General features: G+C 42.6%; 2 protein-coding genes across 3 annotated transcripts; both read right to left on the bottom strand.

Moving 5' to 3' along the window:
- Positions 1–14,359: 14,359 nt before the first annotated feature.
- On the bottom strand, positions 14,360–36,606 carry LOC119021006 (monocarboxylate transporter 2-like). Of its 2 annotated transcripts, none has more exons than XM_037100870.1 (5): positions 36,292–36,606; positions 35,206–35,426; positions 28,911–29,054; positions 23,130–23,945; positions 14,360–17,252 (listed from the first exon to the last, which is right to left on the bottom strand). In XM_037100870.1, the coding sequence occupies exons 2-5, from the start codon at positions 35,420–35,422 to the stop codon at positions 16,972–16,974; spliced, it is 1,458 nt and encodes a 485-aa protein (XP_036956765.1). In that variant the 5' UTR covers positions 35,423–35,426; positions 36,292–36,606; the 3' UTR covers positions 14,360–16,971. The 2 variants fall into 2 exon arrangements, with proteins under 2 accessions (XP_036956765.1, XP_036956766.1); XM_037100871.1 differs by lacking the exon at positions 36,292–36,606 and adding an exon at positions 36,055–36,283.
- A 1,570-nt stretch (positions 36,607–38,176) lies between these two features.
- kbtbd8 (kelch repeat and BTB (POZ) domain containing 8) lies at positions 38,177–44,667 on the bottom strand. Its single transcript, XM_037100869.1, has 5 exons — positions 44,652–44,667; positions 42,902–43,109; positions 42,470–42,776; positions 41,490–42,309; positions 38,177–41,364 (listed from the first exon to the last, which is right to left on the bottom strand). The coding sequence occupies exons 1-5, from the start codon at positions 44,665–44,667 to the stop codon at positions 40,901–40,903; spliced, it is 1,815 nt and encodes a 604-aa protein (XP_036956764.1). The 3' UTR covers positions 38,177–40,900.
- Between the last annotated feature and the right edge of the window lie 27,422 nt (positions 44,668–72,089).

The raw sequence follows: 72,089 nt of genomic DNA, 5'->3' as shown, positions 1-72,089 counted from the left end.
CCTGATCACCGAGTGTCTTCCAGAGTAAATAAAGTCTGTCTTTCTGTCAGAGGTGAGCTGAGAGCAACTCATCCAGCCGTCTCCTGTTCACTTTTTCCCCTGCTTCCCCTCCTCTCACGTCTGCCTCCCCCCCCTCCGCCCGACGTGGATGTCAGACGAGGTGAGGGAGGAAAATGATGGGCTTGACTTCCTGCAAACACTCTCATCAGTGTGTTGCATCGATTGCGTTAGTATCTCCTCCTCGCCAATCAATGGCTCTCTGTGCCGTCCTGAGCTGTGCTCAACATGCAGGATTTTGCCTTACATCATCACATCAATGCATCCCTCTGCTGTTTTTTTTTTTTTTTTATTACCGCGCTGCTGTTCTGTCTGCACCACATACAACACAGATTACACTGATATACGGCCCACAGCCGACGTGTAAATGTCTTAATGATGAAACACAAATACAAAGGCGTCATATTTAGTCGTTTTTCCCTACATATTGTCATTACTCAGGGGAGAGACGAGGAGGAAGGAGATCGGGAATTGATGGCATCATCTGACCCCTCAGCCAAGAGCTGTTTTCTCCGCCTCTGTTGTTGTCTCCACGCCTGTGACAGGGAGGCAGGTGTCCGATGAAATAGAGAAGATGAGCTCAGTGGAAAGACCCATTAGAGGCCAGCGGTGGGGGGGGGATTGAACAAATAGAAACACGGTGTTGTCTTAGTTTCTCATGCGATCCCATCAGAGGATGAAGAGGAACATGCAAACACATGCAGGCACAGAGGGTTTGATCGATGGATTAACCTGGCTCGAATGACTGAATTTCTTTTGGGTTTGCCCCCCACCCCCTAAAAAAACGCTATTACTTTAAGATTCTACAGCCAGTTTATTGTGTCTTTCCTTTTCATACATCACTTGGCTTCAGTCTCATTATTAAGACCGTAAAGTCAACAGCCACAACAATCCCCACCTGCAGGTTACTGTAAATCATTTTTGCCCTGACCTCCTTTTTGCTCTGCATCACCAGCACACAACACTAACTGGACTGCACTGTACACAGTCTCCCCCCTCCTCCTCCTCCTCTTCCTCCTTCATCTGTCGACTTACTGTCACTGTCCCGCTCACCTTCTGGCACTGGCATGTGTGCTGAAAGCTTTCCGAGCGGCTTCACCACCGCCCCCCTCCCCTGACTCCCGCAAAATTTATTAATATGATTTACATAAAGTTAAAGTTCTCCCAGCAGCCAAGGAGGCCGCTCTAAAATAAGCTGTGGTGGTGACAGAGCCAATGTGTTATGTGTGTCACAGGCCCGGGGGGCCCCGGGGGCTGCTGGGTTGGGAACGTCGTGGAGGGTCCCTGGGGGGACGCTGGCCTGGAAATGACACAGAGTGAGAGAAGAGCCCCCGTACCCCGGAATCACTCATCTCATCTGCAGGGGGAGAGGAGGAAGGACAAAGACGCATCGCCCCACCGCGGGGCTAACGCACACAAACTCACCATGGGAAATGCATGCATGCCCTCTCTCTCTATCACACACACACACACACGCACACACACACACACACACACACACACACGGACACACACGGACACACACCAGAATATAATATCTTATGTGTGGTTTTTAAATATGGCTTTAAAAAGGATTATGCTGGGGACAATTATGGTTGCAGGACATTTGGGTGCACATGATCCCTTCAAAGGTCCCCAACGTGTGTGTGTGTGTGTGTGTGTGTGTGTGTGTGTGTGTGTGTGTGTGTGTGTGTGTGTGTGTGTGTGTTAATACATATAGTGCACAGATATGCAGGAAAAAGATGTCAGTGCATTAGCTTTTAAAGGATTAGTTCACCCAAATTACAAAAAAACCATATACAGACAATGTGATGGAATGTAACAAAGTTCATTTACTGTACTAATGTACTTAAATACAATTTTAAGGTACATGTGCTATGTTAAATATTTCATTTTTTTTTTACTTCATTAAACTACTTTTCACTCACCTACAATTATTTGGTAACTTAAGTTGCTTGTTACTTTACAGATTGCATGCTGCATCCGAGCCAAAGTGTTTAAATGAATTAATTTTATTGGCAATTATTAAAACATGATAATTGGCCAGGCTAATATGCAGTATATACATAAAGGAAAATATATCTATAAATCACTTATGCTTACTTACAGTAAGTAGCCTACATTTAAAGGTGCACTATGTTCGAATTGGTCACTTGTGCTGCAAACAAATAGGGGGCAGCATATCACCATAGTAGCTGCTAACTGCTGCTAACTGTGGCTGCTGTTAGCTCAGCAGTGGGGAGTGCTGGGAGGCAGCCGTGGTGGAACGGGCACCAGAACTGAAGCTGGCTCGCTGGGCTTTGAGTTCAGCAGCCCCTCACACACCGACACAGTCCAGGGTTATCATGTTGATTTACAGCGACTCAGACCAGAACTTTGACTCCTGGGACAGCTACGACACAGCAGGCTCAGGCGGGGACAAGAGAGGCATGAAGCAGACTTTCACCCTCTTCAGGTAAAAAAAAAAAAACTTGTGTTTTGAGACAGCGTGGGCCAAGGCTAGCAGGTCAGCCTAGTTCAGTAGATATCGCTGCACCCTAATATGTGAATGTTTTTGACATAATGCCAAAACTGATACTGCTTTACTTCTGTTGATCATTTTAGTTATTTTTGAATGTTTTTCTACATATTGCCCCTTTAATTTCAGAGCCTTTTACTTAAGTACTATTCATATTGCCGATTTTCACTTTTCCCAAAGTAATATTTTAATGCAATTTCTATGTACGTTTACTCAAGTACAGTATGACTTGCAGTACTGCTCAGCTCTATTGGTATATAGCCATGCAGACAATTTGGGCCTTTGGTCAAGCCTCCAAAAAAGAAATGTGTCTTGTATTAAAGTAATGTCTGCATAGATAGAGAAATGTTACAAAGATGAACTATGACACTCACACTCTTCAAAAAAAAAAGTAACAAAGTTAAAAATGCAACATTTAAAAAAGGATATGCTTATTCTTTAGCCCTGGTGTTAGTATATTTGAGTTCAAGGCATAGAAGTTAAAGGGCTGATAATCATGTCACCACCACACTTCTGACACACGATAGCAACAAAATCAATCGTTAACATGGGCCAATCATCACCACGTCGGCCCACGATGGGTCGATAACAGCAGCGTGTGGTGTAGCTTACCTACCACAAGGTCAATATCTGGCCCCCACCTGATGACAGCGGACTGATCTCCAACTACACTGACAGCTTTTTGATGGGCTGATTTTTGAGAAACCGCCATCAAAGCCCCGGAGGTTTGGGGCCAATAGCACACTGGAAATACAATCTAGTGTAAAATAGGACAGAGGAGGTTTAAAAAGGAAAAAAAAAAGAAGAAGAAGAAGACCAAATCTCCCTGGAGGGACACACAGCACTCCAAGCCGTCTGAAGGGAGCCGAAACATGAGAAAATCAAGAGCTGTGGAAAGCATTTCATGACAACCAACCGTAAGCAGAGGGCCTTTTTTTTCTTTTTTTTTCTGAGCGAGGAAGGAACAACTCACCATTACCCAACACAGCTGTTAAATCACCCCAATGTGTCTCCTCCGAGCTGCTGCATGATGATGAAAAGGCAAAATGTCAACACCTAGTTTGCCCTGCAAATATTTAAGAAAGCTGTAACCAAAGGAGAAAGTCCTCCGAGAGGGAAAGAAACACAAAGGGGGGGGGGGAATTAGCTGAAACGTTTCGTGTAACATTTTCCCTGACGTTTCATCTTAATTACCGCCGTGCAAGCCATGCAAATCCGATTGGCCGTTTATGCCAGGAAATTCATAACCACAGTGCGATATTAATTACTCCGGTAGGATTCGGGCTATATTTGATATGCACGAGGCGGCGCGGCCATTACCAGCCTTGTGTTTCAGCCCCAGCCCTGCGTGTCAGCGGTAATCAAATCTAAACGTTGACAACAACACATTCACCCGATCGATATCGGATGGGAGGGATCCTTTGATGGGGGAATTTTAATCTCTCTCGTGTGTGTGTGTGTGTCTTAATCTGTGCCAATATCCTCACACACAACTCTATTAATTTCTCCCCAACGTTGGCCTTTCCTCATTTACAGCACGTCTTTTATGGTCCGTTGTTTCCATGAGGCCATTAGATTAAGTGGAGTCAAATGCAATTACTGCTCGTGGCGGTTTTCGGCGGGAATCCGCCGCATTCGAGGGGAGAGGAGATACGTACGCCACGCTGCGATTATCACATAAAGTTCTCCCGAATCCAGAGAGTGAGATGAATGGAAAGAGTGAGACTGAAGGAGGGATGACAGAGAGACAGAGAGAGAGACAGAGGGAGAGACAGAGGGAGAGAGAGGTGTCCGGCCTCTAGTTTCATCAGTGGAGCAACACTGACCTCTGCTGGCGAAACACGCCCCTCCTGTCAGTGTTTGTTACACACTTTAAGTCCCCACCAGTGGCTTTAAAATTGCTTTCTTAAATCATCCGCCGTGTGAGTGAGAGGGAACATAGATCAAGCACACTGAGGAGTAGAAATAATAAGAAAAAAAACATAAAGCACCGTGCCAATTACTGGCCCAGGTTCTACATTGCTCTTATAAAAATGTAATCAATCACCTGCTCCGGCGTGGGCCACACACAGATCGCCGTGTGCAGTTTAACACCCCACCGCAGCAGCCATGGAGAAAGGTCACCGCTGGGAGAGGTAAAAAGGTGCACTCCTGCTAATAATGTAGCGGCTGCGCGCGCCTTTAAGCGAACTTGGAAACGAGGGATGCAGAAAAGAGGAGCACACGCACTTTCATGCATATCCGTCAAAAACCATTCATCTTTCCCTTCAGGACCCCCTGGCATGACTCCGCTCTCCTCTAAAGGCTTCGCTTGATTTTTCAGACATGCACCGGCTATGTGGGGGGGCCACGGACAAAAAAATCAGCGAGCGGCGTGGTGACACACACATTTACATAGTATGAGGCCACGTTATGTATATCATGCCTCCACGCACTTATATGAATACTAAAATTTGCACAAGAACGAACATATTCGCACAAAAGTCCTGTTTCCCACTCTTTAAAGGGGCACTGTGTGGTTTTGTAGAAGAAATTGATTGAATTGAGGTGATAATACAAATACATAACTGAGTAAACAAGCTGTTGGTTCGTGTCAGAGGAAAACAAAGTAAAAATGTGAAATTGTGTTGTCCTTTGAGATCAATTAGTTTTATTCAGTCATGAAAACAAAAATAGTTTATTTAGTGTCTTTAGGCATGAAAATCAATTGCCTTCTGATTTAAATTTATTCTCCCAAAATGTACATAGTGTGTTTAAGCTTCATCAGAGCTTGTATGACAACATTAATCTCAAAGGCTGAAGCAGTTTCTAGCATAAAAGAATCAAATAAAAATATTAATTTCATTTTGTCTGATTAAAATACCCTTGCCAAAACTACATAATGCACCTTTAATTTGAACATCTACTGACAAAAAAAAAAGAATCCAGCTCATGAGCAAACAGCTATCAAAGACCGTTACAAAACCATATATACCCCTCTGGCGCTGACCCCCCTGTGTGTGTGTGTGTGTGTGTGTGTGTGTGTGTGTGTGTGTGTGTGTGTGTGTGTGTGTGTGTGTGTGTGTGTGTGTGTGTGTGTGTGTGTGTGCATGTGTCTCACAGCCATCCGCTGTCTCTGCTAATGATGTATTGGCACGCACGGTGTAGCTGCGTGGCCATTCACAGGGCTGGCATGTGTTAATGGCTCTGGCACCCCACGCTCACGGTAAAGTGATACATCCAACTGGCCTGGTGGCGTGTGCGCGGCCAGCACTGGACAGATGCCACTCACTTCCGCTGGCCAAAGTGACCCAGCAATCAGCTGGCTAAGCACCTAAAAAAATCTCAGCGAGCCAGTAATGAGAGGAATGAACGCTCTGCTGGGCGACGACGCAGCGTGGAGCCTCGTTGCCTCTCTCCTGCTCGTCCTCTTCCTGCTCTTGGGCCGGTCCTTACTGAGCTGATATTTCGCTGACCTGCACTCAAGTCTCTCCCTCGGACCTCGTCCTCCTCCTCTCTCATTCTCTCTCTCTAATTTCTGCCATTCTCTTTGTCACATTGGCCATTTTCTATCACACTCGTTGGGATTATTTAATTTTTCTCTCTGCCCTGCCATCCTCTGGCTGGTGTGTTTGTGTGGGTGTGTGTGTTTGCTTGTGTACATGCCTGCCTCTGCGCTGCTAGCTGATGCACTCTATGACATATTGAGGTAATAAAAAGCTCCTCTGCAGGGACGGCTGTGGCCCACTAATTAAACACCTCCTATGCGACCTTATTGCAGGCGCCAGTTGCCATAGAATCCAGCTACATCTTTTGTAGCCCTGCGTCAAACCGCATCTCCCGTCTGTGAATCACAGGAAAGAGGGGAAAAGGAGAGAGGAGGGGGGAAGGAAGAGAAGTTGCAAGGTCATTACCTCACAAAACCCAATTATATCGCGCGCAGAATAATCTCCTCGCGCGGGATGGAGGTATCGACTCGCCGACTTGTTTTCACAGCTCTGTAAAGACATTTAGTCTGGCAATTTTAGAACAACGTGCTCATGATTTGGCCACATAAACAGCATTATGTTCAGATGGCGGGGTGTTTTTTCGGCTCGCGTCTCGATCTCATAACAAAGAAAAACAACTTTTGCGCGGCCGTGTAATACAGTATGTTCTCTGACCGCGTGCCTTGTTAGTGAGATTACTTCTGTAATGTGAACACGGGTTTTTCAAGGGTTTTTCAACTGTTTTCTCAGGCCTGGAATCAACCCTGTAATAACTGTGATGCAGGTGAAAGCAGCAGCTCTCTGAGAGCGGTGACACTCTACCGTATGCTACGAGGTGACAGCAAAAAAAGGGGGGGAAACAAAGATCAAGAATGGTGTGCTCACTGTTACACAACCCAGCAAAGCTTTACCGGAGAGCATCATTTTCTCCTGAGGCCAACAGAGAATGAAAGAAATTGGTGAAGGAACACTCCGTCCTGACTTATTTAAACTGATTTTTCTCATTTGGCCTTTAATAGTTACTGACAAAGCTATTTCACGGCAACCTCTAACCTTAGATTTAAAGCAACATTATGTAGAAACTGGCATTTTTGGCATTACTTTCAGATTCTTCAGTGCAAAACCACAAGAATCCTGCAGTTCAGAGACATTATTTTTTTCAATAACTTACACAGTGCACAACAGGGTATATAGGGTATTTAAGTCACTTTTGTACAACTTACAGTAGTTCGAACACTGATGGCGGTGGCTGCCATGCAAGGTGCCGATCAGCACATCAGGAGCAGTTTGGGGAATTGAATCAGCAACCTTCCGATAGCAAGACACTGGCTCTGCTCCTGAGCCACAGCCACCCTAATTACTTCTGCTCACAATCTCCCAATCAAAACAAAAGTAAATGGAATCATGGGAGCTGTTGTCTTCATTGTCAAAGGTGCAAATGTGTAAGAACTGTCCAACTGTCAGAACAAACAGTTGGCAGCATATCACCAGAGTAACTGCTAGCTGTATCAGCTGTTAGCTAGTCAGCTCGATTAGCCATGTTTACGCCAATACTAGAGGAATGTTGGACCAGGACGGGCTGTTGCTAGCTGCGATAACTCCACAAGGTGATACACGGATGTGACAACATCAAAGCTTTTATTTCTTCACACATTATTGTTTTGTTAATTTCTCAATGTTTTCAACTAGAAATTGTACATATTACACCTGTAAACATCCAAAATCTAACGGGACAAAATTGTAGAAATTTAGACATTGTTGTTTTGGGTTTGGTCACATGAATAAACGTGGTGCCGCCAAGTTGTTTTCGTAAAGATGCAGTATAAAAATAAGGTATAACTGATACTGACTACTGCAATATGTCCTGTCCTAACAGCTTGAACACAACTGAGGCTATGGTTTGTCTTTTCAAACTCTGTGTTTCAGCTTACATTAACTGCATCGGGCTCGAGTCGGGTTCAAACATTAAAAGCAGATTTGCCTGCCGAGTTCACTTACAACTCGTAGATAAACCAGTGGCAGCCACACTTGGTGATGTTTCAAAGATTTATTTGCATCACGTTTAGTGACTTTCGCTGATTTCTTTCTTCACTCTGACTCTATACAGGAAGTTATGGCGACAGGCGACCAAATCAAATGCACCATGATAAAAAAAAAAAAAAAAAGATTATTCAGGGTTTTAAAGGTGCATTATGTGAAAAAATGAAATAAAAAAAATAGGAGCTCTAGTTGCACAGTCACAAGCTAATGGCAGCTAACGTTAGCAGCTAACTTTGATCCGGAAATGTTACATATCATACCTTTAATTGTAGCTGGTATGCAGAGGGTTAATACTGACAGCTATACAGAAACCCGAGAAAGGAGTGCAGATAGTGTAGACGGCAGTAACTGGACGAGCTCCATATGTTTCTATAATTGCTAGCGTGGGATTGAGTCTGTTTTTCTACCACCTCTGAGAAATAAATATAAAGCAAACACTGAGTCACAGAGGTGTGTGTGTGTGTGTGTGTGTGTGTGCTGGGGTCAGACCTGCAGAATGAAGGTGTCCTCTGATTCGGTCCACTGTGGGGCGGGGGGTCAGCGCGACAGACGACTCAGCACCTGTCACAGGCCGAGTCCCACTCATCAGTCACCACCTCCATATGCTGCCCATTAAAATCAGACATGCGGGCACTCGACTGGCAAAGTCCACACACCTAGTGACCCTCTCCACATCTGTTGACAAAGCCTTAAACACATGCAGCACGGAGAGGAGGGGGGGAGGACAGTCGACAGGGGAAGGAGGGCAAAAGGAAACAGCCGCCACATTTACATGCAATGAGGAGAACTGGCTCTCGGTCGACGGTTCTAATGGTCATCACACATTTGCTCCTAGTGAAGATGGAAAATGATGGAAAATATGTAAAAAACAAACAAACAAAAAAAAAAACATGTCAAATATATACTTCATAAAATGAAAATAAATAATGCTCAGCTATTTCCTGAAACAGCCGTGCATGTCAGACTCTGGCTGTACAGAAAACAACAGCATAACAGGGATATTGTTGCTAACAGCATGGTATTATAGCATTGTCATTCATTTTTAATCATCTATGCATCTTTTTTCGCTCTTTTGCTGCTGTGACTGCCCTATCTTATCCTATCTAATCTCATTGCACTTTCTACAAAGGGAATGAAACCTGATGATGGCATTTAATCTTCAAGAAACAAATGGTGGATCCATACTCTTCACCTGTGTTTTACAACCTGTATGTGTGTATTTTTGCCATCAAAACGTACATATTTGCTTGTTAATAGTTGTCGCAGCCATGACATCTGTCACGTGTCTATACTTTCTATGAGAGGGATCCCTCCTCTGTTGCTCTCGGATTGCTCATTGGATTCGAGTTTTTCTCTCAGGACACAGAGTGTCTAAGGACAAAGTGTGGCGTACAGATTGCGAAGCCCCTTAAGGCATATTGGTTTCTGTGTTAAATTTAAATGACTAGAAAAATACGCAGCTAATACTTGAGTGAACCTACCCGTTAACTGTTTTATTCAATGCAATAACAAGAACCCTCAGTCACTGCTTTGTAAAAGATGCATGTAAGCAGTTTAACCTGAATTAGACCTTTACTGGACAATGGCCAGTAGCTGGAGTGAGGCCATGCATACAAGTGTAGCATGAGACAGAGTAAGAGACGCATGCAATGAGGGAATATTAGTTCAAAGTGGGACAGAAATTCTCTTTGTCTAACAATGACGCTGCTGATATTTGACGGAGGTGTGTGTGTGTGTGTGTGCATCGTGATCCAAGGCATGTGTGCCCATTGTGCTTGTATTTCCACATGAGCCTAATATGCCTGTGTGTGTGTGTGTGTGTGTGTGTGTGTGTGTGTGTGTGTGTGTGTGTGTGTGTGTGTGTGTGTGTGTGTGTGTGTGTGTCTCAATGCAAGAGAGTGTGCGAGCGCACTTGAGTGACTGTGTAAAAGAAATGCAGAGGGCATTCTCTTCAAACGGATGGTATTCAAAGAGCAGGGAGTTTCAAAAGGAGACAGCACTGAGGGCAGTCGGGTTTGAACTGTGTTTGTGCAAAGCAGCCCGCCTTTAGAAAGGGGGGGTGGGAGGGAGGAGAGAAAAAAAGGAATTCCTGAAGTGCACTCACTTTTCTTGGCGGAGGAGGAGAGAATATTAGGTGAAATAAAGAGAGAGCGGTGGAGCCAGACAGACGGGGAGAAAGGGAGTTCGTTAAGCGACCAGAGAGCAAAGGGAGGAATAAGAGAGAGGAGGGAGCTGTGGACTGGAAGTCAGGAGAGAGAGAGAGAGAGAGAGAGAGAGAGAGAGAGAGAAAGAGAGGGACACATAGAGGGAGAACATTGGCCCGGGGCGCCACTACGTGCTGCGCCTCCTTTCTCCCCTTTTTCTTCAGGAGACTCAGAGAGGAGAGGAAAGAAAAAGAGAGGAGACAAGAAAGAACAAAAAAACCCACTTTCCATCTGGACCTATGGGAGCGCCGAAGCCGGCGGTGCCCCATATAGCTGCACCAATCTGACCTCGGCGCTGCTGGAGTGATGGCTAGTGAATTACCATGTCAGTGGCCCGGTGCCCCGTCATGCCAGCCCCCCTCACACACATAATAAACACACTCCATCACCCGTTAGATCCAACCACACTGCCCAAAGAGAGCATATTAATTATAGATGTACGTTAAATTACTTTCATTACCTCTCCCGCTCAGTGGACGGGACAGAGACGGGGATGATGGATGGAAAGGGGTCGGCTATACCTCCCCGAGTAGTGAACGCCCCCTGTTTTACTTTCCTCTAACCCTTTTCCAGCCCTTTCATTCCTTATGTTGCACCAGTTCCCTCCGCATTCTGTGCTTTCTCTCTTTCCCCGTTTGTCTCTCTATCCCAGGAAGACACGAACAGGTTTTTTTTTTTTTTTTTTCCTCACAGTGATAAATTGTTAAATAAACAGACCAGATCAGATCTAATAGTATTCTGCTGAAGGCTATAACTGAACATATGTACAAATAGCAGAGAAGTGTTTTACGGTGCAGAGGAGATTTGAGATGTAGGCTTTTTTTAAATTTATTTTTTTTTTTTAGTTTATTCAGTCAAGAAATCAAGAGATACCAAGAGGGACACGTGTCAGTATCAAGAGCAGTGGGGTAACATTTGAGATGTGTGTTCTAACATCAGTGTTCATTTCTCTGATAGTTACAGTTCAGTAGCCTTTTAGACCAAATACTTTGATGTACATGTTGTTTCCCTACGGACCCTAAAAACAGGATTAATTAATAACGTAAGGTCAGCCCTTCAATTCCCTTTGATAACCAACTACATTTAATACCAGTATGACTCTAGTATGACCTACTTTTAACAGCATTAAGGGTGAAAAAGCTATAGACATGTTTTTTTTTGTTCCAGGCTGTAAAAATGTTTTAATTATTGGGCTTCATGGACTTCACTACTTTTGGAGCCAGCATCAAGCGGCCGTTTGAAGAACAGCAGGAGTGCCACTTTGCAAAAAGCGAATAAGCACATTTCCCAAAAAGTTCTATTGCTCCTTAACATGATCGCAAGCGCCGCCATCATTCCTCGGTGACAGCACCAGCAGGGTGGGTAGTGAAGGAGAGAAGGCCGATCAGGGTTAAAGCATAAAGTGGACCAGAGGTCAACTCCACATTTATATTTTCCATCTTCAGGCAGATGAATGAATGAATGTCTGACCAAGCAACTGAGTCGACTTGATCCTTAAATCAAAAGATATATACAGATGGTTATTTATGTTCAAGGGAACTTTTCAGAAACCGTCTTGTGATCAAACTTGTAAAACGTGGAGAACAAATATCACCTCCTCCTTGGGGACATGTAGTGACTTCTCACGGTGCTTTGATGAAATCCACGGTGTAAGCCCTTTCTGATGAACTTTTGCACAGATGTTAATACAAACACTCCAGGGGGAGAATCATCATACCTGACATTGCTAATGTGGAAATAGCACATCTCTGGTGTTATCACGCATAATCTCTCAGTGTACTCCCTAAGCAAATACCAAAGCATCACATCTTCAGACCTAAAGGCCACTGTAGGATGCTCAGTGTGTGTGTGTGTGTGTGTGTGTCCTTGCTCAACTGTGTTCTGTAAGTTTGATCTCGTTGGTCGTGGGGGGGGGAGCATTACATTGGTAGCCTGTGCTTGCTCAACACCCTGGGCCTATCTAATCTCTGGTGCTCTGAAACATCCCATTCAATTTCTTCTGTTGATAGATGCCACTGCTCTTTGAGCCCTCTGGGAGCACATTCTTTCCTTCCCGCTTGTCTCCCGACTCTTCGCTTGTGTAACACCACTCCAGATTCATCAGGTCAGCCACCTATTGTAAACAAGCGGGATCTGCCTCGCGCGGACCCAAAGGTCAGGAGGAAGGCTGATAATCAACATCCAGACACCAGTGTGTGTGTGTGTGTGTGTGTGTGTGTGTGTGTGTGTGTGTGTGTGTCTCTCTCTCTCTCTCTCTCCTCGTGTTGGTGGATGCTGATAAACACAAATTTTTGACGCACAGAGGTGGGATGTCTTTTTATGAAGAGTGATGCTCAGTTGCAGTCACGCACTACCACGCAGGCTGGTGGTTTAACAAGAACTGACGGTTAAACACACAGTATGTAATTTCAGCTGCTCTCAATCAAACCAACGAAAACAAAAGAAGTAGTCGGATGAGGTTGTCAGGCAGAGAGGGAGGGCAATGGGCACTGTGCTGTTAATATATACACAACCAGCATCGCAGATGAAAATGTGATCATGTGATCCGGGCAAAAAATGCAGTACATATTTTCCTCCATCTTACTCTTAGTCATGTTCACGAAAACTTCCCTCTTCACCCTCTGAGGCACCATTTGACATTTTCCGGGAAGTTATAGCGAAAGGCGACAGGAACTGAAACACACCGTGACCTCAAGTAAAATTGGGGTTTGGGGTTTGGACATTGTTGGAAACATCTGGGATAATGACAGTACACAACAAAATATATAAGGTGTAGGTGTGCTCATTTCTGGATCTTTATAGAACCAAATTCAGGCACTTTTCTAGCATTTTAAAGTTTTTCTACTCACATAAAAAATTACATACCATAATTGGTAAATTACATATACATTTATGTACTCAAAACACACAGATATATAATCAAAATTATGTCATGAGTTCTAATCCAACTGCCTGTCCAACTGCTTGACATCAAGACCAACTGTAATAATTGTTTAGAAACAGTCGATCTTTTCACTGATGGTCTCATTTGCTCAAGCAGGTTTTGTAAAGGCATCAATATTAAAGAAGACATATTTTGCCTTTCCTTCAGTGTTTCATATTATGTTCTTCTGCATGTAAAATATAATGATGTCCAGTCCACGCGTGTGTAAGCTGACCAATCACAGCAATGGGGGTGGGGGCGTTTAGACAGAGGAAAAAACTCAGGGGACAAAAAAATGTATGTGACTTGTGTTAAACACAATATACTACATATACAAACACACTACACAGAAGAGCAGAATATCTAATGTACAGCTACCTGGAGCCATGTTACTCAGAATTCTTTTGTTTGTTTTTGTTCCACAGTATTTTTCCATCTACCACTGCCTCATCACCCGACCACCAGCAAGAACCTCTGGAGACCCAGAAGTCTTTGTTTTTACCATTGAGCGTGGAGGACAACAGTCATGGAGCTCAGAGAGAACAAACACTGTGGGGAGGGCGGGCTGCAGAGGAGGGTCAGCAGGGCAGAGGGGAACAGGAGGTGAGGGGAAATATAATAATGATAAACAGATTTCTGGTCAGAGCGCCCATCTCCTCGTCTCTGGGGTGCCTTTCCACCTTGTCATGTCCAGAGTCCTTGCATATAAAACTCAGCAAAAAGGACGGGAGACAGCAAAAAAGTGCGTGTATGTGTGTTTGCGCGCGCATTCCTAATTTATTGGCCCACTGATTTGCTGATGTGTGTGAGGCCGCATGCAGCTCAGAGCACTAGCCTGGAACATCCGGGCCTTGCTTCATTAGGTGCTCACGCCCTTAAGCTGCTGACATTTCCAAACTTGTTCCCGAGTCTTCTAATTGTCGTGAAAAATTGGATACAGCCACCAACACCGAGGAGCTGCGTGGTGGATTTCAATTTGACGCCATTTCTCTTGTGTGTGAGCGCCATTTACTTCACTGCTTCAATGTGGGCCGTAGAAGCTTGCTTACATCTGCCCAGGACTCAGTAAGTGATGCAGGAGATGAGACCAGACCATTTCTGAGATATGACAAAAATCCATTATAAAATATATATTAAAAAAAACAAACAATAAAATACAGAGGAATTTTATTACGATTGACAAAATAGTGTTATCCAAAGTGTCAACGGCAAGTTGTACACCACATGTGCTAATAAGATGCTAACACAGCTGTCATTAACTAGTAAACTACAACTTCCATTATATTCTGTCTAAGACAGAACACAAAAAGCTGCCTTCACCTGTAATAACTATATTTTGGATCATTTCTAAAACACTGTTGCACAGTTTTCTCTTTTTTTTTTTTTTCAACACACTTGCTCACATGCACTAACACACAGTCTCAAAACAAACAGTGCATGCAAATCCATTCTCATCCCTAAAAAAAACCCAAAACAAATGTCAGCGTTAAATGTCAACACAACAGGACTGCATCACTGTGGACCCAACATCGTAGTTTGTAATGTGTTTCAGTGTGAATGTTAAAATTAAACAGGGATAAAATTTTCAAAAGACAGTGTTATTTGCTGTATGAGGTTAGACAATAATCATAAATCGATCATATAAAATCATACTTGCGACATCTCTATGTGCATTAGAGGTGTTAGTACTTATTAAAAAAAAATAGACAGTAACTAAAGAAGAGATAAATTCTTTCCTTACAAATTTGTAAGACTTCCGAGGCTCTGCTGGCAGCTACAGTATTCCATGTACGAAACCTATTGTCACTTTTATATTGTAAACACTACAAGTGCAAAATATCACATCACTACAAGAACAATTCATGTTTTTACAGTAAGATTAGATTGCTGAGGAATGAACTAATAGGAATGACCAAACAAAGAAGTAGATCTGTATGTTCATGACTATTTGAGAGAACAATGGTTACAATTACGGAAGACATTCACTCTCAGATAGGAAGATTCATCGTCTGAAGACGTGTATCTGCATTCTTTCAACACTCATGGTCTGAAGAGGATAAAGCCTATTTATTTTGATGATCCCCTGACATTTCCTCTAGTGCTGCCATTTGATGTTTCCAGAATTAAGTGAAATATCAAAACAGACAGTGGTAAGATTGCCACAAATGTGGTTAACATCTCTATTGACTGTGATGATCCTCAGACGTTTTCACCCATCAACCTAAAGATCTTAAAAGCTAAATGGAGGAATTTGTACCAAACTTCCCCTTCATGGAGACCAGACAATGAATCCTACTGACTCCGGTGATCACTTTTCTTCAATAGCACCACTGTGCAGTTTTTCAGTGGAATATCTCATCTCTGGTACAGACAGACATGTTCCCTGCAGGATCAACTGGTACATACTAATGACATAACCATTAGCCACAATTAGCAAATGTAAGCACGCAAATATAAAGCACTGAGATAGTTCACATTGTAATCATTTGCTGACCATCAGCATGTTTAAAATTCTCTGAGAATGTCAACATGCCACGTTCATCTTCAACCCGAGTGCTCAACGGTTTTGATACGCGTTCCTCGGCAGAAACTTTTCGACAGACAAAAGTTTGGCGAAACCTTTTCCTTTAATGATGCTAACCTGGAGAACTGTTGTCATTATTATTATTATTATTATGCGGACTGTCATTTGTGGACAGGCAGTGTGATTGAGATTGTGATTAACAAAGCAAGCTCTCAGAAGTACATCTATACATCAATTGCGATGATGTGATGCAACTAATGCAACTTTGTTTAATTTAAAAATATATTGTAAATAAAAGAGAGAGAAAAAAATCACTCCGCTCTTAATTTCTGTCGATACACATCAGAAGTGTGGTGTGCTCTACCATACATCAGTCCTTGCAGAACTGCTGGCATGACTGCAGGCTCTCAGTTGTGTTTGCTTGTTAAATTACTTAAGCTGGAGTCAGGGATTCTGCAGAGACACTGTTGATATTTGATGTTTCAAACTCTGTAGCCAGCGAAAACATGAAAAAAAAATAATAAAAAAAAACAGTAGAGGTCACAGTGCAACAGCTTCCCCAGTTTCTGATTGGCTGTTGTGTGGCTCGGTCTGAGTCAGTTTGTTTCCTATTTACGAAGCCAGTTCAGTGTATGAAGACCAGATCTCCCCCCCAGCATACCCACAGAATGGACAGCTGGTGGACTTACTAGGAGATATTTCATGAATTTGACAAAACTGCACTGAATTAGAAATGCTTATTGAATCTTAACAGTCAGATAACCAAATGATTTTAAGCACACTTTGATTTGTGCGTAAACAAAACCATGAACGTGAAATGAAAACCGACTCAACGAACAATTCAGGGCCTACATGAAGCCTGTCACTTAAAGGAGATCCATTGTGCTTTTTCTGTTGGCGCCGGAGGAGACGACTGGAGACACGAGAAGTGGTGCCGACCTTCACTGAAGCCTCCTCAAATTGTTATATGAAACCAACAAATGCTGTCTTGACATACAGATTTGTTCACTGTTCGAGGAGCTCTTTTAAGTACCTTATCTCGTCGTGCCCTTTTCTTCTGCAATGATTTAATGTCACCTGACTGGCGCCACCAGCTGTTTATCTTTAGGTACCAACTGCTAATATTTGTATAATGCTAGTAGATGGAAAGGCACATCAATCTTAGAAATTCTGTAAAAAAATATCTGCTGCACTGGATGGAAACACGGCTTGTGACAAAGCTGTAGTTAGTAATTGCATTAATTTGGTTTTTCTGCATCCTCTGGACATGGACCTCTCTGAGCTTCATTTTCAGCTTCGGGCTCGGTCGGTTCCATCTCTGCCTCAGGGAAGCGTTTCATCTCCACCTGGTCCTCTGTGGCTCCATGGTTCTGCTCTCTGTCCTTTGCGGTCTTCTCTTTTTTCAGCATGTGGTAGTTGTAGACGTTCATGATAAAGAGAAAGACCCCGCCAGTCGTGATCACTGACCCGCACATTAGGAACAGGTACTTGTACTCATGAGAGATGTCCACCAGGAACCCTGTGTGGAGAGAAAAGAAATTATGATGTTTCAAACCAAGTGACAGTTCTCACCATTTTATGCCACCTGTGTCTGTATAAAAGTTGGAAATGTTGTACACCGGCACAAGCAAAACACAACATGTCACTGAATAGTAGCTTCATTCTATCACTAATCAAGTTTGAAGGTGAAGAGCAAGACCAAACTCAGATCTGGCCTGTATGTGTGTGTGTGTGTGTGTGTATGTGTGTGTGTGTGTGTGTGTGTGCGTGTGTGCGTGCCTGCAAGAGAGCGAAAGTGACCACACGCCAATCTGAGAAGAGCCATGTCGGAAATGACAGAGGGCCATTACACCCTTCCTGGCTCTCCCCGCATCTCTGGGAAGGCAATTTGGACGGTTGCTACCGAAACGAATCAGAGGAGAGGCCCATTCTCAGAGCCATAAATATCGAGGCCAATTCTGCAGAAAAGTGACAAATGTAGTTTAGATCAGATTTAAGCCTCCAGGTTTTTCAGAGTCTTAACTGCACCTCGCGCAAACTCCCCCCTCCTGCCTCCAGACATGGATCGATGGGCCAAGTGTAGCTATCTCTCACAGTCTCAACATGTAGGTGGTGAAGGTCTGTCTGTTAGTCTGTCCATCCTGCAGTATTACAATCCCTTTGTACCATTTTGGAGTCTTATTAAATCAATGGCAGAGTGATTCAATATCTGGATCATTGTGAGGAGGGTGTTCTCTTAAAAAGGTGCTCTGTGGAGTTTTCTTGTAAACAAGGTTTCTGTTTATATTAAGCTATTCTAACTAAAAACACACTGAATGTCTCCTCGAGGCATCACCAACATTACAACATATTTGCTTCCTCATCAAACGAATGCAAAGCAAATTGTTTCTTAAAAATGCTGAAACCTCCAAATGTTTACTTCCTGGCTGTTTTCTTCTTCCCTTTCCCTTTGCGGAGGCTTTCTGGCTACCTATAGACCAGCGCAATGCGTGTGAAATCACTGGCAGACATGTTAATCCTGCTATCTGTGTGCATGAGGGTCCTCGTGAACAAAACAGGGAAAGAAGCCAAAAAACACTGTTCTAAAAAGTCCACAGAGCACCTTTAAAGTCACATAAGTGATCCAGCTGTTTTATTCAGCACCGGTGAGAGCAATAATATAGTTTTTGCACACTATTTGTTTAATCATCAGCCAACTCTGAAGTGTTTCTGACAATTCAGTTGTTTCCCCTCAAACCATCCAGATATGTTTGGCTGTGACTGGTGGGCTCCAATAAGGCACTTTTTTTTATAGCATCTTATCAAAATCCGTTAAATTAAAGGGCAGTTTCCTCTGTCAGTCTGTCCTTAAGTACACCAACTACTTTACACTACAACTACAACTACAACTCACTTTGCATTTGGATCAGCCGTCTCGATGCTGCCTGCATCATCTGATTGATAGCGCTCATCTGCCGCGTGCACGCCAAATGACCATCACCCTCATTAAGACAGCCCTTGATTGGCTGAGTGGTAATTAAGTCCATCTGGCATAGCCACCTCTTATTTTAATGTATTCACAGCTTAATTATGGCCCAGGTACAGGACTTCAGTGAGGAGAGTTTTGAACTGAGCATCATTAAACACCCAAAGCAAGAAGGCTAATTACACCCACTTACCTCACTTCCCCCTAATTGGATTGACCCAGAGGTTTGGGGGAGCAGCAACAAGCAGACTAGTCAGGGGAGATACAACGATTGTGCCCTCTGGAGGAGAACGTTAGACGTGCAGGGAGGCACTTATTTACCCTATTAAATGAGCGCCTCAGAACTAGATCTCACCAGACAAACTGTGGGGGGGCGGGCTATCAATTTTCAGCTCATTAAAACACAAAGGAAGTTTGTCAGTGTGCTGATATGTACAACTGATTGAGTCACGTGCACTTACAGTGCTGTCCTCAGTGTATTTATCTAGGACACTGAGCAGGCCTCTCTAAGTGAAGATAAATGCTGCCACATTGATCAGCGCACAAACTGTTCACTAAATAAGAGCTTTGACCTTTGTGATTGGTTGATTTGAGTCCAGCTGTGTCCGTTTCTATTTGATGGATTAAAATTGCGCAACATTGATTAAATCCACCCACTGCAATGGCTAACAGGTTCCTCACATAGGCTGAGGAGAGTTAAAGAGTTAAATAAGTTCTGCCCAAAAATGCAAGTTTTATAGCCCACAAGACATTTCTGGAGTTTCAATGCAAAACGTAGTTCCAGTGTTCTCCTGAACAACTGAAGTAGATGGAGATCTGTTCTGAAAGCTTTGAAGAATCATTACTTTCACCAAAAGCTGAAATCTTTATTATAGCCGTTAGGATGCATGCTAATGTTTTTAGCCTATCTGAAATGGTTGCATGAGCTTGACCGTGCATCAAGGGTGAATATAACGTCTTTTCAAATCAATTTGAGATCTCAGGGCTTCACAGAACCAGCTTTATGGAGCCATTTCATGTTTTCTTTCAGTTGTTTATATTTTTATGTGAATGCTACAACACTAAAAAAAAACTGCAGCAGCTACAACAGGTCAGTTATCACACAGCAAGCGAGTAAAGGAAGCCAGTCGGTTTCCCAATCAGTGTGCAGCACACTTCACATCCTCCTGCAGGATACATTTGTTTATCGTTTGACATGAGTAACAAAGTAATTTGGCTATGTCCAACAACGCTTAAGTGCAAGTGATAGACCATCTTGACAGCAATCAGCTAACTAGTGAATAATGTTGTGGTGAATTTGAACAGTGTATCTATCTGTGTTTAAAATATCTGAAACCATTCAAACAAGAGTCCAAAAGCTTCCATCCAACATCCAACCATTGCTCAATGGACACATTTAACTTCAACATGTGAAAAATCATCATCTAGCATAGTAAAACTTTTCATCAAAACTTTCTCACAATAAAGTAGCTACCCTAGCAGTTAACTTTAATACGTTGAGTCTGTGCCAGCTGCAAATATATGTCAAACAGCAAGGTTATATTGATTATAAAGTGACAAATATTTTTTGTAGAGAGTCATTATGTCAGTGATGTTCTGTTTTTACTGTGTCAAGAGAAAAATGTTTTATAGTGGGCTCCTCACAAGTGCACCAATATTGAAACTGGCAAATAGGAAGAGAGGGGAGACAATATCCTTTAGATTACACAGTTAATTAGACCATGAAGGTCGCTGCCCAACACTTCAATCACAGAAAAACGCTGAAGTCACAGATCATCAGAAAGGGCCTTTACTTCTAATTGATAGGCTGTTAGGCAGAGTTATTCGGCTTGTGGGTTTTTGTTGTTGAAAAATAATTAACGAGAGTATGATCCATTACAGAAATCCTCACTAGATGTGTATATTAAAGAGGGTCATTTCCCCTATGAATTATCAATGTCTTAATTTCTCATACAATGCACTGAAGATTAATATTTAACTAGACGTATTTTAGAGCCTAAGATCTCATCATGGTAAGATGAACTGGGAATCCATCTGGGATTGTTCAGGGCTGTTTACATTGCTCTAGAGTGAAAGTCTTTTTCAGAAAGGCTTGTCACAAACATGCTGCTCTAATATTACAACTAATATTAACTTTACATTCCTTTGACATGTTGATCATTCATGCCGATTCGGCCTGAAAGAGGCCAAACTGGCAGAGGTGAATGGGACAGGTGCATGCTACTGTCTCAAAATAGAGTGATGTTAGTTTGACCACAGCACGGTCAGCATTTGGAGCAGCAACAGCTGCCACAACACCACTCACAGAGCCGATTAAAGCAGCATACATTAAAACCTTGACGCCTGATTGCTGCAGTTTGTGTCAGAATTCCCCACTTCTTTTTATAGCGATATCTCAGTCAAACCTGGACATCGAGATGCAGATTTCTGGATTCACAGTGACTTTTGTTTTCAAGGATATCATTATATTCAATTTTCTTCTCAGTTAGGTCCAAAAATGTCAACATTTTGATAGTCTTTTATTATTTAGTGGGAGAAAAAAGGTCTCTAGGGAAATATTGTCAATGCTTCACCAATGGTGAATGTAAGACGAAGTAAACAAACTTTGCTGGAGCCTACATATCACGGTCAGACAGCGTGTTGTTGGTGGTATTTAGGAGTAAGGACCACAGCAGCATCCAACGGGACTGAAGTGACATTTGCCGGTCTGTTTACATGCCGTTTAATGTGCTCCTGCTGAGCAGCTAATTAGCTATGTAGCCGGCAAACTGACATTAGTGCACTTTTGCCCTGCTAATGTTTGTTGGCTTGTTGACAAGGTAAGGTGCAGGAAAAACCTGTTACTGATCTGGTAATGTGGCTTGCTGTTCAGAGATATGCATGAGGCTCCAGCTTTGCCTCTTTATTTGTGCTCTCTAAACATTTTGGCTCAGGCCAGAATCCGGACTGGATCATACAGACGGAACAAAGCTTTATCATATGGTTCCTACGCTGAACAAAAATATAAAGCTCACCAGAAAGAAGGTTATTTGCTATTTAGCTCAGTTAGCCATGTAGCCAGCGGTCCAGATTGGAGTGCTATGCATCAGCCTACATGAAATGTGTTCCCTCACTTTCTCATTAAGTTTGGGAAGAGCACTTTCACTGTGCTCTTTCGTGTGATGCATTTTCAAATGTTTTTTAAGTTGCTAGTGTTAAAATTGTCAACGCTTGTGCCACCCCTCCAAATTACAGTATGTTGCATACTGAACATGTCGCCGTTTTATGCCGTGGAGTTAACCAGACTAAAATATTACCAAATAGCTGACATGTTGCAAGCTCTGTCTGAGTCACGTGAAATCAACTTCTTCTCCTCTTCATTAACATCATCTTCTTCGCCACTCTTAAAACAGAAATTGCCTGGGGCAGCACAGCGTAACTTCCTGTGATGGCTTTTAGAGCAGTGAAGAAAATTGATTTCTAGTGTGTAATGTTAAGCAGAGCTAACGGAGCTAACTGGGAAGTAGCAGGGTCCCGTTTTTAAATGTTGTGGGAACAGATCTGCGCATAGACCTACATGATCACAGATACCGATCCATGCATTTTTGGCAGCATTTCTGATACTGGTATCTGAATCAGAACAACTCTAGAGGTTCTTACATACTGCTCCTTTAAGGAGAACCATTCAGACTTTCAGAAAGTTTTGTTTCCACAGCCACTGTCGTATCTACCTCACAAAAGCATCTATGACTTTAACAGTTTGCTTTAAATTACTTGAGGAAATGTGTCTGTGGCTGTCGTGGTAGCACAGTGTAGCAGAACAGTGCTGTAGTCAATGTAAACACAGAAACCTCAGCTTTCTTGCTTTGTTTTCCATCATTCGTGTGGAGGCCAAAACCTACAGTAGACATCCTGACAAGCCAGAGCAACCAATACAGCCAGCTTCTTTACAGCATTAAACTACTGTGACCAATCACTACTTTATTCATGGACCACTCATGCACCCCAAACACTGCTACTAACCACTGATAATCCTGTTCCGTCTCACAGTAATGACTGCCCAGCGGGCAACCGAACTCCACTGCAACATAATGCTCAGCACATTACTGTGACTGAGATAAACACACAATGGGAAACAGAAGGAATTTCTCATCACTGTAATTCAGTTTGCTTTATTGTTTGCAAAGGAGCTTGCTCCAAACTGGCTATTTATTTCCTCTGTAACAATGGAGCTCTCTGTGTGTTTGTATGTGTACATTATTCACTTCCTCTTGGCCCTTCAGTTGCAGAAAACCAATCTTAAGTGAGCTCAAAGTAAATACTTGTGCCTCTGCCTGGCTTATTTGATTCAACAATCGAGATAAACAGAGAAAGTGTTTTGCTGAGAGTTCCTGTTCTGTTCAGCGAGTCATAATGATGTCATGTCAGTTGATGTATGGTGTGTACATTTACCTGCAGCAGGTGGTCCCAGTAGCATGGGGAAGCACTCGATGATGGTGACCAGTCCAACGGCACTTGGGAAGCGTTGACTTCCCATCAGGTCCATTAGACATTCAAATATCAGGGCGAAGACCATGCCAAAACTCACGCCAAAGAATACTGCGTAGGCCACCAAGAGGGCATAGCTCTTCATCAGCGGGCAAAGCAGGTGGCATGTGCCGTTGAAAACCACGGCAAAGCTGAAGAAATACTGGATTCTGGGCCTGATCCACTTACTGTTTGCGACCAGGCCTGTGCCTGGTCGAACAAACATGTCCACAAAGCCCATAATAGACAGCAGATAGGCTGCAGAATACTCCTCTACTCCTTGGCTAATAGCATAGGCTGGCAGGAATACGATGGGCGCATATGCACCGAAGATGAACATCACGCTCCCAATGAGGTAAATGACGAAGCCTCGATCTCTGAAGAAGGACAAATCCAAGAACTTCTTAGCGTTCTTCATCCAGCTCCATTTTGGCTTTGTGTTGCAGCTACTTGGCTGTTCCTCCACCTTCTTCGGCAGTGTACAAGCAGATGGTTTAGAAGGTGCAACGACAGGTCTCATCAAGGCCCCAGCAACACAACAATTGAGCATCAGACCCCCGAGAATAAGGAGACTTCCCCTCCAGCCAAACTTGACCAGTAAATATTGGTTGAGAGGGGCCACGAAACATAGAAACACTGGACTCCCGGCCATGGCTAGTCCGTTGGCTAAAGGCCGCTTAACCAGGAAGTATTTGCTGATGATGGTGAGAGAGGCGTTGAGGTTTAAGGAGAGTCCAAACCCTGTGCACAGAGAGGAAAAAAAACACTGTCAGTTTGCAGAAGTACTCAGTAAGAAAACCTTTCTGAAACTCCAAAGGGTCCTCACTAATTGAATCAAGATTGATTCTGCTTGGTGCTCATCAAGGTTCCGTCTCATTTCACTTTCGCTGCTTAAATCTCATTACAGAATGCTGGAATTATTTCAGATACAAGTAGAAAATAAATTAGAGAGCCTGGGTAACACATTCACTCACTTACCTTTTATACCCAATATTCAATTAAACAGCACCTTGTTTCCATGAAGATGAAGAGCTACAGTCAATTTAAGTCAATTTAATTGTCTTTTCTGTTTCCACGATATCGTAAGGAAAAAGGTGTTTGTTCTTTTGTGAATATTTAGTGATACATACAATCGAAATGTACATCCACAATATAAATCAGGTCCAAATGGAGGAGAACCATAATTTTTCATTTTCAAAAGGTGACTTTCATGTGTTCTGTATCCCAATCCATACACATTGCATTTAAAAACAAATTAAAGATGGTTTGATCCACAGAAATAGCTCACAAGTGACTAAGACGTTGATTTGCTCATAAAAGTAAGGATTACATAACAAGTCACAGCAAACACTGACATTGTGTGTTGGACATCTTATTTTGGAGGGTCAAGAGTATCCTATGTCTCAATATCCGAGGAAATCTTTGGTCATCCAAACATCAAGGATCAAAAAAGTGGTATCTTACTGTTAATTTCACAAATACTTTCTTAATCATGATGCCATTACGAGATGTTTAAAACAAATCAAATAAACACAAAAATAAGTACATGTTAAATAGTAAAATGGATGAAAGTTGTTAATTTACCAAATTGCCAAATTAGCTTTAGGTAATGTTAACTGAATTTGACATTTTGGTATAATTTACGGGAATTTAAGGAATGTGCCACTGTTGTTAAACCTTATCTCCATGTCTTTCCTTGAAGGGGTGATTATCAATAGGTGGTGCAAAGTACATCGTCAATGCAGCTAACCGGTGCGACCCCTGATTGTTCACACGTTGATATAGACATGTGGGCATCATAAACTCCAGTAACTTTTCTGTTCCCATGAACAAGATGCTTGGCACCACAACACACAAGCCAAAGTCTTGCTCAGCTTTTCCTTTTTCTTTGTAGCTGTCAACCATCTTTATTGTGCATTATACTGTGCATTTTTTCTCACAATCCTCCTCACAACTCTACCACTGACCTAGTGAGGTATGAAAACACACGCTATCCGTCCCCTTCTAGGCAGGTGCCCTAACCAGTGGGACTCTATGGTGAAATGATCCCTCACTGGCTTCCCACCAACACAGTCAGTTGTATTTGGTTGAACAGATGACCAAGTCAGAGGTTCAACCACCTGAGATTTGAACCCTGGGGTTCTCAGTTTATAATAAAATTATGCAAATGTCCGATACTTCACCGCCCGTTGGCTAAACATGTTCGATCTCACGCTGACACTTTAGCTTTACAGTTGTTCCACCATTTAATGGCCTCTGTCACTGTTATAAGTTTTCTTCCATCAAAAACAGTCAAAGCACATCCGTTGTTTTACTTGCACATGTTCCTTGTCCCATGTTACGTGTGGCCAGGTTAGTGCCCTATGTGTGTGTGTGTCCTGTCTCCGCCCTGCTCTGCCTTCCTGAGCTCAGGTGTAGGCAATCACCTGAGCAGGTAAAAGGAGGCAGTATCAGGGCGTCTCTCTCTCTCTCTCTCATTTCAGGTGTGTTGCAGGAGGAGGGAGGCTGCGCTGGCCTCACAGTCTTTTGCTGTTTTCTTCTTTGTTGTTGATTTGAGTTTGGGTTCAGTTCCCTGGCCTGTTAGAGTGCCAGGGCTTTGTTGTTTTAATTTGGGTTTGAGTTCCTGGTAGTCCTGTTTTCGTATCTTTTTGGTTTCCTTTTTCTAAGTAGGTTTAGTAGTTGTTTAGGCAGCTTTAGTTGGGAGGATTCCCCAGATGCAACGGTCATGGCTGGTCTGGGGTCTCCTCTCTCTTATTTTTCAGTTTGGCCAGGAACTCTTGCCTTTTTCTTTTGTTAAATAAACACATTTAAACTTGACTGTGTTGAGTCGGCGTCCTTTATATGTTACTGGCCTCTTTTTGTTCGAGTTTTTGGTTGAGTTCAGTTTGGGGCCATAACGTATTTGGGGGCTCGTCCGTTCCATGTTGGGTCTTCTTTTGTGGAGTCCAACTGAGTGCCAGTATTTTTTTTTTGTACAGGTTGTGCAGGCCATATCTGGGTGACTTTGTGGTGTGCCTTTGTTGTCACTGACACATGTTTTTTTGGCTTGTTCTTGGTTTTGTGATGTTTGCTCAAGCTGTGTCATCGTAACGTGGGTGTCGGCACTATCATTCATAGTACGGTTTGGTTTGCAGAGTGGTTACAACGTGTGCTTTGGTGTGTTTGTCAAACTGTGCACTCGTGCACCATGTTTTTTTTTTTTTGGTGCTGTGTTTTTTTCTCTGTTTGGCCGGTGTGTTTTTTCTCCTCGCGTCATTATGGAGTTTAATGCTGAGAAATTTGTCACACATCCGACACTAGAGGAGTTTAACTCTTGTACAAAGGAGCAGTTAATTTCTCTGGCCAGTTTCCTTGAAATCTCTGTGTCTAAGCAGATGAAGAAACAATCTATTAAAGCCGAAATATCGTCTGTATTGTCAAAAAAAGGTCTTCTGCTGAGTGAGGCGACTGTGGAGGGTGCAGGTTCAGATGTGAGTTTAGCGGTCCGCCTCAAGGAGCTGGAAATTGAGATGCGCCGTTTAGATTTAAGAGAGAAGGAGTTGAGTTATGAGATGGAGGTGCGGAAGATGGAGGAAGAAACAAAAAGGCAGGTTCGACTGAAAGAACTGGAACTGCAGCAATCCCCCCCATCTCCGTCTCACTCCTCATCCAGTGGTTTTGACATCGGCAAATGCATCCGTTTCGTTCCGTCTTTTAATGATAAAGATGTTGATAAATATTTTACCTTGTTTGAACGTGTTGCCAATACATTGCAGTGGCCCAAACATGTCTGGACCTTAATCCTGCAGTGCGTGTTCACAGGTAAAGCTCAGGATGCCTATGCATCTTTGTCATCAGAGCTGAGTCTGGATTATGAGCACGTTAAAAAGGCGGTGCTGAGGGCATATGAGTTGGTGCCCGAGGCATATCGTCAGAGGTTCCGATGTTTTAAAAAGTCGGATGACCAGACATATGTGGAATTTGGCCATGAGAAAGAAGTTTTGTTTGATCGCTGGTGTCATTCTCTGCAGGTTTCAGATTTTGATAAATTGCATGATTTGGTGCTTGTGGAAGACTTTAAAAACTGTCTGCCTGAACGGGTTGTGACACACATCAATGACCGTAAAGTACTGAATGTTGCTGAGGCTGCCATACTTGCAGACGAGTATGTTTTGACGCATAAGGACAGTTATGAGAGGCCGCAGTCCCCCCTGGGGCCCAGTTTCTCTGCACCGATGTCCCCTGTGTTACAGAAGTTGAGTGGGGATGGGGTGTGACGTCAGGGGGAAGAGAGGGTATGGGGGTTAAGGAGAGTGATAGGGTTTGTTTTTTTTGTATGAAGCGTGGTCATACTGTTGACTACTGTTTTGCTTTGAACAAAAAAGGCGGGTCTCTTAAAGCTGTCAATATGTTAAAAATCGAACGCTCACTGTGTCAGTTTCCTAGCAGTTCCAGTTCTTCTCTCTCCCCTACTGAACAGTCTCTTCCTGATAAACCTGATGATGTGTTTTTGCCTTTCATTATGAAGGGTTCAGTCTCGCTGACTGCTAGTGGACCGAAAGTTCCTGTTGTTATTTTGAGGGACAGTGCAGCTTCTCAGTCTGTCATTTTGAAAGGAGTGTTGCCCCTGTCTGAGAAATCTTCAACTGAGTCATCTGCGCTTGTTTGTGGGTTTGATATGCAGGTTGTGGGGGTTCCTTTGCACACTGTGTACCTGGACTCAGAGTTAGTTACGGGGCTTGTTGTTGTCGGGGTCAGAGAAGCAATGTCAATCACTGTCTGGGTCAGGTGATGGGGAAGTGGAGTACGGTGATAGTATTGTGGCTGACGGTTTATATGTTACTAGCCTCTTTTTGTTCGAGTCTTTGGTTGTGTTCAGTTTGGGGCCGTAACATCCCACATAATCAAAAACATTAATCTGTTCTTGGATATTCTCTATGCCTCACAATTGCTCTACTGTGACCTTGTATTATGACAGTAAGACTTTTCTTGACTGTTCATCACTAAAAAAAAAGACACAAGTCAGTCAGTTAAATGTGACATCTTGGCTAGCAGATGTATACACAAGGATGAAGAAACTAAAAACGTAAAGAAATCTAACAAGGCTTGGATTTTTGTCCAAAATGTTATCTTTGTCTTTTCTTTTTGTGTGACTGGTCTATATGTGGCTGGGTGAAACTGCTCAATGCCTATGTGTCAGCACACCAGGGCACAGGGGAGCAGAGCAGGGCACACACATGCCCTAGCCACTTGCTGGGCCGATTAATCCTTCACAGCGGTCCTTGGCAGGGTAATGAGCCTCGCAGGGTTACAGGGAGCCCCCGTGTGACGACCATGATGGGAGCCTACGGGAGAGTACAGAGGGCCACGGAGGACCATGCTCTCTGGGATCGGGCACGGCTCTGTCTTAATTACCGTCCGGGTCCTGGTCCCCTTGGTGCTCTAGCTGCACCCCAGGAGCTGGGGCAGATGCCCTGGGCCCCGACAAACAGCACAACAGCCCAGTCAAGGGAAGAAGATTTGGCAACCCAGAGATTCTGAAGGGATGTGCAGAGATGCTGCCTTTTCCTACCCCACACACAGGTACTTCGTCTTAGCTTTCGATTCTGATCAGCTAATTGTCCAAGGATCCCCTCAGCTGGTATGAAAACCTGGCTAAAGTTCATCAGGCAGCAGCATCACAAGATACTGTAAAAGAATATATTAAAAAATATCTGACTACTTTACCTCCAATGATGCCAATGCAAAGGTAGAGGTAAATGATGGAGTTCCCAAAGGAAGCAGTTACCATGGACACCCCACAAAACAGTCCGCCCAGCATGACTATTGGCCGGCTTCCATAGCGCTTTACCAGCACACTGCTTACCGGTCCTGTAAAGAGAAAGCAGTACAATTATGACCTTATGTTAGATTTCACTACAAACAGTTAGCAGTTAGTAATGAGCTCATCTACTGGTGGTGCTTAACAGTTTACACAACTGCACCAGTTCCCACTCACAACTGCACCAGTTCCCACTCACAACTGCACCAGTTCCCACTCACAACTGCACCAGTTCCCACTCTAGGTCTAAACCAAGGGCAAAGGAATGTCACAGCAGGTGATAGAACGTAACACTTTTGCGTCCACTGCAAAAGCAACTTTGCGACTCATTACACTCTCCCCTAATGTCAAATACTGCACTCTGTGATCAATCAACAATTAAACAGCCTTTTATATGCTGTCACTCTTCCCTTCATTCATAACCTTGCCTGAATGAGTGACATTGCACCACCATTCCTTCTGCAGCACGCCGTGATGATAACCTATTTCTTCTCTGTGCAAGACCATAAGTTGATTAGACCAATCAGTTGAATATTTATTTTACTCAATTCATGTAGAAAAATGGGCCGAGCATCAATCAACCCAATATATGAGCTGCCATGATTACTGAGACATACTGTGGTGTGAAGTGATGTGAAGGGCGTCTACGTGGATGGTGATAACTGAAAACAGTTCACCATGGCTGACAATTCATTTCTCAGTGCATGATTGAAAATAATTTATATTGAGAGAGAAAGCGTGTTGTCCTAAAATGAATCTGCATTAACAAGAGTATGTTCATTACATTTTTGATTGTTACAACCACATTCTTTAGAGCATCTTCTTGATTGAATGTTTTATCACCTGTATATGTTACTTTTAAGTATATATTTTTTTGCTTACCCATAATAATTATAACCCAAATCTTCAAAAACTTTTTCAATATGAACCACTGATGCAGCACTGATTTTGGCTGAACTCTACAACAACATTTAACATACAGTTATATGGCTTTAAATGACTAAAGCAGATGACAATGCTTGCACATTTACACACCCAGCAGAAATCTGAATCAATATTGGTGTTCGCTTGGAGACGCATTTCTGTTCACACGACAACAGAATATACAGTCGTCCAATATTCATTCTTCATACAGCTCTGTTTTTGAACACCAGCAAGTCATTAACACTGCCGTTGCTGAAAACCAATACAACATGGAACAAGGCTTATAAAAGCTGTGACACTGAAAGAAGCAGTTAAGCTGCGAGCTGTAAAACCGACACAACAAGCTTAAAGATGCTAAAACACTGCACAGTTTGCTTAATGGCTATGACCTACTCTTAAGATTACACATCACGTAATTTGAGCTACTGCTTTAATATAAATGCTGTTTAGATCAATACAAAGCTGTCTGCATTTGGCAGTAGGGAATTACTGCGGTTTGTTTTTCAGTCAGAGTGGTGACATCAATACGTGAACTTTTTTAAAGGCTTTAGCATCAAGCCAGCATGCAACAGGTGGGCAGCAGTAGTGCATTGGACAAGCTAACATCAACATTTTGGACCACACTAAACATAGTTCTGACCAACAACAACACAACATAACACCTTAAATGACTGTCCCATGCTTTGTTATTCAAGGATTTTGTATCTCTTGATGCTAATGGAGTGCGTAAATATAGACATATGTTTGTTAGCATGCCACATCACCTAGGCCAACTAGAGTAAATAGTAACCAACTGGAGTACTTCCACAAGTAAAAAAGGTACAATTTCTAAAAAGTAGAGAGCTGCAAATAACTTCATTATTTTCTCAATTAATTTATTGTTCAGTCTACAATTAGTCCAAAAAACAGTGAATTTCACTCATAACTTAAAGAAGTCTTCAAACTTCTGCTTTTAGATTATAAGGCATGATTTCTGGTTTATTAATAACAATGGGTGCATAACGATTTTGTCAAAAATAGACTGGAATGAGTTTTTAATTTCTCAATGATGTCGACCTCTGTAACAAACTGAATTTCTGTCTTTTGTTGTTATACCCTTTATTTGGGGGATTACTGATTGAGCTTGAATCACCCCAAATACAACCCTCCAGAAAGCCTACCAGGATAAAGTCTGTTGTAAAATTGCTTTAAAGAAGAATCTGAAAATGTTTACACAACAGTTGCTAAAAAACTAGTAGTCTGTTAATCTTTACAAATCCAGATAAGGCTATCGTCTAATAATAAAGCCGTGAGTAATGAACGAAAAGCAGTGTGAACCATGACGGAAAAACGAAAAATCCTCACTTTCTAGACAATTCATCAGTTATCAAAATAGCTGCATCTATGTTTTCTGTCGATCAACTGCAGAACTACTTGTTTCAGCTCTACAGTATAGAGAGGTTTGAGAGGAGAATGAAGCAGCTCCTTAGCTTTTTCTTTGCCTCACTTCTGTCTGACAAGCTGCCAACTGTCTGGCAGATCTGAGAACAGGACTCACTGACTGAGCCAGGCTCTGATATCATAACTAAGATTTTAAATATCCCTTTAAGAATGTATCTGTGCTCATCTCATGAATAGTAGAATACAAAAAAAAAAATCTAAATATGTATTTATGCATTTACATGCAAAATGTGTAAGACTTGATCCCAGTGAGGTTCTCTTTCCTTGTCACTGCACGCTGAGCTGTATCCAGTTGTCCCATCTGCTGCAACACTGTAACTACACTACATGGAATAAAAATATCCATCCTGCTGTTTATACAGTTAACCAGGTGCCTGCGGGGGTCAATGATAGATCATCTCTCTCTGTAGCAGTGTCACAATAGGGCATCTCCCGCACCACCAACATTTCTACTTCCATTATAACTTCATCATTCGGACTCCTTGAGTCAGAGGTTCTCTGGAAAAGGCTGTCACGTCTCTCCCATGGGGACCTGGTGTCAGACCCTAGAGTGCTGAACCTTCCTCTGATATATTCCCCCTGTCTCTCTCCTCCATTGGGTGACATTGCTGAAGCCTCGCCAAGGACAATATGATAAAGCCCTGTGCCTGAGCCACAGTGGAGGGGAATATTTCACCACTTGGGCCTCTCTGAGTCGAGTCCAGGTGAATCACACGGCCCCAATGTCCCGTAACCTTGAAAACGGCTCCTGATGAATGCGTGCGAGGCCTCCACGAGACGTTTATTTTGTCACATTTTGTGTCGTCTAATGAGTTTTTCAAAAGTACTCCAAACAGTGTGTGAAACAAGACCTAACACACGTAGGAGAGAGAAGTCATGCCAGGATACTCAGACTGTTTCGCCCGTTGTGAAAGCGGAGATGGAGCGGGTGTCCTCGGTGACTTAAGCCCCCACATCACCCTGTCACATGCACTCGTCCATCACACACAGCTTTGATTCTGCTAAAATTAAGTTGTTGTATCTAAAAAGGAAAGAGTTGTGGTTTGCATTTTGTTTCAGCAGATGATTAACTACTTTACTACTTTCTAAACAGTCATCGTATCTAGCTATAATATGCGAGATGAGCAGTGAAATCATGCCAGTGCCGTTACAAAAGTAATCTCCCATAAATATGTGCGTCCAGCAACTTGCTGGCCATTGCAGCATCATGCGTAAAGCTGAACAAAAGTTAAGGAGCAGTATGCAAGTATTGGTCACGTGTAAAATTCATACTGAAAACAAACAGGAGGCAGGAAAACACCAAAGTCAGTGCCATGTTTTGCCGACTTGAGCTGCTGTTAGTTAGTTAGCTCATTTAGCCATGCAGCTATTGGTCCAGCCTGTGAGCTTGGAGCACCAGGGGAGTGCTGGTGTTTGCACCACTAGCACAGGAATACTGGACCAGCACAAGGCAAAGCGAGCTGGTTACTGGAGGAGCCACATTTATATGAACGTGGAGGCTGTGTGTCTTCTGAGAGTGACAAATAGAGAGCTGCTGTCTGTCAGGGCATCGCCTGAAGGCGTCACAAGACTTATGTGATCACGAGATGATGAACATGAGGAAGAAGATGAAAGAAACATGTGGACGGCATGACATTAGGTTTAGATTTACAACCTTTCTAAAATCGTAACTTTTTTGTTTCTTGCTTAATTCTTTTTAAAAAACTGTACAGAATTTGACCTCCTCGTAATAAGAAGCTAATAAAATATACAATCATTGCTTGGTTTAGCTAATCACAGCTTGATAATTTAAATCTTTGACAAGTGAGTACTAGCAGGCATTGTTTGGCCGAGGAGGGTCAAAAGCCATCAAGAACAAATCTGCAAGAAGTAGTGCCATGGTAGCTGGGGAACTGTTGCCTGGTCTGATGCTGCCACTGCAGGTCTGAGTGTAGCTGCACACATCGCACAGTCAATAGCAGTGTTGCTGTATAGAGGGAAATCTTTTTTTGCCATCAAACTAGGTTTGCATCTTGGCAACGCTCTTTCTCCAGGATCTCTGTTACTTTAACATCAAAATAAATCCTATATACACCTTTGTGTTGAACCTGAAAGTTGAAGAGGAAACAGTGCCACTACTCATAAGTGACTCAGAATGAACAGTGTCAGTGTGAATAATTAAAATCAAAGTCAGGTGAGTACTACTGGCTAACATCCTTCCTCTTATTAGGAAGTCGTAAACTATTTCAGTGGGTGCAGTAACTCATGTGAGGTCAATTTATCAATTATCTATCTGGTCCAAATGAGTAAACAGCACGGCCATTGTTCTCTTTGCAGAGAAGACAGACGGCAAATGACTTTTTTCATTGGCTATAAAAGTGAGATTTACTTTTGCCCCCTGGCATCACGCTGGCATGTGCATCTGCAGTCGGCTGGCTGCTAGCTATGGTCTTTGTGGGTTGTTCAAGTGAAACTTTCAGGCAAACAGAAAATGTCAGGCGATCTGAAAATTGTTCGATCAGGAGACCATTATCGGTGCTCGTACTCAGAGGTGAACTTGGTGAGTCAGAGCCCTCAGGGAACAAAACACTATCCAAAAAGAGAAAGAAGACCAAGGAGGGTAAAAGAAAAAAAAAAAAAAGAGAGCACAGTCTGGTTAACCTGCAGCCTATTATCTGTGGGCCAATACAAATGCACTCTTTAGTCGTGTAAAGAGTATTGATTCAGAGGTGATGACTACTGAAACCTGATTGCCTGAAGGCATGTCACCACATATCTCACTGAATTACAAACAGCTCTGCTCGCAACTCTGGATTTTAAAAAAGACATATATCAGCGTATATGTGGACCGATGAATGACAAGAATTTGTAGTACAGCGATGCTAAAGATACATTTGAGGCGGCTTAGAAACATTGATGCTGTTACATAGTTTGTCCAGCAAGTAAAACGTCATGATCAGTAGAAATTGTTTAAGTTTTAATCAATATTTCAATTTAAGCAAGCATGTATTTTTGATTGATGATTATTTTCATCTTCATTTCCATGAACTATTGTCCTGCTATTCAAATGTTTGGCCTACTCAGAAAAAAAGGCAACAGTAGTAAAAACTAATATAAGTGAAATACTTATTAGTGTTAGTAGTCCCTTTTGAATGACTCTGAAGGCACTAGAATCATTTAAAAAATGGATTTTTTAAAATCCAGCATGGTTTACATCCCAGTTTACTAGGTTCCAGTCACATTATTCTTTGCCTTTGCTGGTGCCTTGCAACATATCACTGTTGATCAGTGGAACTGTGAGGCAAGAATGTGTGCAGGGTCACTCTCATGTGCATGTGCACCAGCGATAGAGGTGTAACACTCCACAAGTAACCCTCTAGGTTCTGCTTGCTTCACTGGTTAGGTAACTACAAACTGAAGTGGGTCTGAACAGGGCCTGAAACAAAAAGCACACCCCTTTATTCCAGAAATTGTGAAGGGAGGGAGTTTTAGAGCCGGTGTCAAAGACAGGGGAGGTTTTAATAGTCAAATTACTTTTTCCAAGGTCGATAATTAACTTACAGGACAGTCACTGAGCGTAATCACCACCATGAAAATGAGAAACAAAAGAAGCTTATCCTGCACTACAGCTATAAAAACTTGTAGACCTGCTTTACAAAGGATGCACAACGCAATGTGAATACTGAAATATACTGAGACCAAAGTGCCACCTTGCTAGATGTGAATATTACCAAGCAGTGTACACATACAAGAATAAAGGCAACTGAAAGGTTAGCCCAACAGTGTAAAAGCAAGAGATCTGTGAGACACCTGGTACCCCATTTGTTGATGCAACACATGCTGATTCAATCAACTCACCGCCTGCATACATGGCAGCTAGCATGATAGAGGAGATCAATGCTATTTCACTGAAGCTAGTCCCCAGGTCCTCTTGAATGTCTTTGAAGAAAATGGAGAGCACTTTAGGCGTGGAGTAGGCAAATCCGATAGAGATGTGGGCCCCGACCACCACAACCCAGCCCCAACCACCGTCCAGGGGCTTGTAGCCCAACTCATCTGCAGGAGCCGGGGACATCTTCCTGTTCAGAGAGCAGAGGGCATGCACAACCACACTGTATTATCAAAACAACATACTCTCTGAGTTGATTAAATACATATTACATGTGCTTAATTATGCGCCATGGAGTCATAAGTCATATATGCACGCTTTCAAAATAAAACACTCATATTGCTCCCACAAAGTTGTATTGTTTTCTGAGCTGAAAAGGGTTTGTTTGCATAAGTCATGTTTGTTTAGGTAAAAAACAAACGAAAAAAAAACGCTGACTAACTAGAACTGAACAAGCAACAATTTCATAATAGTGCAACGACAAACACAAAATGGTGATCCTCCATATTAATCTACGCGTTACGTTCCTGGTCATAAATGGGTCACTGTCCCTTTAAATAGAACTTTAGTATTATTGATCCTCTAACGGCGGATAAAGAAGTTAGCACGTGGCAGTATGTATCATTATAGAGGCTAAAAGCGGTGACACAAGTGTTACACGGCTCTGTGAGCACGGTGTGAACAGGCGAGGACTCGGTTTTACGTGTTGAGCCGTCAGCCGGGGAGACAATGTCCTGTAGCATCTGTTGTGTCATGTGTCTGTCTCCATTCAGGAGCACAACTACAACATGTAACTCCAGAGAGAGGCGCTAACTTACCCCTCGTGTTTTCTCTCGCAGCTTTTTTTTTTTATCCAAAACTAGTGTCGTGAGACGTTCAATGGTTTACAAACCTACAGGCGTTTTGAATGAAAGAAAGACAGACACGGGCCGAAACACGTGGACAACTGCCGACAACAGTGATGCAACGTCACAACAGTGTTGGTTCTGTAAGTTCAGCGCATTACAGACAGATAAGCTCGCAGGTGTGCTGTACAGAGTGCCAGTGTGCCGTACCTTCGGAGGAGCGTCTGCTCAGCCCGGGTGTCTCTACAAAGTCACTGATTGTCAGCCTGCTGCTCCCTGTGACGGCTGGTCACGTGTCGCCCCGCCGCCTGGAGGGGGGTTTCCTCTCGGTTTTGGCTGGTTTCGGGATCATTAGCTGCCTCCTCTGCGTGTTGATCAGCCTACAGGTCCCACTACTGTCTGTGGCACTGTTACCTCATCATACATAGCTCAGAGGCGGTGAACAGTGGATCTGACTCAAGTCACTGTGTCCCCAGCAGTCTTATCTGCAGTGTCAAGCCTTTAGAGAGAAAAGTTGTAAGTCTGTCTTCTAATCTTCCCAATAATGATACTGGGGCTAACTCAGTTTAGCCGTTCAAAAGGTATCATCAGTTGTTGATCTCTATCTCTCTCTCTCTCTCTCTCTCTCTCTCTCTCTCTCTCTCTCTCTCTATGTGTGTGTGTGTGTGTGTGTGTGTATATATATATATATATATATATATATATATATATATATATATATATATATATGTGTGTGTGTGTGTGTATGTATGTATATATATGTATATACTGTATGTGTGTATATATACACACACACATATGTATATATGTATACGTATACAGATCCCTGCCCCATCAATTTAAAACAGTGAAAGACTGACAGCAAGACAAGAACTAGAATGACACACCTGTACTCACTCATAGATACCAACCATATAAATACATGTTTTGGGGGTTTTTTTTCTCATCAAGGTCCATGCATTATTCAATGTAACAAAAATTTTCTTTTCAATTAAAAAAGATCAAAATAAAAAACACGCCCCAGTTCACAATGTTAAAGAAAGCAAGAAGAAAATTCCTGGATCCTCCTTTTATCCGTATCAGCACCAAATCTAATGACCCATCCTTCATCCAAGTTTGATGGAAATCCGTTCAGTAGATCGGGCACAGATGAAAACATAAAGAACTATACTTATTACACAAAATGAACACAGAAAAGTGATCTGGGCTGTCATGTCCCAAGTCACAAGTCTTCCACTTCCAAGTCAGGTCACAAGTCATCTGGTTTCTGTCACACACCACAACAGTGTCTCGACTTGTTGACTTATCAACACCCAACAAAACCTTTTCATGGCAAACATCATGACTTTTCAAAGCAAAAAAAGTGGAATGTATACCGTTAATACTGGCTTTTGTTTCATTTAGACAAGTTCATTCCTGGGTTCTCACAGGGAACATTAAAAAAGGGTCACTGCAACACTGTATTTGGCTTCGACTGTGGTGACCCAACATATCTATTTCATATGACTTCTGACGAAGAGGTGCCGCCAGAAAATGAAAGGACACACTTCATAGAGTGAGCCAATGACTGATTTTATTATCGTCACGGTGCTCTTTTCTCCATGTCTTTGTGGAAAGCTCTTGTTTGCAGTGTAATTGCAGTTTAATCAGCGAAAGTTTGGCCCGACTATCATCAGCCCTGTCAATCATTGAGGGTTGTTGTTAAACTACTATGATATGTGATTTTTAATCTTCCAGAGTTATTTTATCCTAAGTCATACGAAGACCCAACATATCAGGTTCTAGTGTTTCTCCATGTGTCTCAAATAGTCTTAAATACAGTTGTCACCACAGTTTGGCACCAAAAGCAAGATTCAGTGACATAATGACGGTTCCTCTTTTTTTAGGTTCTTTGTGTTCTGGTATTGCGCACGCTCACACACCAACATGGCCTACTGGGACACCCTACATTAACGTTCACACCTGAGCTTCTCCTGCCTTGACATGTGTCAAAATGTCAGCCGTGAAAAGAGTCTGCTCATGTCCTGTGACTGCCTACTGACAGGAGTGTGACAAAAACAGTAGCATGCATGCTAATGAAGAATAAATGAATGAATTTCACCTTTAATAGTTTTATTTTTCAAATTATGTGCAATGTGAATTTCACAGTTGAGCTCAACCACCACTATAACCCAAAACAGACAAACCAGCAAAGTAAAAGGAGGAAAATGCATGTAGAACACAATGTAATAGCACCCATGAGCGATGCATGGAGGTGACCAAGATGAGCTATGTATCGCAGCCCAAAGGCCACTAAATCTGAACATAGAGAGCTGTTCTTTTTTTTTCTTCTAAATTGTAGCTTGTTGTATTATATGACTGGTGTTTGAAACATGACGTAACAATGTAGTTACTTGATTTGTAATGCTTAGTTACGGTGAGGTGTTACAAAGAAATACTACTGTACAACAGAGGAGAAGAAAATAAATCAAAATGTATCACTCGTGCGGGTAATCATTTTTTTTCCCTCAACAGAGCAGGATTACTCTACCATAACTAAATAGGTAATTACATAAAGAAAATGGGAAAAAAAACAGCCACTGGAGACAACAAAAAGAAAATCACATCTATTTTTTTTCAAGTTATAAAAGAAACTGAAGAGAAGTTTAAAAAACTGTGCAAGTACAGCAAACCTATGGTACAGTATATTACACATAACAAAATCATTTAAATACAGTACTGTGTATCAGTAGAAATCCTGAGAGTTCTCCGTTCCTGGTTCTCAAATGGCCGTCTGTAGACAGGTGGATGTAGCTCAAACCTTCTCTCACGCTCGATGAGGGTTGTTTTGAGGGCTTTATCCAAGATAGGTCAATTCAAAGTAAGCTCAAAGTCAGTCAACAGTGGATCTTCTCTTGGAGAAGTTATATCCTCAAGTCTATGCTCAATGTGACTCTTCTGGTGTTCATTCTCTGTGTAAATCTCTTGATGATTGCTGTGTGGTTCATAAAACCTTTCGCATAATATAGAGGGGCACTCTTCGTTAAGATAAGATACAAGGGAGATGTGTAGTGCAAAGATGACACAGGAACCTGCATGAGGAAATTGACGGCACTGAAAATGTCACACTTTCACAGGGAACGCCACTCAGTGGTGGTATTAATTCTTCTATACAAGATTGTCAAAAAAAAAAAAAAAGAACAAAAGAAAAAGCAGCACCAACAAATTGTGTCCTCTGTGTGATGGTGTGTAAAGACGGATTCATGGCTGTTGGATGAATTAGCACATAATCCGGGCCACCCTCACACGTTTGTATAGTCCGCTTGTTCAGGAGGGTGCTTCGGAAAAGTTTGCAGTTGAGGACTGCTGAAGTGGAGAGTGATTCAGTGCAACGCTGAGTAAGACTTTTCAGATATTCTTCGTCAGGAGGAACAGTTTGTTTGCTTTTTTCATTCTGATGCCCCTCTTCAAGCCACAGGCACATTGGCATCCAAAATGATCTGCACTAAATTACGCATCACTTCAAGCCTGCACCCATGCAACAGCCACACAATCATCATTGGAACTACCTTGATTTTCACTGGCAGAGACAAGCACACAAAACACTTAATGCACTTTTACTAAGGTAATATAATGTAATATAGCCTAATCACAGTTCCATGACTTATTGCTACCACAAAATTATTTTCAATGTCCAGATCAACTATGACAAGACCTCAAATGCTTTTTGGCATTTAAGAGGAAGGCTCTTTCAACCTTTTTCAATTAGAATCCAGAGTCGAAAAACAACCTCAAGAGAGCTCAATGCTGAGCTGAGCTTTTCACACTGTTGCTTCATCAACACAATGGCCTGAAATGTCCCTTTTCTCCTAATCAAACAGATCTGAAGTTTCTGAGGTAAGCCTGTTAGTTGGTCTGAACGTTCCACTTAGTGTTGCCACAAATTTGACTCCGTCCTTATTTCTCCAATGTGGAGAGTGAGTTATCTAACATTTCACTTAAGTTGTCTTCGCAATGTGACACAAAATGGATGCCAACTGAAGAGAGTGGGAGGCACAAGCCCTCCCACGCAACTGAAATCTCAAACTAAACCTAAAAATAGCTTGGAAGCCACACATAGTGTATTGTTTGACACATTGACACATGTGAGGGAAGAGAGGGCTGTAGAAAATATCATACAAGTTTCAAGCTTCAAAAAACACTAAAGGTAATGTAAATCACAAGCACACTTCAAATTAAAACTGTTCTATAAAATAAGCTGAAGAGAGACTTGAGCACAGAATAGAAAAAAAAAAATACCAAACACACAAACCTCAGAGCCAGCAACCTACCAATGAGCTAGGTACTCATCTTACCCGTATGAATATATAGTTTATATAGTTATTTATATATATATATAGAGAGAGAGATTTTCACTTTATGCTGACACGTAGCATCCATATCTCCAGAGGGCACTTTTATCCTGCCAATACCCTCATTCGCATGCTTATCATTTGTAAAAATCATCAACTATAATACATTTTTAAAACAAAAATAGAACAACATGGCTCAACAACAAGCAAAAAAATAGGATAATTGCACTTATGATTCATTGTACGGTTTTGTTAAACAAGCATCAGTGTGGGTAACTGGTGCCGTCTGGAAAGGAAAAAAAAAAAAAAATACTGCAATCTTTGAAAGCACCCCCGTTTTGATCATGTTAAACCAAAGTTTGAACGACTTAAGACTTAACCAAATATGGTCCTTGTGGTGCAAACCTAAGGTTACACCAGGCACAAGGCAGGCAGGACCACGCTTACTCCCCTCTGCCTCATAGATTGGGTTCACAAAACCAGCTACCTCAAAGCACTTTCTGTAGACACTGTGGGTAAAGTTTGGCCACGGCACATTCAAAATGGCGACCCAAATCCCAGAGGCGGTCAGGTGTCTCATAGACTTTGGTCCATACGTCTGCATCGTCATCGTACTGGTAAAGGGAGTTCTTGCGGCTGGTACGAAACACGAGCTCCTCAACCATGACCTGTGTGGCTCGTACAAACAGGTGTAGCTTGCCATGCAGCAGCATGGCCTTAATATACGGGCTTGTGGCCTGGTCAAAGGGCAAATCTTTCTTCCGGCTCCACGTGTTCTTCTCGATGTCGTAGACCTCCACAGTGAAGGTGCGCTGGTGGTTCCTGCAGATGCCAGCGATGTAGTAGATGCAGTTTTTATACAAGGCAGCTAAACCCTGACTTCGAGGGACGCTCATAGGGGCGAGATGACTCCAATAGTCCTTACGGGGATCAAAGCAGAAGAAGTATTCACCTGCAGGGGAAGGAAAGAATTGTTACTGACAGCAGTGGTGAATTGATAATAAATACGACATTATTAGGGTCATCTTCAGTCCACTGTTGAGATGGCTTAGTGTCACTTAACCATTATAAGCTCACCTTGGAGAACATAGATGCGATCCCTGTACTCCACAGCACTGTGAAACTCCATGGCCACTGGCATAGGACTGACTGCTGTCCAACAGTTGTCCCGGGCATCATAGCACTCTACTGACTTTAATGCATTTCGCCCATCGCCTTCATACACTCTGCCTCCCAGTGCATAAAGCTTCCCGCAGCAGTGACTAAGCCTGCAGCCTATCCTGGCTCTGAGCAGAGGTGCACGTGGAAGCCATCGATTGCCCGCGTGTTCGTACTGCCAGAAGTCGCTCTCTGCCCGATGGTCTATGGACACCTCACTGTTGCTCGGTCTGTAACCTCCAGCAATGAAGATGTCATTCTCTGAGGACACCAAGATGCCGACCTCCCGGAGATCATTGGGTGGTTTGCAGAGCTTGAACACCCTTCCAGTGGCTGTGTCCAGACAAGGCACCGTCTGCTTCTTCCCTGAGTGTTTGTGAGCTGCGTCAAAGCAGATGACCATCTCAGAAGCAGTCATACCCAGGCGTTGTGGGCAACCATTGGAGCCAGTGAGGCGGGCTTTGGCCTCAGAAGGGTCCTTAGATAGGGACAGGGCACAAGCGAAGGGGGCAGGTATCCGACCGAGGAAGGCCTCATCTAGCAAGGGCAGGCGAATGCACTGGGAAAACACCTCAGGTAGGTGGGCCTCACGGCCAGACAGGTCATGCTCCAGCCAGCGGACAATGCTCTCATAGACATGTTCTTCTTTCTCCACGTTGAGGTCATCATTGTTCAAAATGCTTACAAGCTGCTCCTTGGTCATCTGGAGGAACTCTTGCTCCCATGACACACACAAGAACTAGCACAAAAACAGCAAAACCAAAACAGTCTTATAAGATCATAGTAAACAATGTCTTCGAAAAAAAAAAGGAAAAAGGTCTAAAATAGCAGCGAACATAATCATTATATCACAATGCAATTAACTTTTCAGAAAACAACCGATTGCTCATGTTACTGACCTTCTTGCGAATGTAGTCCTGAGAGCGCTCTCTCAGCTCCTGGTGTCCATAGGCATCAGCAAACATGTAGACCCCAATACAGTTCTGGGGGTCAAGCCTGCTGATCATGAACTGGGCACACTGATCCTGCAAGGCAGGAATCTGGAAAATGCTGGCTGCAGTGAACAGGGCCTGGACATTGGACTCAGAAAGCGTAACCCTGGATGTGTAGGCATAGTCTAGGACGAGGTGCATGGATTCCGATTCCACCCCAACAATTCTGACCTCACGCTGGCTGCTCTCTGTAAGGCCACTGGTGAACATGGACCTGGCGGTGATGACGGAGAAAGCACAAATATATTACTCAACTCTGCGGCAACGACTGCATTATGGGTTAATCTTGGTAAGACTGGACAAGGAAATTTGAGCTGAATATTGTAATACATCAATTACCTAAAATATGGGCTGATTGCTGCAAGGACATTTCGGTGACAGGAGAATGTCTTGCCATGGTCCACTTCTACGACGATATCTGTGAGCTGTGCTTCATCATACAAGGCTTTGAGCTGCTGAAGGATGTTACAAGCATGAACAGCATCTACCCCGTTGTAGTTGGTGCTCGGAGGTGTCCCATTTTGTACTTGTAACAGTTTCCCTACCTCTGAACAACACAGTACACAGAGAGAGAGACACATGTCACCACATCACCTTTTACAATAATGTGTGCAGTAATGAAAGAGTAAAGGACTTGATGAGACTCCAATAAAACAAAATGAAATAAAAAGTGATTTCATAGAGGGCCATTAAATACTGTTAGCATTTGAAACCCTTGATCTCATCACTGTTATTTTAACTGTGTAATGTAAAGGAAACACAAAATTAAGCACAGATTGGCGATGATGACATCATCAACCATAACTGTGATTAAATACAGACAATAGTGACTGCAAATATACATGTCAAAAATAAAACCCAAAAATATTTTACAGAAAAAAGTTCAGCACAGTAAATTAAAACTGCAAAAGTCACTGAGTGTTCTTAAGTAGGATAGGTATAGTTTATAATCTGGTTTCAAAATAGATGTCACAAACTAAAATCTGATTTGGGTATTAGGATTTCCACTGTATATGGGTCAAGAGAATATTTGGCACAGTAATCATAATTCATATGTTTTTACTGCATGCATTTCTATCTGACTTTGGACCAAAGTTGCTCATGTTTTCACAAACCCACTCAGGACATACGGATTACATATGGGCCTGTAAACTCGTGGGTCCAGTGGTGCTCCCCCTTATATGTTTTTTACAAAGTCAGCATGTCTCTTATCACACGTACTGTGGCATGTTATACAAGTGGCACCCCAACTTCTTGCCTGTAACCTATCGCTGTAGTCTTACGATCCCAGCTGCTAAGAAACACAAACTTTTCCAACAAATACACGAGGTGTGCGACGCTAACTCCTTGACAGGACAAAGGCTCGCGATGAGTGAATAGAGAACTACTGTCTCGCCAGGTGGTAAGCTAGCTTGCTAACATCTCACAACACTGCCCGGTGACTGCCGTTACCGTGTAGGTGGCTAATGCGGCTAGACTGACCGCCAACTTGAAGTATACAAACTAGTTCGTTGTCGAGCTGTGTTGTGGTTCGTCCGAGTGTTTTGTTTTTACGAAGACAAGCGATGCTCGCGGTTACGCTGGCTAGTTGACGTGCAAGCTTAACTTTTAGCAGATAGCTAGTCCCCAAGCTAATGTTAGCAAGCGTTCTTTGACACAACATTACGAGATATAAAGGGCGATAAAACTCACCCCAGTCTTAACGTTCCTATCTGAGAGAAACACAACAGTATTTAGCAAAGACTGGTACATTAACATTGGTCACAGTAACTATAACTACCACTTGTCTAACCTTTGTCTCTTGTCATAAACAAGTGTTTACACAATCAGCTGTGGGTAGCGAGCTAACCGGCCGAAAGTTAGCCAGACAGCTAACATTAGCTACACGGCGAGGCTAACGATAACCAACACTTTTGGGGAGTCGTTTAGAGCCTGACCCCTTTTAACACGAATGCAACATGTCATGACTCTTTCCATTAGTCTGTACTACCACACTCTGCGAACACATAAACACACGAATTGCAACTTTAAAAGGCGTCGTTAGAGTCTGATTACTACACAAAACAATGAAGATTTTTTTTTTGCTAACCTCCACTGGCAGCCATTCTCTCCGGTCTATCTCGGGGCAGACCGAGAAACGTCAGTGAGTGCACAGCGGAGCCCCGGAAACAAGGAACAGCCAATCGCAAGAGAAGTACGCATCTCACAGCCAATCACGTTCCTGCCATCTGAAATAGGGAAAAAAAGTTGATAGCCGTGTGAGGAAATTACTCTCAGCAACGGAATTAAAGAAAACACTCCGCGATCCACCCGAGAGTCAGAGCAGTTTCTATAGTAGACCTGTTTCTACTGAAACAGCTGTTTCTACTGAAACAGGTCTACTATATAGCCTACTCATTTAGGCGATTTAGGTAGAATAAACAAACTCAATGAAAATAATAAAACAGCAGTAATTTGTGACAGTGTATTAAATATATATATATATATATATATATATATATATATATATATATATATATATATATATATATATATATATATATATAAAAAACTACTCTCACAAAGAATGCAAATCAAAATTACTATCCTATTTGTTGCTTTGTGATTTCCAGACAATTCATTCTGTAGTCTAACCTACAATTCTTGATCATTATAAGGAGAAAAAAAGGTGCCAATACCTGTCAAATAATGACATAACTCAAACATAATTTATGTAACCAGTTCAACAGTGATGACAATGAATTGTGTTTTTATCATAACTGTCAGTTGAATAAATGCAATTGACAGAAAACAAATATCTTTATTAAAGCTTCTTTATTTCTTAATTTCTTCAATAAAAAAAATCCCTCCCCGTAACTTTTTAAACAGGGAAAAATGGACAGCTGGACTTTTAAAAAAAGAAAGTAATTAAAACATTGTGGGTCCACATGTCTAAGTCAAGTCCGGAGTCTTTACCTTCTAGGTCTAAGTCAAGTAATTTATTTTCTGTTAGGTCAAGTTCCAGAAATCTTTTAGAGCTTATGAAACTTCACATGAGCATAGGCATGAGGGTGAGTAGATAATAACTGAATATTCATTTTTGGGTGAAGTTATCCTTTGAATTTCCCACATAAACAATTGGTGCTGTATTCCAACGATTGATTTAAAGAGTGCACTTTTCCGAGATATCTGTTTTTATTTCCTCATAAAATATATTTTCAAAAGCCTAACCTTATTTGCACATTTATTCAACTTGTTAAATTTGAGCATTTCACGACAAGGCAATAAGACCATGTATTTAAAAGAAATTTCTGTTTTGGCAGAAATGTTTTCATAATTGAGTTCAAAGAACCTCTTATTACATCTATTATTTATCACATAGCAGGCCATGAACATTCAATCAATTATGTTGGCTTGAAAGGGCCAGTAAACTTTCCTGTATTTCACATCTTCAAAGTGAATAAATTGTGTCGAGGTGGGTTTATTCAGCCTGGTATCATAACCTTGTCGAGGAGGGTAAAATATTGAGTGTGCTGACAGTAACAGTGGATGGAGAATGCCCTCTGGTCACACCAAGCCATTGAATATTTTTTTTCCCTTACTTTCTATTATTATTAATTTACATCCATTCTTTCTGTGAGAGAACTAGAGTAGAAATATGTTTCATATTTAGGTTATAGTTCTAGTTTTATTTAACACAGCCTGTCATATAAATATAGTAATGATATATTGTACTAGAAGTCTGAAATGTTTTGTCTACAGGAACTGTATTCTGTGACCTCTGAGCCTGTCATTTGTGCTGCGACAGATTTAGCTGAGTTTGCTAAGATCAAAATTGAGCAATACTGACAAACATCGACCCACCCAAACTCCATTTAGTTTCCGACCACAGCCATGGTAGTTATACAGGGCACGCCCAGCATGGCATCGCAAAAGTACGTTTTTAGGCCACCATTCAATCATGATGTCAGTCGTTTCAGTGCCACAGTATATCATCAGCAGGTTACTCAATTAAACTAATGTACAGCAATTATTTAGTTTTAACATGAACGTGTAAGCAGCATGAACAAATCTCTCTATCCAAAAGGAACATTTGAGATTAATTATTAATAATTGCTGGGAGAAACATGCATTTTCATCTACTAATTAAGTCCAACTTGAATGTTTCATGTAAATTCTCTACTATTAGGTTGATTGCATATTTTGGGCTCTTCACACAAACTGTCAACAATAATGAGGTAGTGCCCTTTGCGGCGATGGCAGTTGATAATTCATAGCAATTTGAGCTCTCTATCAGAGTCCAGTTGGGAGTTTGTGCCACGACGGGTCTTCTGACATTCACAACATGTGGCAGGATCTGCATCCTCACGCTCTCAAGAGAAATAGATAATTGCTGCTCATTGAACACAACCATCGCCATGTAATTCCTATCTATGAATGTGCTGGCATTTAATGTCCACTGATTTTCATTTAAAATTAATTTATTTGTTGGAATAATTACACAAGCCTGTCTGATGATGTTAATGATTAGCATCACAAATTGTGTCTTCTGAATATCCAAAGCAGCAGTCTGCTGCTGACGTTTACACATTTGACTGTGATATAAAGAGCGGAGGTCACGCCCCTTCCTGTTTGTCCAATAAGACCTTTTTTTAGAAAAACTTTGTATGGTAGTGAATGGAGAAAGACAAATCATTTTTTGATCACACTTAAATTGTAGCATAAACCAAAAGCATGATCATTTTCAAAGGTAATAAAGTCACAGTTTGTCACAAAATTATTTATGTATCAAGCTGTGAAAATACATACAGTTATAAAGACTACACAGCCGACAGTTGCGTTTGGTACGTTGTCTCGTTGAATGCTCACCAAAACACGTAACTTAAACATCTTGGAGCTGCTCCTGTATATTAGCAGCTCACAGAACTGACGATCTACCATTTCAGATAATTATTGTTGTCAATATGATCAGATTTATTGTGACTTACATCTTTTCTATTACCTTTTCTGAAACAAGCTGGTTGCCATGCTCTTGTTGGTGACTCTTGTTTGTGTTGAGCGAGACGATATAGTTCACTGAGTGGTTTAACACAAAACCAGATGGTATTTTACTTTAATAACGACAAACGGAGACTATCTTGACTTGAAAAAATATCTTTTAAATTGATTAAACATCGTTTATATGACTCATGGCACAATTTTAAAAAGTGTTTTTCTATACAAAGTTTTTCCAAAATAAGGTTCCATGGGTTCCACAGGAAGGGGCATGACCTCGGTTCTCTATTTGTGTTACTTCTTTCAAATATGGTGAATTAAAGCAACTCTCAATTGTGTATTGTTAGGTAACACTAGTTATAAAGCTTTAAAAAATATGACTAATATGACAATATGTCATTTCCTTTACATGTTTGTCAACCCTGCCAACTCTTATTATTTAAACTTAGTATAAGGAACTTTAAACTGGTCTGGTCTCAGTCTCAATTGAATACTGTTGCCATATGACCTATACATTAACAATCAAATTCTGACATTTCCAGTCCAGCTAATTTAAATTAAAACTGTTTTTTAAGGCAGGATGCTGAGGGTGAACTGAGCGGTCAAACAGCCTGAGACAAGGTGCTGCTCTGTAGTCTGTTGATACAGCACTAAAACAAAATGTTACTTTATTCACCACTGTACAACATTTCAAACCCTTTTAGGTCTAAGGTGAACAAAAACTAAACTTCCTACAAGTTCTACTATTCATAAACGATGTACTCAACCTGCTCTAGTTCTTATGCTGTACTTCAGCCAGACTTCCAGTTTCTACAGTTTCTGTCATTTTCAACTTTTCCAGTATCTTCACTTCAACTGACACTTTACTCAGATCTTCAATCACCACTTTCACTTAATCAACCCCAATTCAGTGCTTGGACTTGGTGCCATCTAACGGTGAGGTCCTCCATGTTACCTTGCATTCGGAAATCGAAACCTGTCTGCTAGCGTACACTTTTAATAACAGAAAATGTGACCAATGACGACCTTTTGTGTGGACTGCACAAGAGGTCCTGGTAACCTACACTACTACTTGTTATGTTATAGCAGAGTATTGACAGCAGCACCAGCAGTTAGGCATTAGTGGTGTTTTCTCTGAAGATGTTGCATTACAACTCATTTGACAAAAGATATTTACATGTACTCTGAGATAAAACCAGCAGCTGATCTTAGGCCCGCATTCCTACCTGGATTATTTTCAAGCAGTATTTGCTGCATGCATCAGGAGACTGTTGCAAACCTAAAGGCAGCACTGTTACTATGGTGCCATGTTCAGCACTGTGCTGGCTGGAAATGCACTCTAACACTGCATAACACTGTAAAATGACAGGAGGAGAGACAGAAAAAAAGTAAAACTGCAATCTAAGCAATCGATTTCACTTTTTTTTTTTTTTTCCAATTTCTTCCCGTTCAGCCACAGTGTGGCCTGTGAAATTGGGCCTAGCTACTGCTGAATGAGAGAAAAAGGCTTCCTGGGGTTGCTGTTATTTGATGATAGCTCTGGTTTCTGTTTACCCCTCCACAGATGTCCCTTTCTGATATACTGAAACTGATCACCTGATATCTGTACTTTCTACTTTATCCACATCTCGCACAGAATTGTCTGGTCACAGCCCTGTGAATGAGAAATGTATTATTATTGTAGTGTGCATTCACAATATGACAGTTTCGGGATGAAAGAATGCAAGAATGGCTGATAAAAGCTTTCTTCAAGCACATGGCGATGGGAATGGATGGGATAATGTTTTGTTGTGCAGCTTCAGATCCCGAAACACTTTTTATTCCAAGAGTATCTGTTATTATAAGGTCCTAAGGGACGTAACTGTGTACATCTATCTTTTTATGGTTGAAAAATATTTGATACATCTAAATTATTAATTGTGTTTATGAGTGTATGTGTGCGCTTCAAAGAAAGGGTTTACATCTGTAATAAGTGTTCTCATCTTCTCTACGAGGGTTCTCTCTTTAGTTGTGAGCCCATCTCCTATAATCTCTTGGGAAGATGGGAGAAAGACAGTGTGGGGGGTTAAACGGTGTAGTCCCAGGCTGGCAACAATTGAACTGCAGAACAGAAGAAGAAGAGGAGACGAGATGGGATGCATGAAGAGGAGGAGGCAGGGGGTGTAATTGTAGTTTAAATGTGTGTTTTTGTCAGCGATGGAGGTAATGGCTTATTATATGCTTCCGGGGGCCTGTGGAAGAATGCCTGCAGATGTTGTGAAGAGCCACGGGCTCCCCCACGCCACCACCCAGGAGGAGACAAATAGGAGCACTATGGGAGGCAGCTGTAAATACAGACCTGAAGGGCCTTCTCCATGTTTAAAAAGTCCCTTTCTCGTTCTTTTCAACTGGCTTTCTTTCTCACTAACCCCACTGAGGATCTGATGAGCAGATGGGCTGAGTCGCCCCAAAAGCACCTTAATTTCCGCTCAATCCCCTTGCAACTCAAACTGCTGACAAAGAAGTTTGCAAATGGTTTTTGTTTAGCTGCACAACTCCAAATTTGAAACTATTTTGTTTGTTTTTATGTGGATCTTCTTTTGTCAGAAAATCATGTATTTAGGTTTGGCTAGAAAGAGATATTTGACATTTTGCTAAATACATTTTTGTACACCTTTCACACCTTTCACACCAGAGAAAAACACAGTAGGTCTACATGGAGACCAGATCAGGTGGTGTGGTGAAGTGTTGCAGGTTTTTGCAGCGGTGTGGAAGTGTCACTCCATGGTCCATGTGTGTGACTTGTTGGGAACCCCTTGGTCATTTTTGCCAGAAGGAGAAGATGCTATTTTGTTTTGCTAGCAGGCTGGTCATACTAGTGTTACAATCCACTTTGGTTTCATTTATTTAGGCTGCTGGTCTGCTCACCAGCTTATGTGACTGGTTACCACAGCGTGAAACTGTGCACCACTGCAGACTACCCTCATTAAAATGAATGGGAAGACCTGTGTTTTTGCCGCACTGCCTGATTTGTTCTGAAACCACCCACTATAATCTGCCTTTTGTCTTCAATGAGAAGGAATACTATGGGCATTCATTCCCAGGTTAAATGGCTCTGCAGTTGTCACGGGTGATTGTTGGAAACCCAAAATTTAGTTTCTTTTCTTGAGTGATGCTATGAAGTTCCCAATCTAGGTCCACAAATACTTTTCCATTTGTCTCTGTCTTTCAGTGCTTGAACATTACTTACTCTGCGTTAAGTTTGAAAAACAGACTGACATAAAAGATATTAATGTGACCACCTTAACATGGCCTCCATGCTACTTTCTATTGTTTTCAGTTTGCTAGAGCATTCATGACATCAAACAAGACACAATGGGGAAAAAAAATATATTAGAATGGGTCCATCTCCTTTACCCAAGTTTAAAAAATAATTGCACATATGAACTAAATTAGCTTTAAAATGGTTATAGAGTAAGTTTAGAAATTCAACACCACTCACATGTCTGTAGGTACACTAAACAGGAAAATAAAACCAGCAGCTGGTTAATATAGTTTAGCATAGAGTGCTGCAGGATGACATATTTTTGTAGGCTAAACCAGAAGTTAGCATCACCCTGGTTCCATCGTCAAAAAGACTACATGATTTTTGATTTCTGCCAAAAGGCTCTGTGGCATAAACAGAAGTTGATGTTACTTACACATTTTGTCAAGCAAGATAATCTTCATGGATGAAAACTACCTCAATGATTTTTGAGTAAAACACTAACATTAGGCTATAAACAAACTACAATCCAGTCGCAAGACTTCAATGTCACAACCTCTAGCTTCCTACGACACTATACTAAACACACTCTACACTCATTCTACATATTCAGTCTACCAGTTGTAAAGTTAGTGTTGGTTTGCAACAAAATTTGGCCTGTAGATACGGACAAGTGAGTAGATGAGTCTGCATGTCCAGCGTGCCGACGTTTAATATCTGCAACAACCTATGTGGTCTCATTTAGCCACATGTTAGCAAGTGTTTGAGACACATGAATGCATTATAATTCAATTTAACACATTTAATTGATTTACTTTAGTTAAACATTTTATATATAAACCTTATTTCAGGCATTTAATCAGAAGCCTATTCAAAAACCCACTGACCTCAAGACAAGCTAACTTGGAGCTAAAGCCAGCAGCTGGTTAATTTATCTTGGCATAGAGCCTGGAGAGGAGGAAACAGCTAGTCTGGCTCTGTCAAAAGGCACCTAAACATGCCTAGCAGCACCTCTACAACCCATTAAATAATATGCTACATCTATATATTTTGTTTAATCTTTCAGACATACTACATCATTTCACCATTTTGCTGGGCGACGAGCCAGACTAGCCTACTCCTACTCCAAAAACAGCAACTCTCTGCAGTCCACAGCATAACCCCCTGTGACACAGTGAATGCTGTTTGGAATGCCTTGTGTATGACTTATAAAATGCTAGCTACTCAATAGGCTTAAGAGTTGCTGGAAGGTTGATTAATACTTTTGCGCCTTTCCAGGCTTTGTGATGCTAAGCTAACTGCCAGTTAGCTCCACTGACAGATTTACTGTACAGTCATGAGGGTGGTATCATCTACTCAGTTAGCTCTTGGCAAGAAATATGTTGATGAAGGTTCTCAGCCGTCCAGGTCATGGTAATTTGTGTGCTTTGTCGGCAACTGGACGCGTTTCAGTTTCTTGAAGACATTTCACCTCTCATCCGAGAGGCTTCTTCAGTTCTTGGCAAGAAAGGCGAGACAGCATGTGATGCCTCCTAACAAACATGATATACCATGTTAATTAAAGAGCTTTAGAGATACCTTTTTATGTTTGTTTCCAGTCTGTATGCTAAACTAAGCTAATGGGCTGCTGACTGTAGCTTTACATTTAACGGACAGATAGAGAGTCAGTCATTTCAGCATGAAAGCAAACGTGTATTTCTCATTATGTTGCACTATTCCTTTAAATGGTTTGGTTTCATTTGAATTTGCAGCCAGGAGTGAAGGAGTTGAAAGGATTGAGATAAACATTTATATTTACAACTTCACAGTCCAACCAAGATTGCCAAGACTCTCTCAAGACTGAATTCATTTGAGGAAAGATAAGATTGGACAAATATCAGTCTGTTTCAAGGCTGTCTGAGTAATAACCAGTCTGCCGCTCTCGTAATGGGTGGTCCTATCATGCGGTGATAATAACCACTCATAGCTACGAGAGGGAAGCCAAAACGCTCTGAAATAGCAGCGATGAGCCGAAAAAGGAAACGTCCCCTTTTTCTTGTGTTTAAACTGCGTTGAAAAATGGAACTGCGCTGATAGCAGCGGATCAAAGCTCTCGTGTTTCTGATCTGTCTGCCAAAAAACCTCAGTGACGAGGAGGAAGCCGAGGTTCACATTAGCTCTAACTTTGGGGACAGTTTCAGTGAGCTGCTGCTGGGTGACCGTGCATCGTCTGCCCTTCAAGTTGTAAAAAGCAAACAAATAAGGCTGCTCTGCCTCCCGCTGTGAGGTCGACTCATTTGTTCCACTTGTCCGGCTGATGGATTTGGTTTTATAAAATTTGGCTTTTTTTAGCCTCTCGCTAATTAGTTAAGGGAGGGGGGCGGGGGTGGGGGGGGGGAATGCACTACCACAGATTTTGTCCAATTTGACTAGCCTCTTTTTTTCTCCTCCTTCTAAATCGTCCTCCTGTGGTCTTCTTCACAGACCTGTGCATCAACGGCACGGCTGAGCTCTCCCTGTGTCACGGCGAGCCGCGGTGGCCAGGAGGCTCAAGGCACCCAGCAGGGAGGTCTGAGGCTCTAATAGCAGAATCGGATTAGAGGACTCCCCCCGGTGTGTGCTGCCATGCACCTGTGTGCGAATGCTCTGCCTGTCATCAATATTGAGGCGGCGGCGCAGGGAGATCTATCAGCAAATCCGATTGCACGCAGAGAATTCTGAGGTCCCGGCAGAAAAGGCTGGGATGGGCTTCCCCCCCTCTCTCCCACTTTCCTTTTACATTATTTCAGGCCCCAGGAGAGTATTCTCCATCATGTCAATGTAATGTAGCACACAGAGGCAATCATGCAGCCTCTCTGGCCTCAGGGCTGCCCGCTTGGAGGAGAAAATGCAGCTTTAGCACTTAATCATCTCGCCCAAAGCTGCTGCGCCAGTCCATGGGAAGGTTTTCCACACAATATGAAACCAGATCCCTCACGGTGGGCATGCTGTTGTGTATCCCCCATGGCTGGGGACTCCATTTCCCCTCTTCCACTCTTACCCAGCCGCAGACCTGTGCTTATATGTCAATTCAGCCCATGCGGAAAAAGACCTCAGTTGGGCGCGACGTTACTCGCAGACACCTGCTGAAACATTTGGATTTCATGAATCCCATCTCTTCACTGAGGAGTGCACGGCAATCCAGAGTCATTCCAGTGTGATCAATGCCGCGCCACTGAGGAAAGACCATGCATGCCACAGCCGAGCGATGTGGGACTTGATATTGATATTAGTTTACATGCATACCAGACGTCACTGCGCATTTCAAGGCCGCGGAGTTCATGTTTGATAGGAAAGAGATACAATGCAGCCTCGTGTGTGTTTGTAAGAGACATAATAAAGCAGCGTGTGTGTGTGTGTGTGTGTGTGTGTGTGTGCACACATGGAAATGAAAGTGGAGGTGTGTGTATTATCAAGTGATTGATCGGCTGCACGCATGGCTCCAAGGGAAGACATGGGGAGAGGTCAAACAAGACTGTTCCAAATAGACCTGTCGGAATCAGCCTCGGGGAGGCCTAACTGGTTAGACAAGGGCGATACTTTTTTACTACAAGTGCCCTTGCTTTACTGTGCGTGGACTGAACAAGCCCATGTATTATTCACTGGTCTCACTGGGTGATAAATGGGAGACCTCCATTGCAGAAGCGGTGGAATATTCACAAGTGCTTATCTCTTTTAATCCCGTGACCGCAGGCCAAGTCACTGAATTAGTGGGCAAGGCAAAGCAGCGCTGGTTAAACTGCAGGGGCAAGGTTGTTTAACCTGGAGATTCATCCAAAAGCTATTTGTTTGATAAATAAGCTCGGCGATGTTGGCCGACAGTGTTTATGGAACATATTTAAAAAGGAACGCATGTGGGATTTACGCTAAAGATGAATTGCAGTTATGACCCGACACTGTATCTTTTCTGGAAACAGTTTTTTTTTTTTTTTAAACATCTGCACATTCATTTTTTTTCCCCCCTCGCGGCTGCATTTGATCTACAACATGAAAGCCGAGCATTACAGTGTTTGTAAGTGGACGGTTGTATTTTTAAACTATGCCATCAGAACAAATGTTATGGCAATATGTAAGTGAATAAATCACGTTAAGACACAGTTCTCTCTGTGATTTGTTGTGATCAGATTTCTTTTATTCGGGGCTATAAAAATCTAACTACACTCAGTCGAGTAATTGAAAGCAGCAGGACTGTTTTTTTTGTTTTTTTTTGGATGCATCATGACATGGGCCTAAAATACTGAGGATTTTTCTGAAAGATTTTGTGTGTGGTAAATGTGGATTTGCCATGCACCATACTGTGAAGGCATTGGTCCAGATTTATATTTTTTATGTTTCTTGCCTGTCAGCACTCTTATAGTTAGTTTTTTTTTTCTCTCCCGGTAATGTATTGACCTAATTTTGCTATATTTTAAGTGGTGGTGGAAAAACATTTTTGAATATGTTGCTTAGAGGATAAAACTGTTGATTGTCTTTTCATGGTAACACATGCCACGACAAAGCAAAAACAAACCTTGTGTTAGGCTGTCTCTCAGTGCTTTCTGACTTCTCTAGCCTATCAATCCATTACACTAACGATAGATAAGCCTCTCAGAGCAGCTCGCAAACCAGCAAAAGACATTTTTTTGCTTTTTTGCTTTTGCTTTAACTTATCATTGTGAGGTAAATACGAATTGTTCCAAGAAAAACTGAGGTCAAATCACGGCACCAAGGAAACGTTGCAGTCTGCCAATGTGCAACCAAAACAGGAAGCAGCATTGTTTTGCTATCCCCAGGTAATAGTGGAACAACTGGAACAACTGTGGTAACTCTACACCGTAAAAGACAAGGTACCTCGCTGATGGAGCAGGCAAAGAAGGCGAAGAAAGAAGGAAGAGTGGTAGAAACCGAGGTAAAACAGATGGGCATTCACTCAGTGGAGAGCGCCGCAGTGTTTCTCCATCGATATTTGTTTTTATTTGCTTACCACCGAGACTTGAGATGGTTCAAATCCAGCACCCTTCTACTTGATCAGGAAGTAAGAAAACTGTTGCTAATGTTAACTTTGTGACAGCGACATCAACAGTAATACGGCAGTAAAAGAAAAAGAACACCGCTGATGGAGGAGACAAAAAAGGTCAAGAGGGAGGGTGATAAAAACTGAGGTAAATCAAGAGTGAACCGACATTCCGTTGCCCTGGGCATTCACCCGGTGTTGTGTCAGAGTCTGTTCCTCCGTTAAAACTTGTTTGTCAAAACAGCCAAGTGTTTGACTCGGCCTTATCATAGCACCAAGATCTGGATTTCTAGGTTGTTTTTTTCCTTTGGACAGTAGCCAGGCCTATCTGTGCAACAGCAGAGCCAATAAATCATACCCTGCAAAATTACTTGTCGCTTAAGATCATAAATAAATGAAGCAGAGGTATAAAGAAGCATAACATTTTATGATTCAAGGGACCTACAAGCACTTAACACTAGACTTACATTATACTTATAGGTACTGAACTTGAGTGGATGTACTAGGTTTGGTTTCATCAGGTACAGGCTTTAACCACGACCCCTCAGTTCAAACAAAAACATCCATAGGTTTTGACATATTCTGCTACAGGAGTTTCTCTCGGCGACTACGACTTGTATAGCGGAGACGATTCCCCATTCTCCTCAGCGCTCTCCCTCATATCACATCTATTTGGAAGAGGCACAACCCTACAGTGCAACTACACTGCCAGCCTTTGTTTTCCCCACACAGAAACTGGATGTCTGCCACGGAGCTTTCTAGAATACTAATGAGGGTGGTTAGCGAGTCAAAGTTACTGACCTGAGGTGTCGGGATAGAGCACAGACCAAGGAGTGGTGGGGTTGAGTGCAGCCAGACGCAGTTTGCCACAGCAAGACTGGAAATGTCAGAGTTTATTACCTCTGGCCCGGCTTGCCCTCAGTCGGCCGGGGGTGATGGCAAACCGCACTCATGCTTCATTTGTCCTATTATGGGGATCTTTTTTGGGTGATGAAGGCAAGCACAGAGATTCTGTTGGACTACAATCACCGCAGCAAGATGGAGATGTTTTCCATTATGTGTCACTGACTGCAGATGTGTCATTTTTTTTTTCTCCACCTCTTGAAAGCCATACTGTAGTATATCTGAGGGATATATTACCTGTCAGACTGACACAACTGAGTGATCTATAATTAGGTGTTAAACCCCAGAAGAGGCCCCGGATCTGGAAAGCCGATGTCTCTCTTCCCCCCTCGCTCGTCTCCGCTCGTCCCTCCCCTCACCTGCCCTCGTCGCTCTTGGGTTTTTTTTGTTCCATTTTGCCGCTGATTATGTCTCTGTCAGCCCGTGTCTCCCATTTTCTCTGCCTACCGTTCTCTCACTCTCCCAACTTTTTTTTTCCAGCATCATTTAAATTCTGCGCCACCTCCTCCTCTCTGTCTCTCCACAGGTGGCGAGGGCAGGGAAAAAAACAACAGAAAGTAATAAAAGAGAAGGAATGATCCCCCTTTTCTGCTCCTCATGCCTTTCCATGTGGGGGTTAAAGGCTTGTCAAGCAATTAATGTAGCTCTCCATGGCTATGAGGAGCCTCTCCTTTATAAACAAAGCCTATTCATGAGCGTGGAGATAACCCCTGTGCCTCCATTTGTATCTGGGGAGAGTAATTCCACCCCATGCGACGAATCTATCTCTGCAGCCACCGATTCCTCCTCCGTGTGGCAGTCTGTTTAAGGAGCCTTTTTTTTTTCCCGTCATTCTGTCATTCATATTGCGGTGGAAATCTCAAATCCCATGAGTGCAAATTTGTGTCAAGCTCCCGACTGACCAGAAGCTTAGACTCTAATCACAGCTGTATCACAACCACTTGTGGTTAAATGTAGCTTTGAAACCTCAACCTCTTTTTAAAGGTGCACTGTGCAGTTCCGAGGAAGGTGTCTTAAGAGAAGGGAAACAATCTTCACTCACTGATTTTTATGAGTGAATTAACTGAATAAAGGACAACGCAGTTTCAGTTTTATGGGCACTTCATTTTCCAGTTTCAGTTCTGTGTTAACCGTCTTAACTTCTTAATAATGTTAATATGAACTTTCTGAGTCACGAAAAACAATTGCAAACCAGACACAGGGGAGAAAACACATTTTATTTAGAGGAGCTTTAAGAAAATAATATGCATGTACAGCTGCTGAATACAATCTGCATTCCTTGAAAATTACTTTTTGTTTTTGTGTTTTTTAGTCACTGCTCAAGTTTAAAATGGAAATATTTTGAATTACAGTGGCAACTAAAAGTCATTTAAAATTTGTTTTGTGGCCATCTCGTTCAAGTCAAGGCAATATCTTCAGCTGCTTCAAGGGACCATCGATTTGGACTCTGGTGAGCTGATTAGAATTTGGTGGTCAAAGGTCGAAGTCACTGTGACCTCGCAAAACATGTTTGTTTGCCTAAAAGGTGCACTGTGTAGTTTTGCGCAAGAAATTCTAAACAGAAGAGAAAGCTGTTCATTGACTGATTTTTTTTATACCTAAACAAACTAAATAAACAAACTGACCGGACAAGGACAACTCCATACCGTGTTACTTTGTTAATATTTGGCGGACCCTGCCACCTTTCCAGCTTCCAGTGAACAGTGTTCTGGGGACCTTATTTTCCTCTGAGAACAGCTTGATTATTATGTTATGGAAGAATTATTCTGTATTATTACCTCATTAATATTGTGAATATTAAATTCTGATAAACTACATAGTGGCACTTTAAAAAAGGACAACATTGGGATAAGATAAGCTGATGAGGTGAATATACGTTGTATCTGAAAGGACAACTGTCAACGTGATCATGACTATACTCAACATTTGGTCAGAGAGTGAGTTGTTGACAATAACTTTGAGTCTCCCTCTCGAAGCTTTTGTGAATGTAGAGATCGTCTGTGCAGCCGGGTTTGAATATGCATGTGGAAGCATTCATGTTTTAGAAATTGTAGATTCTTCACTTTCGAACCACAATCTGATTTGGCCAACATGCAAACTCATTAAGTTACATTAAGTGCATTGAGTGAAATGTGGTCATAAACTCACTGGGTTTTCTGCATTTGAGCTCAGGATGATGGTTGTTACATCTTGTGAAGAAGCTCTTTATCGCTGCTTTGTACTCCAGTCTGAAGTGAAGACAGCATGTTTCTCAATGGAATAAAACATGTATAGATAATATTAGTTTCACCACGCCAAAAATGAAAACTTAATACATTTTGCCAAATTCGGTCAAAGTCTGTTCAGACAGGATGTAAACTGCAACCAGACTGGTTGGCGGAAGCATAGAAACTGAGCTGGTAATCGTACTTTCCAGTCTGGAAGTCCTCCTCATAATACATGTTGCCTACCTTCATCACTTGAAGTGCTTCCTTCATTTGTATTTCCATATAACAGTGTATTTGCCTAAAGTGCATTCTAATGGGCTCAAATTGAACAATTACTGAGTGAAAATGTTTGCATGAGAAAAACCAAACCACCAAGTGTAGCTGAGTGGTTTTCTGTGGAAGAGCAACATTGCCATCTATCACTGAGAAACAGAACTGCGGACACAGAAACTGACACTGAGCGGCTGAAATCAGATGGGTTGCATGTCTGTAGGTAAAGACAATCATGAAACGCATCAAGGTTATTTGAAAGACTGCTGAAAGAATCTTATGGTGTCCTTCCTGCATGCTGTAATGAAAACAAGCTCTCAATCACTGGGAGAACATGAGTAAATTTGTCAAAGAAAATGTTGGATAATCCCCCAATATCAGGTTTCTGAGGTGACACAAAGATGATCCCAAGTCAGCCAGTGCCTCCCTCCTATCCCTCTGTCCTGACTGACATACTGATGGCCGCCTGACTGACACCCTCCACGCGTACACTGCTGCCAGCACGGCTGCGGATGGGACCCGCATCCACCGTCAGCCTGAGATTTATTCCTCAGGTAGTGTATTTGCATGGGATGCGGCGATGCTGCCATGTTGTCGAATGATAATCCCGTCCCAAACGTCCCACTGGTGCCTCTCGTGGATGTGATTTAATTTCTCCCGGCTAAATTAGTGGAGAGCGTCCCTTTATTGAGTGGCCTGTCGGTCTGCGTGAGAGATTACAAGTGAAGGTGGCGTGAGGTGATTAAACGTCATGTGGCTGCTGGTGTGTTTGACTCTGTTGCCGGGAAGGCGGGCGAGGCGACACCAGGGTGTGTGATGCATGACCTTTGTTTTTTATTAGCACGCATGCAAACATAGAGTGCGTCCACGCCACACGAGAGTGTCTGGATGATTGAGAGAGATGGCTTTCTTTCCTTAACCATAATTTCATGCATAATGCCGCAGAAATGGATGCTGCGCAAGCTCGACTGTTCTCCCCTTGAATCCTAATTCCGCATTCAGATTGGTTTATTTCGGAGACGCCTCGGCAAATCATGCCCCTAATTAATCGGAATGATGCATCGATTCCAACCACTTTCTTCCCTTTCCTGCACAATTTTCAAAGCCTTATGAGGACTGCATGAGGAAACAGACACACAACCAAAGCAGGGAACCTCAGCAGAAAAAGAGCGCGGGCTATTTCTGATGTAGCGTTCGATTACAGCGCTTCTGCCGTGCTGTAAATCTGCAGAAAAGATATCTTAATAGTAGAAAAAAGGCAGCAAATACAAACAGGTGTATGCTACATCTCAAACCACTGAAGTTCCACCAGGCCTTTGTTGCCTTTCTTTTTCCCCGAGCTGAGTCCGCGGCTTCCCCTTCTTCATCAACTTTGACTCCCTCTCCCGCTCTCTTCTCCCTCCCTCCATCCTTTGCTCTTCAGCTCTAACAGCCCTTGACAGCTGGAGATGAAATAGAAATTTTGATATCAAACACCTACACAAAGGAGGGCTGACCTTTGATCAGCACGCCGTTTGATGTTGTGACATGAAATTTGCATCATGGGAGCGCAGGGCAGCGGACGCTACCTCAAAAAAGAAAAAGGGGGGCTAATGCTGGAGCCCTGTCAGGGAGCCGCGAAGGTCAAGGGCCTATTAGGAAGGAACAAGCCCTCTAATCCCACACGAGGGCCCTGCACAGCATTTGATGTTCAATACACAGAAATAGAATAGAAAATTGAGCCCTGAGAACAGAGCAACGACAGTAAGGGTATTCATTAGGTCTTAGCCCATGAGTGAACAGGGAAGGAAGGGCATTATGGAATTATTATTAGATATGACATTGTGTTTAGAACAAGACATTCATAACCTCTGCTAATGCTGGAACAGGGCCTCCTGCTGAAAGAGAAGTCTGGTCATCCGACGCCCCGATTTGTTAAACTATCCGTAAAGCGCGTCAGAACTCCCAAGCAAGCTCCTCGCCAGGAATGAGAGTGGACGTCCTGCCTCGGGTTTGCGGTGGCGAGGGCCACTTTAGAACATATGGCGCACTCCATCTGAATGTTGTCTATTGATCTGTGGACACGTGGATCAGTGGAGCCTCTGAAGCCGTTTAATTATTCAAGCCTGGCACGTCATTTTTCATGCTCGGTGCTGCTTCAGAGGACCAAAAATAAACCTGTCCCCGCACTTGTCCATCTTTCATCTGGCCTTCAGCGTGCAGCCTCATTACCTGCGCGGCACAGGTGAGGGGGAGGGAGAACACACACGTTTGTGCATACACGCTTACTCTCTCGCTCACTCCCTCTCTTCCACACACACACGCTATTTAGCAGGTCGTGTCAGACAATCATTTGATCTCATTTCAGGCAGTATCGTCATCTTTTCCTCCATCCTCTAATCAATATTTCAGTTACATTTTTGGTGCCATTTTTCAAAGTGTGGTCACGATACTTTTTGCAAAGGGTTTTGTAATACAGAAGAGACAATGGTTTGTTTGGGTGATTTCTGAAAGTTAGGGTTATTATATTTGACAAATTGGACGTATGCGCTGGAGACAGCTCGAGGTGCTTCTGAAGCAGTGTTGTAAAAAGTGGCCAAAAGTGTTAATATATGTTTTTGGTAAAAGTGAATGTCGGCCAGGCAAGACATACTCGAGTTAAAGTCTATGAAGTATATGATTTAATTCCTGACAAATAAAAGTATGTAGTAAAAGTGATGATACAAAAGTGGCTATAACTGATATCTTAATTTGCTTTCGGCTCATAAATCAGAATCTTGGTAGTAATGTTATCACTTTTCTTCATGTCCCTGAACTTTGATGCCAACATTAGCACTTTTCCTTTTAAACAAAATTGATACAACTATTCTATACAATACAACTATTGATACAACAATTCGTTTAAATGCTAACATCAGTGTGCTAACATGCTCACAGTGGCCATGTAACCATGCTGATGTGTAGCAGGTGGGCCGTGATATTCACCATTCTGGGTTTGTGTGTTAGCACGCTAGCAACATTTTCCAAGTATGTGATCACAAACCAGACTTGTCTCAGCCCACTGATAGCGCCAGATTAAACAGTGATTGATCACACAGACAGGGGTGTGATTGTCAATGGTGTAAAAACTGCCCCTGGAAGCCTGCTGTTAGCATCGTCCCAAACAAACATTGACAGATTTAGTCATTTATGTTGGGATCAGAAACAACACCAGGAGCCTTACACATTGATTTCCAATGGGCGCGTCTCTATGACCTCGCGTGTGCTACGTGATTTTGTTCTGCTCTCCACGCAGCTTTATACCCCACTGGGAGACACTTCTGGGACGCTTCTGAAGCGTGATCACAGACGCACTGCCAGAATCTGGCATATAACAGCCCACAGGAATACAATGTTAGTCAACGTTTCTGCAGCCACAGATACGTCAAAGGTTGATACTTGTTGCAAACGTGGCACATCACGTTCATATTGTATCTCTCAGCTAATAAGCAGCTGACTGTCACATCAGTTGGTGGAGAAGATGTAGGTGGTGTTATTACAAACCAACATAGTGCATAGTCACATCAGTGCATGTCTGTAAGAACACCAGTGATATTTCCATCCACATAAACATGGCAACAAACCAGGTGTTCTTTCAGGAGACCTGGGGATATTTCAGGCATTTTTTTTCTGGCAAAAAAAAGCAACAATTTTTTTTTTCATTTGTGATTGTGGTGACCAAAGCAGGTATTTCAAACCAAACCAGGATGTTCTCCTAATCCCAACTCCAGTTTTCTGCCTAAACCTAACCCCACACGACACTAATGCATGCTGCCTGGCTCAAATATGTCAACTCTTTAGGGCCATGGCTAATTCCTGACAAGACCCTCATTTTTGCTGGCATCATATAAGAGGGAATGGCAAGGCAGGTGCTGTCATTTTGACTTGATTTGATATTTACAGACCACAGGTGCTTAATGTTTTTTATTCACAGCTCATAACACACTTTCCTGAGGATACCGTATCATTACCCATCAGGTATACCAAGTAGGTATTTTGGACAAACTGCTGAATGATTAAATGGTAAACTTACACCACCAGACAGGTACAGTGAGGCAATCATATCATTCCAGGTACCTGCTCCTGATGAATCAGAACAGGTCAGAATTCCTGAACCTTTCTCACTTTGAGAGAATCCTCCTGCATCTCAGTAATCTCTCAGGAGTGATGAAAGCAGCGCAAACACGCACCTCCATGTTGCATTAGCTCACCCGCCATATTTCCTGACAGTATGAGGTAAGACTCCTCAGGTCAGACGTTTTTAAGACTCAGGAGTTTGCCGGCCTGATCGATAATTTTGTTCTGTGTAATTATCTCACCATCGCACTCATTAATTACACTTTCAAGGCTCATTTCCAGCGTTGGCCACAGATGCCCATTCTGTGGGAGCATCCAGAGAGGTGAGGGTGAGAGAGGGGCGGCGCGGGAGAGAGCGAGGGGCCTAATTAATACGCTGTCTCTCCGTCTAAGGTTGGCTGCCACTCGCGGGGGGTAAAATGCAGGTGGTCTGTCATCTGAGACTTCACCAAGTGGGAGACAAACGAGGTCTTCGGCGGCCAAATCGATAAGTTCCTCTGATGAGCCAAATTTAGAGAGTGCTGCTTCTGCTTTGAAGTAATCCACCAACGCCCCGGTGTAAGACTTTTCCAGAGATCTTCCTGTGCAGCTTTTTTTTTTTTTTTTTTGGCTGAAAGATACATAAGGTATCAAGTAATCGGGAGAAAGCTCATTCTGATTGAAGCCTGCTGTGCAGATGCACCAGAGTTATTCAGGGAAACATCGCGGCGCTTTATAGATTGGTAACCTCAACCAGCATGTTGTTCAATAGATCAAAACACCTCCTTCTAAACATTTTCTGGTCTGGTAGATTTTTCGGAGACTGCCTAATTTTACCAAACCCTAATACCTGTAGGGTTGGTTAGATGTAGGTTAGAGGAAAAAATGTTAGGGTCAGAACCAATCAGAGGCAGAGCAGGAGCGGGTCTTTGCGTGATAAGTGGGAAATCAAAATAATGAGCCAGTGGAACAGTAGCATGGCACAGATTTTATGGCTTTATTGTTGCTTTATGTGTGAGGACAGCTGTAGAGTGACAGCAAACAGGATGAGAAAGAGAGGGGGATGGCGATGTCTTTAGACCAGACCAAGTTTTCCTGTAGCGCCACCATGGGGATGGTATTTATAGTCTAGTATAGTGCCATCTCAACAAATATTGGACAGACTGCCATGAAATTTGGTACAGACCTTGATGTTCCCCCCACCCTGAATTGCAATATTTTTTGTGAGTCCCTGATTTTTCCTCTAGCGCCATCGTCATGTGAAAACTTAGTTCAATACTTGGTTGAGCAAAACCTTTGCAGAACAAAGGGCATTCCCCTCAGCCTCAGATGTACGCTGTGTTAAGTGCTAGTTAGCAAATGTTCCCATAACACACAAATATTACCACAGTAGAGTTCAGAAATTAGTTTCAGGAATCAGAAAATGTTCAGCTACATCTAGCATGGCTATTTTTGTTCCAGAACGAAGGAAAGCAAGTCAGTCAGTCCATCTGTGTTCCTCCGTTGGCCCTCAGCAGAAGCCGGTCCTCTGCCCGCTCATGTCTGCACTCTCCCAAACAGAGAAAAAAATAAACACTGCCAATCCATCTTTTTCAGAGGGGAAAATGATGGAATGAGTTTTGGCCGATAGCAAATCCAGAGTGATGTGTGACGTTGCTAAATGCGCTCGCTACCTTTCCAACCTCTCCATCTGTCCAGGAGGCGGGGTTGCCAGATTGGCTGAATAATTTCTCTAGACCCAAACAGCTGTCAGCTCCCATCTACAGCATGCTCTCCGCAAAAAACACCTGGATACGCTGGGCGGAGAAGCGGGGAAGTTGACATCATCGGAAAAATCAGGTTACAGTTGCCGTGTAGTGATGATTTCTGATTAGGGTTGTTGACGTGCAAGTTAGAATATCAACTGTGTGTGAGTGCACAGGAGCACTATGGGATACGTGTCCCATACTGCTGCTCAGAGTGCAGCGTCAGCCCCCCAAAATCTTATTTTTTTCGCTGACGCCGCTCTGTCTCGTGCTCATTATCATATTATTATGGTTAGTGTTTAGGTTTAAATCCACCAGAGGGCAGACAGAGGTCAGCATTAGTTATGCATTCAGCACCTAATGTCCCTCCTCTGAACAACCTGAGCAGAGCATCAACTGGCCGAGCTCAGCTGAAAACACACACAGAGAGGTCTGGAACTCTGATGCCATCTGCTGTTGGTTCCCCCCATTAGCACTCCTTTGTTTTAACCACAGTTGAATATATTGATTGGCTGTGTATTCGTGAAGTATAACATTTTGCCACTTACATTTGTAAAAAGTTGTCAGGTTTCTTTGGTCACAGTCACAGACGGATCAGAAATCCAATCATGGATTAAGGTGCACTATGTAGTTTTGGGGAGGCATGTTAATGAGAAGAGAAAGATCTTGTTTATGCCTAAACAAACTAAGCAAACAAACTGTCTCTGTTTTCGAGACTGAATAAACAAACTGACCTTAAAGGACAGTTTCACACTGTTTTACTTTGACTATATGTGGCGGACCCTGCCACCTTTCTAAAAGCGTGCTGGAGACTCTATTTTCCTCTGAGAACAGCTTGTTTATTCAGTCCTGGAAAAAAAATGAACGTTTGTATTATTATGTCATTAATATTGTGAATATCAAAATTCCGAGTTTGAATCTCTCCTCCGAAACTACACAGTGCCCCTTTTAAAAGCAAGTCCTGTTTTCACTTGACATAAGAAATTCTTGGCACATGTTTGGCACATGGCATACATATGGATGCATTCTGAAAACCATATAATCGTTTGGCGGGCAGAGAGGGCAACTGCAACCGAGGCTATTAAACTCTTGATATATAAGTGGTTTGGCATGTGGATGGAGGGAGGGGTGAAAGGAGGAGAGGAGAAAAAAGTGGAAGGGGAGAAGGAGAAGGAAGGGGAGGGGAGGAGGGTTAGGAGAGGGGAACCAGCTGGGGTTTTACCTCGAGTCAGGATACAGCTGCACGCAAGCACAGTGGCGTGTATGGAGGCTTTAGACCAGGCCCGGGCCCAAACATGGAGCAGTTTCATGCCTCAGCTGCAGAGTAGTCAACTGGGAAGCAGAGGGCTAATAAAGAGACCGGGAGCAGATCATTTTCTGCTTTCGCCGAGACACAAGTCTGTTTTAAAGGTGTTGGACTGCATCTGTATGTACTGTATGAATCTGTGTGTCTTCTATATGTGCATGCCTGTGTATTACTGCTTCCATACTTTTTTTTTTTTTTTACAACACCATATGGTAAAAGACGAGGGCCTGATCCTGACCGTGACAACAGAAACCAGATGGCTCTCTGTCATCCAGCGCAAACAGGTACGACTCCTCCAAACTGAGAGGTCCAACGGAACCAGACAGCCTCTGGCAAACACCGCTTGTTGTGGCTGTTTTGAGATTATCTGAGGAAATTCATGTCATATTAAACAGATTTTACATTGCCCAAGTGATTAGTATTCTGTCTGACTTTGCAGACAGTTCTGGCTCAGTTTCCTCATCAGAGAATAAGGTGCCGTCTTCCTCCACAAGGGGGCAAACTCCCTCCAATATTTGCATGCAGCCGGAGTCTAGAGTACAGTGCCGTTACTCAAACAACAGATCTGTCTTGTAAGTACGACAAAAGTGGTTTAATTGTTTGGCTCATCCACTGTGAGTCTGACCTACAGTTGAGTGTGTTGTTCAAACAAGGCTTTAAACCAGAGCTACTCCTCTTCTCTTTTTTTTTTTTGCTTCAAAGGCATGCATGCCTTTCCTTTCACCTCGGAAATTAATTTCCCACCCCAATACACAAACTTGGCTGCTTCATCCCCTTTTCAGTGATTTTTTTTCTTTTTCTTGCTCAAGGCAGGAAACGAACACAAGAGGTTTTGTGCTGCTCAGTGGTGGGGGTTGAGACCCCCCCCCCGCCCCTCCCGGCGACTCAACTTGATGTTGGGAGATGAGACGGGAAACAGGTGTCACCCATGACCTTCAGCGCTCAAACACTACAGGCCTCACAATCAGGGGTGCTCAGAGGAAGGGTGGGGGGTGCTGGCCTCCTTGCGAGCCACTTTACCATCGTTCTCCTTCTCACTGACAAATACTGGGTAACCCCACACTCCCACGTTTGTCATCAAAGATTATTTCCATCACAGTCGATGAGCGTTCAGGATTGTGTGTTTAACATCAATACTGCATTACCCGGTTACACTGCGTTTCGTCGGTGTTCACCCCGATCTCACCTCACCTCAGAAAGATGACCCCTCAGACAAAGAAGGGAACACAAAGTAATAACCTCTAAATCCCGACGACTGGCTTATGTGAAGTCGGAGACGATTGGGAAGTCTGCTGCAGAGAGGGATAGATGTGGGAGCCGGCGGTGTCTGTGTCCTCAGCGTGTCTGTCAGCGCTGCTCCTATCGCCCACTCTGTTTTCCTCATAAGAAAAAGATTAATTCAGCAGATTATCAAGCTTCAATAAAGTACTTACTGTTAACCAGGAGTTTGGGAGAAGCTGATGCCTTGTGCAGGCGTGCACGATGGGCGGTCAAACAGAGGTAAAGGACACAGTAGACACCAACACGCGAGGAAGCAATTTTCTGAAATTTCTGAAAACTATGCTAAAATAAGGAGACTAAGACATTCTGAACAAAAATTTCACATGTGAAATCCAAATTTTACATTCACAGTCCCACATCAATTCAGTGTTTTAGCATGATTGGCTATTTTCACCTGTGCCTGTTGGTTTGTTGGTTTGTCAGCGGGATTATAAAAAAACTGCTGAACGGATTTCCACAAAACTGGATGTCAGAAGGGTCTCAGCTCAGAGTAGATCCCATTAACCTTTGGCTCAAATCTGGGTAAAAGGAATGATCCAGGAATTTTTTTCGCGCTTCCTTTAAAGGTGCAAAACAAGAAAATCATTTTAATTGAAAACACTGAAACATTAACTACAATTACCAACAGAATGTGAGGAATTCTAATAACATGCTGGCCTATATATATATATTTTTTTTATGCTTGAACTTTGAACTTCACCAGATATGGCATTTAAAAAAAAAAAGCAACATATTTCTCAGGAGTTCTCAGGAAATACTGCATGGATCTTTATTTCAAATATCAGATGTATCCAGGTGAGAAATCCAGATCCAACCGATTTAAATATGTTGTATCTGATATTAGACGAGGCTTGATTGAATTAAAGGGAACGGTTGGGCCTAGAAGGAGGTATTACTACGTACTACTGACTGCCACTCTAGTTCACATGTGGAGTCAAGTTTCAACAGGTGAGCAAATCAGGTGAGATTTGCTTCCTCACATGTGCACTAAAATTAAAATTTAAAAAGTGACAACATAGGATTTGAAGTGTATACATAACAAATGTATTTTGTGATTTCTGATTGTCTTCCTTCCACATGTTTATTTGCTGATGGCCACCCAGTTTCCCTTGAGGGAGAGGATGAAGAAAAGATAAAAGGAATATAAATCAGTACTGCCATACATGAAATGTAACATTCGTGTGCGTTTAACATTTGCGAGTACTCTGGGATTGCTGGGAACATACAACCAACTAGGATAATTAATAATCTGATAAACAGCCCTGAAATTAACACATTAAGATCATGTGGGCGATTTCTGAGGAGGTAGAGTCTCCACATGACTTGCCCCCATGCAGAGAGAGCAAGCCACAGCACATGATCCTGGATGATCCTCAATAAGTCCCCCAGTTATTCTTTGACACATAAACAAACCCTCTTTAAAATGGCATTTTCTTCTTGATTCCGCTTCCATTCATCCCGTATTTCACGTGAACAGCTGTATGTCATAGCTTTATGGCCATTATCTCACCACAGACATGACCATAGAAATCCCTAACCATTTGTCTATGGAAGGGCGCCTGTTTATGGACTAATGGTTATCCTGGTTGTGTGTCTATGGCATGAGCCTGACAGCCAACTGTTTGACACTGAGGCCACAGAGACAGATGGCAACCAAATGCCTTTTATTGCCTGCCTTTACCACTTGTGTGTCCCGATCACATCAGTCATGAAGACTGCAGGGACTACATGACATGAAGCTCTCTCTCTCTCTCTCTCTCTCTCACTCTCTCTCTCTCTCTCTCTCTCTCTCTCTCTTTCTCTCTCTCTCTCTCACCCTCCAGGCCGTCAGCCTATCAGATCAAACTGAGCGCTGTGATACAATCAGTGATTTACGCTTTTCATATTAAAACCTGCTTCATTCCGAATCCATGTCTGAGAGCGCCATTTCCACTGTATGTGCGTATGTGACTGTGTACGTCCATACAGTAAATGTTTGTGTGTTTCTGCTTCAAAGTGTCCTATTACCACGCTATGTGCTGACACAGCGCCTAGAGCCACAGGTCGCACCTGGTGTGTGTGAGCGGTTCACCAGCTGCTGATGCTTGAGTGTCAGATGCACACACACACACACACACACACACACACATACACGCATTCAGGCCGCACGAACACAACTGTATATTTGTTCGTTCCATTCCTTACACATGTGCGCATGTATACATGCGTCCTCGCATTGACATATGCTCCTTCGTGTCACGCATGGCTTGCGATGCATGAATGCATATCTCACAAGTGCAACAAAGAACAACACACTGTGAGATACAATATACTGTTCCTCTTGGTACACAATGAACCTGAATGTGCTCTGTTCTGCAGGCTTGATAGGAAAACTATAAAGAGAATTATGTCAAAATGTATAAATAAAGAATATTTATAACTACAGAATATCTATATCTATCTGTATATATATATAGATATATATAGTAGTATTATAGTACAGTATACTTGGCACATACGGTACAACTCAGACATTTAAAATTGCCAGTTTTTCACAAACTGGCAGTTGATCACTGAGGAAACACTTACCACGTGACATGAACTGTGTTACACTAGCTGGAATCAGCTGTCAGAATTCTTACACGGAAATAAACAAAACAATCATTTTGGACCCGATGAACATTTTAAAATCATTAATCCACAACCATAATAATGTTTTTTATGGAGATTTTATTCTGCACCTTTCAACAAGCATTGTAGATGTATACTTTTTATGATTTGTCTTCTTCAAAATATTCTAAATATGACCATTAAAGTCTTCTTTGCTGGTTACTAACAGTCTCACAGTGATGGCAAGGCACCGTGAACACTTGTTTTTATTCAAAGCCGGATCATCGTTACCTTTGGACAGAGCCAGGCCAGTTGTTTCCCTTACTTTCCAGTCTTTATGCTAAGCTAAGCTCAACGGCTGCCTGTAGCTCCAAATTTGCCATACAGCCATGAGAGTGGTATCTCTCAATCTTCTCATCTAACTCTTGGCAAGAAAGTGAACAAACATACTTTGTAATTCCCTTGAAGTATGAATTTGATTATAGTTGTCAAATGCTGTAAGCCAAAAAGCCCACACCCATTTGGGAGACACATAACAATCTGCCATGCCCTTCATTCATTTGGTGTTTAATCTGCTATGTGGACAAATCCCCTCAAAGAGAAGGTGCCTGTCGACTGCTGACCTGTAGACTTGCATTCAGGGCGTCTGGCAAACCATTGATATGCCCAGTGTGGACTTATTTCATTCTCTGACTCAGTAAACATAAGGTAGGTATACTTTAACAGTGCCTTTGACGTTGTGAATTATCCACAACCTTCATAATTCTTAACTTAGTAATGTTCCTCCGACTGTTTACTTTGTGTCCCAGCCAAGAACCGAGCCACAAGTGTTGAGGTTTGTACCCGTGCACACGTCTCTCCACTGATAGGGCGTTAAGGGAATTCACACATTGTCCTGGCCGCTTCGAACAAGACGCGTGGGATCAAAGACTGTCTGGACTCATAACTAGCACAGCGCTGTGCTGCTGTCAGAGTAAAGTGCGGAGACAGATGACATTTTGTTGCGATAACGCAGCCACGCCGCGATCCTCAAATCGGACAGCAATTTGCCAAAAGTGTGTGGCTCACGTTGGAGATAAGGAATCAAAGTTGAGCTGGCACCAGTCGAGCCACCGTTGGGGCTTGAAAGGTGACGCTAACAGGGCTACTATCACTTTATTCCAATACAGGCTAATCTAATCAGTTGTATTACAGTAAAGACAGACTGGAGGTGAAACTGCATAGACGCCAGAAGCCCAACACTCCAGAGATTAAACTCCTGTCAGACGCGACTGGAGACAGTCTGCGGAGGAATACGGAGGGTGAGAGCGGCACTTTCACCTCGCCTACATGAGAGATTAACACTATTTGCAGGAGATATGTAATTGTGTTACATATCAACTTCACGTTATTGCTTATACAGCCTTGTCTTAACTCAAAGGGTGCCTCTCCTCTAACATCTGGTGATTCACCGCGTCAAATAGCAGGCCTGTTTTTCCTCCAAAGGAATTTCCTGTGCGCTCACTACTTGTTGACACATATTTTGTTTGTGGTGGGGCAGGGAGGAGAGAAGAGGGCGAGGTGAGAGGCAAGGAAACCACCATGCCCCCCTCCGAGATGGACAAGCCCCTATTATCCCCTCGTCCGCCCCCCTTCTCCGTCTCTGAGTGGGGGCTCATAATTGGACCTTTGTGCTGTGTGTGAATTCTTCGCCTGCACACACTTTCCCAGACCGTGTCCGGCCACCAAACAGATGGGGTCTGTATGCAGAGGACGCTCGCACACACTGCCCGGCAAACATACACACACGCACACAGTCAGCGTCAGTGCACGGGACATGTCACACAGCCGTGCCAGACCCTTCTCATGCCCCATTAATAAAAAGAAGCAGCACAATAACGAGAGAAGGAGTTCGAGGAGCCCTCGGCCCCTTGGCGAGGAGGC

This window comes from Acanthopagrus latus, chromosome 6 (assembly GCF_904848185.1).
Source record: "Acanthopagrus latus isolate v.2019 chromosome 6, fAcaLat1.1, whole genome shotgun sequence".
Taxonomy (NCBI): Eukaryota; Metazoa; Chordata; class Actinopteri; order Spariformes; family Sparidae; genus Acanthopagrus; species Acanthopagrus latus.
The sequence above is the reverse complement of the archived record's forward strand: the minus strand, read 5'-3'. Positions and strand labels throughout refer to the sequence as shown.

What these genes read in the sequence shown, in the direction of transcription:
- LOC119021006 (XM_037100870.1), bottom strand. Translation starts at nt 35,422, where the DNA reads ATGTCCCCGGCTCCTGCAGATGAGTTGGGCTACAAGCCCCTGGACGGT. An exon ending in AGCTGCCATGTATGCAGGCG is followed by an intron (nt 29,055 to 35,205) that starts GTGAGTTGATTG and finishes TTCTCTTTACAG; the next exon opens with GACCGGTAAGCAGTGTGCTG. An exon ending in TTGCATTGGCATCATTGGAG is followed by an intron (nt 23,946 to 28,910) that starts GTAAAGTAGTCA and finishes CTCTGTGCACAG; the next exon opens with GGTTTGGACTCTCCTTAAAC.
- kbtbd8 (XM_037100869.1), bottom strand. An exon ending in AGGACTACATTCGCAAGAAG is followed by an intron (nt 42,310 to 42,469) that starts GTCAGTAACATG and finishes TTTTTGTGCTAG; the next exon opens with TTCTTGTGTGTGTCATGGGA. An exon ending in TCGCATCTATGTTCTCCAAG is followed by an intron (nt 41,365 to 41,489) that starts GTGAGCTTATAA and finishes CTTCCCCTGCAG; the next exon opens with GTGAATACTTCTTCTGCTTT.